This window comes from Strongylocentrotus purpuratus, unplaced genomic scaffold (genome assembly GCF_000002235.5).
Source record: "Strongylocentrotus purpuratus isolate Spur 01 unplaced genomic scaffold, Spur_5.0 spur5_scaffold_21, whole genome shotgun sequence".
NCBI lineage: Eukaryota > Metazoa > Echinodermata > Echinoidea > Camarodonta > Strongylocentrotidae > Strongylocentrotus > Strongylocentrotus purpuratus.
In genome coordinates, this window is record NW_022145607.1 from 39,906,366 (window position 1) to 39,978,454 (window position 72,089).

General features: G+C 36.4%; 1 protein-coding gene and 2 long non-coding RNA genes across 3 annotated transcripts; 2 read left to right on the plus strand and 1 right to left on the minus strand.

The window, feature by feature from the left end:
* Nucleotides 1-14,621: 14,621 nt before the first annotated feature.
* On the minus strand, nt 14,622-17,495 carry LOC105446683. The gene is made up of 4 exons (XR_004065865.1): nt 17,181-17,495; nt 15,923-16,019; nt 15,372-15,637; nt 14,622-15,013 (listed from the first exon to the last, which is right to left on the minus strand). It is a non-coding gene; the product is annotated as an uncharacterized LOC105446683 (long non-coding RNA).
* Nucleotides 17,496-26,070: 8,575 nt separating this feature from the next.
* On the plus strand, nt 26,071-35,693 carry LOC584266 (3-oxoacyl-[acyl-carrier-protein] reductase FabG). Its single transcript, XM_784132.5, has 9 exons — nt 26,071-26,455; nt 27,315-27,448; nt 28,318-28,410; nt 29,708-29,793; nt 31,504-31,597; nt 32,184-32,253; nt 33,418-33,454; nt 34,368-34,431; nt 35,184-35,693. The coding sequence occupies exons 1-9, from the start codon at nt 26,404-26,406 to the stop codon at nt 35,340-35,342; spliced, it is 789 nt and encodes a 262-aa protein (XP_789225.4). The 5' UTR covers nt 26,071-26,403; the 3' UTR covers nt 35,343-35,693.
* Nucleotides 35,694-47,982: 12,289 nt separating this feature from the next.
* On the plus strand, nt 47,983-56,236 carry LOC115928080. Its single transcript, XR_004065866.1, has 4 exons — nt 47,983-48,130; nt 51,342-51,448; nt 55,444-55,516; nt 55,857-56,236. It is a non-coding gene; the product is annotated as an uncharacterized LOC115928080 (long non-coding RNA).
* The last annotated feature ends 15,853 nt before the right edge of the window (nt 56,237-72,089 follow it).

Genomic DNA, 72,089 nt, shown 5'->3' on the forward strand with positions numbered 1-72,089 from the left:
TTCGCAACGACTTAGCCAGCCGCTGAATAAGCGGGGGGGGGGGGGGGGGGGGGGGGGGGGGGGTAAGAGGACACTATTTTTTTTTTGTCTCGATTTTGGAAATTTGACATTTTTCTTCGTCGTCGGGGGGGGGGGGGGGGGGGTAAGGTCACCTTTTTTAGGTCAACCATTGGCATAATTATGTTTTTGTTTTTTTAAATTAAAAATAATATATATATATATATATATATATATATACCAAGAGGGGGTTTCCTCCAAAAATACACACATTGAAAATACCACAGGGGGGGGGGGGGTTTAACATCCCAAACACCCCCCTCCCCCTGCGTACGCGCCTGGGTGTATGAGAAAGCTAACAAGAGGTTGTTTTTTTTTCTGCGTAAGTTGAAAAGGTTTCCATATAGATGCAACTATCCTGACCCTGTTCTACAATCCAATAATAAAGAGTGTCCTGCTTTTTAATATTATATGTTCATTTGGCAATCTCTCAAAACAGGACAAGAAGAAATTGGAAAGGCCACTTAAAATAGCACAACGCATAATTGTTGATAAGGTCTGTGCAATCATGAAAGACAATACCCATCCACTTCATTTATTTTATTAATTTAATCGTTCTGGTTTCCGACTTCGCCCCACCCCATCCCGGCTTTCACGATTCAGAGATTCATTTGTACCCGACTCTGTTCATAAATTCAACTCACAGGTCAAACGTTAAACTTCTGCGTCGGAAATTAATTGTATGATTTGAAATACCAATGACCAAGGCTTAATTCTGAAACTCATGTTTTGAAGTACATGTACCAATGACCATTTTTGTCGCTTCATTATCTTTTGCATGTATTTGTTCCTTATTTCATCTATTTCATTCTATAAACGTGATGTATTTATTTCATGTAATTATGAATTTTGTTGAATATGACTGTAACGCCAGTGGAAAACAATTTTCTATGTAACTTGTTTGCAAAGACCAAATAAAATATCTTGTTTCTTGTATCTTGTATTCATCAAAAGCTTCTACAATATCATTATCAAATTTAAATATAGGAATTTTTCGAACTTTACCACGAGAAAATACAACAACTTTGGTTTTAGCTGTGTTAACTTGAAGAAACCATTTTTTACAGTAATCAGATACTGCATCAAGAACAAGCTGAAGATCACTTTCAGTTTTTGCAAGAACTATTGTATCGTCTGCATACAGTAATGTAAAAAGCCTGAGATATACATCTATACCATTTTTATACGCAGCTGCATCAATCTTGTCAGGAAGAATATTGTATCGTCTGCATACAGTAATGTAAAAAGCCTGAGATATACATCTATACCATTTTTATACGCAGCTGCATCAATCTTGTCAGGAAGAATATTTATCCCTTTTTCGCAAAACTTTTCGCAAATGAATTGTTTGAAGTCATTTAAAAAAAAAGGCAAATAGTATCGGAGATAAATTTTCTCCCTGTCGCACACCAATGTTACTATCAAATAAAGAAGACTTTTCTGTACCAGAAATTACACATGACTTAGCCTGAGCATACATATGCTTAATTACATTGAAAAACTTACCATCAACATTATTCTTAAGTAATTTATTCCAAAGAGAACTCCTGTCAACTAAATAAAATCAAATGCCTTCTTGTAGTCAATAAATGCATAATAAACCCTCTCTTTTGAAGAGAGATATAAATCAATCACTGAATGGAGAACAAAAATGTGATCAAGCGTTGAATGACCATTTCGAAAACCAGCCTGTTTATCACCTAGCAATTCATTATCTTCGAGATAAGAGGTAAGTCGCTCATTCAAGACTGCTGTAAATAGCTTGCCAAGACAACTAAGCAATGTTATTCCTCTATAGTTCTTCGGATCTTTAGGATTTCCTTCCTTTTTATAAAGAGGGTGAATTAACCCGATTGTCCACTTAAGATGGTACAATTCCACTTTCAAATACAATGTTAAATAACCTAACGAGTACTGATAAAACAGACTTTGTGCTACACTTCAAAAAATCATTTAGAACTAAATCATCGCCATGTGCCTTACCGTTTTTCAGTCTATTTATTTGACGTGTTACTTTTTCCCTGCTTATAGAACGATTGATACATTGATTGCTCGAAATAATTTGGCCAGGTTCTAATATATCTGCATTATCTCTTTGATTTTAGCTCAGACTACGAAAGTTTTGTTCAAGAAAATTAATTTCTATTGGAGTTTTTTCATTACTTAAACCGTTAGCTGAATTAATAATTTTCCAATATGCTTGTGGTTGATTGATTTTAAGACTGGTATTACGCGTATAAGAAAATGCGCACTTTGCGCGAACTCTATTGTGACGTAACAATCACACCCTAGGCACACTGTTTGCAGTACAGATTATCGAAAATTCGTGGATGCACAGTGCTGGTTTGACGATGTTCTTGCAACTTCTAATGCTAGGAAACCCTGTGCAGTGTAGGCTACATAATTTAAGAATATAATAGTAAGAGTTTCTTGTTTGCTCTAGATATCTGATGTGGTTAATAATAGTAATATTGACTGCCTAATTCAGGGCAATACGACTTGTCATATATCACCCTCACCTTCGGTTCGGGTGATATATGTCGTATTGCCCAAAAGGCAGTCAATATTACTTAATTATTACTTAGCCCATAAGGCTAATTATAGACACCAAATTCACCTTTCCAAGATAGATATACACGTATCACGATTTACTAATATATTAAGGAAGCTCACTGACGGCCATCTTGGACGCCAACGGGGTATCCATGAAACTTAAAATATTAGCACAAAGTAGGGGAAAGGGTTGTTGGAAACTGAATAATTCTATCCTGAAGGATGAAGTGTTTAAAGAAAATGTTAAACGTGTTATTCGTAAGGTTAATATTGAATTTAGTCAATTTGATAAACAGCTAAGGTGGGAAATGTGTAAAATTAAAATTAAAGAATTTAGTACAAAATATACAGTTGATGTTAATACAAGAAAAAAGAAATATATTGCTAATATGGAAAGTGAATATGATAACTTGTGTAAGAAAATAGATGAGGGTTCATGTGCATATGATATAGATAGAATGAAGTGTTTGAGACAAAAGATAGACAAGTGGTATGAATATCAGTGCAAAGGTACATTTGTGAGATCTCGGGCAAGGTGGCTTGAATTTGGTGAAAAGTCAACAAGATATTTTCTTCAGCTTGAAAAAGCTAAAGGGAAAAAGAAAGAAATAGATTGTCTTGAAAGTAACGGAAAAATTATCAAAGATGAACAGAAAATTTTGACAGGTATACGAGAATTTTATTGTAAACTCTATAAGGGAAATAATACCGAGGCTGGGTTTAAAGAATACGTATCTGATATCAACTTAAATGTTTTGAATGAAGAAGATGCAAATTTATGTGAGGGAAAATCACAGAGGATGAATGTTGGGAAGCATTGAAGTCAATGAAGATGAACAAATCACCTGGAAGCGATGGACTCAGTGTTGAATTTTATAAATACTTCTGGGGGGATATCAAACATATGGTAATTGACAGCCTGAATGAGGGTTACGACAAACAACAATTGTCGTGCACACAAAGTCAAGCTATCCTTACTCTATTATATAAGAAAGGTAACAAAAATGTTTTAGATAATTGGCGACCTATTTCGCTGTTAAACATTGATTATAAACTTGCAGCTCGCATTCTCTCAATACGATTACAGAAAGTTATATATAAACTTGTATCACAGGATCAGGCTGGTTTTTTAAAAAAACCGCTCTGCATCTGAATGTACCAGAATAATTCAGGATACTATTGATTATTGTCTTTTTGCAAACAAACCAGTTGTTATGATGTTCTTGGATTTCAAAAAAGCGTTTGATACCATTGGTCATGTTTTTTTATTGTCCTTGTTACGGGAACTTAAATTTAAAGATTCGTTTTTAAGATGGATTGAAACGTTATATAATGGTGCTCATGGTCGTGTCTTAAATTTTGGTTGGATATCCGACAAATTTGCAATAGAAAGAGGCGTTAGGCAAGGTTGTCCACTTTCTCCACTTTTATTTATAATAATTGCAGAGGTTTTAGGGAAAAGAATCAAACAAAACGCCAAAATAGAGGGAATCCAAGTCCCAGACTTCAATGAAGATCAAGCTGATTTTAAAGATATACGTATCGTTCAATACGCAGACGATACGACAATTATTACTAGATCTGTTAAATGTGTTAAAGAAATAATGAAAGAAGTAGAACTGTTTCGAGCACATGCGGGACCAAAAATTAACTGGACCAAATCAAATCTCATGAAACTTAATATAAATGATGATGAAGTTGAAGATTTATATTTCACCGAAGACCCTATAAAATGTCTTGGTATTTATGTAGGTAAAAATTATTTTGACGTTCAAAATTTAAACTGGGAAAGTAAGGTAGAGAAAATAAAGAATACCTTGGATTTATGGAAAATGAGAAAACTTACATTGTACGGAAAAGTTGTTGTGATTAAACATTTAGTTATGTCTCAGATAGTACATACTGCCACGGCAGTTCCGATCCCTCCTAAAATAATTAAACGTATAAATAAACTGGTTTACACATTTTTATGGAATTCTAAAACAGAAAAGGTGAAACGAAACATCTGTCACAATCCTGAAGTAGAAGGGGGGTTGGGAATGATCGACTTAGAGTCAAAATGCCGGTCACTCCGTCTTTCATGGATTCATAAATATTTAAGAGAGGAACAAAGTGCTTGGAAAATTTTGTTTAGATATTGGATCAAGAAAATTGGGGATTTGCCACTTTGTTTGCATTTTAATTGCAAAAAGAGCGATATGTGTCGTATTTGTAGAAAAAAACAGTTGCCTAACTTTTATGTTGACATGTTTTGTTCTTGGGCTGATTTAGAATACATTGATATGTTTAAAGTAACAGATATTGAAAATGAAATGATTTGGTATAATAGCAATATTAAAGATATGAATTAGTTATTGTATTTTCCAAACTGGATGAGAAATAATATTTTTAAAGTGAAACAAGTCTTAGTAAACGGTATCTGGAAAGAAGTTGATTCTATTTGTATTAATTTTCAAGAAAATGAATTACTTTCCGCCTTCAAATTGGCAAAGTTAAAAAGTGCATTTCCGAATTTTTGGTTGCAGAAATTACGTAATAGGTTACAATATGTAAATAGTCCACCGTCTGCAGTGGAATCCAGTATAGTAGAAATAGTAACAGGTGACTCCATTAATGTAGCGGTCATGAAAGCCAAACACTATTATAATTTGATGTTAGAACAAAATAGACAGGATCTGCCGTGCATTTATTTTTGGAACGCTTATTTTGGTTTACCTGATGAGTTTAACTGGAAAACGGTGCTCCGTTATAAATTTTACTTTATAAATGACAACAGAATTAAGCAGTTTAATTTTAAATATCTTCATAGAATATTGCCCGGTAAAGACAATTTATGTAAATGGAAGATTAAAAATAATAATCTATGTGATATATGTAAGATTCCAGATACAACTAACCACCTTCTCCTGGCTTGCAAGAAGGTTTCACTTTTTTGGATGATTGTATCCAAATTAATTGATACTTCGTTTAATTTTAAAATCTTTTTGAACGAAGAAATTCTTTTAATAGGTTATGAAATAGAGAGAAGAGAAATGAATCTTGTCAATCTTATTTTAAACTTCGCTCATTTTATTATCTATAGAAACTATATTAGAGAATGTTTTGGAAGTGAAAAGCACAGGATACATGCTGTATATTTGATAAAAGAGTTAAAGGTGGAAATTCGCACCTATCTCAATATGAAATGTAATCAAAAAAAATTCGATACAAACGAAGTTACAAAAGTTACAAAAATGTTTTCATTATTTTAGTTAGTGATTATGTCACATTAGTTTCATGTTCTGAACTATGTATGATATGTTACAACTGCATGAATTCTGTATTTAAACACTGTTGTAAATAGCTGTTATTTATGATATGAACAAATAAAGTCCCTCGAAAGAGGATAAATAGAAAAAAAATCTTGGACGCCATTTTCCGATTTTAGTATGTTTTCTAATAATTGCAAACACTACCGGAAAACAATGGAGAACCCTTTTTTGCGATGGTTTGGGGGTTGGGTATTTTTTTTCTCCATAAATTGACCAGACTTCTGGTACTGAACAGGAAGAAGAAGAACATAATGTATGTGCGTTTTCAGAATCCTCACAAATTTCCCACCACCAAGTGACAACGGACCGTATGTGTTTGGTAAAATACATTTAGGAAAGTATTCTCTTACTGTTTTTGTTGGCAGCACTGGAATGCGTCCAAGGCTGGAGGTGCCTTCCTCTTGGATCGGGAACCCTCACGGGTGTACCAGGCGTACTTCAGTCCATACTGGTTAGCCATCGTACTAGGTGGAGAGAAATATTCAAATTGAGAACTGATTCTGCTCCATGCACACACATCACTATCCAGTTTAAACATACATGTATGTATGAAAGACAGATGCTCACTTGATAAGACGTACGCTCGAAGAGAGATGGAAATGATTTTAACCTGATATGATGATCGATGAACAGGCATTGCCCTACAAGCATCGAAGGATTAAAGTAAAGTAAGTAAGTAATAACTAACCGCCGGAAAATAAAAAGTCCATGAAACCTCCGCTCCGAAATGCGTGTCGACGATAATGTCTAGCAGAGTGAATGGACAGAAATACGGTTTTCAATCTGGGCGCATAATATCGCTATCCTTCAGAGGTTTCTTTGAATGGGTAATCAAAAAGACGTCACGTGGTTCGAATATGCGAATCAGCCACGTTCGAGCTTTCCCGGGCGTACAACTAAATTCCTTTGAGCATTCAAGTTAGAACTGTAATTACACTGTGCGAACGGTGCTTGGCGTCCTAAACGCAAATCTTTTTTTTCTTCTAATTCACGCTGTTCAGACGAAAATAAATTATTTTCCATCGCACATTCCCCCAACCTGCTAAAGAAAACATATATTAAAGACACTTTCCAGACACTAGGGAGCACCGTTCCTCTAGGACGGCTGCGGAGGTTTTCATATACTGGCACCACGGGCGGATCCAGTCAGCGGCAGGGGAGGGTGCCAAAGAGGGGGCTCAATTCGTGAGAAAATATTAATCGGCGAAACATCCAGCCGGTGAATAAGCGGGGGGGGGGGGGGGCGTAAGGAGCACAATTTTTATTTTTGGTCCTCGAATATTTGAAAATCGCGCTGGCCGATAATTCGCTCAATGGGGGAGGGGGGGGGGTTTGTGAGCACTAATTTTTATTTTTTTTTGCCCTCGAAAATTTAAAATTCCCCCCCTCCCCCTTGGGCAACAGGGGAGGGGGCCCGTCTCCAAATAAAGGTAAAATTAACGTGTTTTTACCTGTTTGTTCCCAGGGGAAGGGGCCCCTACCCCCTGGATCCACCACTGAGTGGAACCAAGAAACCACGCTACAGACAGGTTATCTTGGATAATGATAATTGATGATACGTACCTTCTCAAATACTTAGGTATGCAAATAAGGCATAATATGAATAAATCATCTCTATTCCTCAATAGTCTTGTCCAGACGGAGGCAAGTTACCCTAGGGTAAATTAAGGTCGTGGTAAATATGGCGGGCCAAGCATGCCACTATCCGTACAACTATACAACTATACGACTATACGTCTATCCAGCTGGCCAATCAGAACGCAGGAAACTGTACATCTATACAACTATACCAGTGGCGGATTCTGGGGGGGGGGGGAGGGAGGCGGAAGGGGAAAAATAAAAAGTGAGAAAAGGAGAAAAAGGAGGGGAAAAAGAAAGGAAATGGAAGAGAGAAAGAAGAAGAAAGGAGTGAGGAGAGAAAAGCGAAGAGGAGAAAAAGGAGGGGAAAGAGAGAAAGGGGAAGAGAGAGAGAGAGAGAGAGAGAGGAGAGAAAAGGCGGAAAAGGAAGACAGGGGGAAAGACGGAGAAGGGAAAAGGGGGAAATGAGAATAATGAGAAGGGAAAAGAAAGGAAGGGGATGATATTCTAAGAAGGTGTTTTCTTTTTACCGGGAAAGGGGCGTGGAGGGTGCACGCAATTTTGCAGTGTGCATAATATGGGGTCCCTCTTGCCAGGCGTGTAGCCCCCCCCCAAAAAAAAAGCTCAAGAAGAACCACACAAAAAAAAGAGATGGAAAAAAGGGTGGAAAAAGAGAATTTTTGTGAGTTAAAGGAGAAAGGGAAAAAATGAAAGAGAATTAAATAACGATAGTAGACAGGTGCGAGAGCATGAGGAATTGCATTTCTTTTATAAGAATAATGGGATAACTACCAGGGGTGTCGCTAAAGTGGGGTGTGGGGCTGCAACACACCCCCCCCCCCCCACCTGCTAGGATCTTGTCGGTAAAATTGCGCTGCTGTCGGGAAAAGGGAGAAAAGTGAGAAAAGGGGGAGGGGAAAAATGAGAGGGAAAGGGAAAGAAAGAAAAAAAGAAAAGTGAAAAGAAAGGAAAGAGAAGAGAAGAAAGAAAGGGAAAAGAAATAAGAGGAAGGAGAGGAAAGAAAGGAAAAGAAAGAAAAGAAAAACGAGAAAAGGAAAAAAAAGAAGAGAAAAGGAAAAAAATAAGAAAAAAAAGGAAACAAAAGAAACGGGGGATGAAAGAGCGGAGAAAGAGGGGGGGGGGGGTAAGAGTCTGAGAGAAGAGGGGTGGGAGTAAGAGAGAGAGGGGGTGTTGGGTGGAGTCACCACGTCAAAACGTTCACGTTTGATTAAATTATTAGAGAGAAAAAAGACGAAATTGCGTTATATTATTATCCCCCTTTCTTTCTGTTCCCTTCTCCGTTATTCTCCTTTCCCCCTTTTCTCTTCTCTGTCTTTCCCTCTTTCTTCATTTTCCGCCTTTTCTCTCCTCTCTCTTCATTTTCCGCCTTTTCTCTCCTTTCTCTTCCCCTTTCTTCTTCCCCCTCCTTTTTCTCCTCTTCCCTTTTCTCTCCTCCCTCTTTTCTTCTTATTTCTCTCTTCCCTTTTCTTTCTTTTTCCCCTGAAATGAGGTGAAACGTACATGAAATGTTGATTATTATATACCTCATCGAAAGCGGGGTGCACACATTGTAGCAGCAGACATTAAAAAGGTCTAATTTGAGTGAATATTGACCAATGTCCAGAACAAAATAATTTCGTTAGTAGCGCATAACGTGTAGAGTATAAAGGTGAATGGGGTTTGGGGGGGGGGGGGGGGGGGGGTAAGAGGACACTTTTTTTTTTTTTTTTTTTTTTTTTTTTTTTTGGGGGGGGGGGGGGGGGGGGGGGGGGGTCTCGAAATTTCACAATTTGACGTTTTGCTCCGTTGGGGGGGGGGGGGTAAGGTCAACTTTTTTAGGTCAGCCATTGGTATAATTTTTTTTAATTTTTATTTATTTTTTTTTTTTTTTTAAATACCAAAGGGGGGAGTTTTCCTCCAAAATACACATATAAAAATTACCAAAGGGGGTTTAACCCCCTTACCCCCCCCCCCCCCCCCCCCCCCCCTGCGTACGCGCCTGCCTCATCGAATGCGGGGTGCACAACTTGTAGCAGCCGACATCAAAAAGGTCTAATTTTAGCGAATATTGACCAATGTCTAGTTAGTAGCGCATAACGTGTAGATTATAGGGTGAAGGGGGTTTCGGCCTTTAATACATTCGCCGCCAACTGCCATTTGCCTTAAATTTGCTGAAACTCACATGAAATGTAGATTATTATATACTTCATCGAATACAGGGTGCACAAATTGTAGCAGCCGACATTAAAAAGGTATAATTTGCCTGAATATCAACCCATGACCAGAACAAACCTTAACGTATAGCGCATATAACGTGTTGAGTATAATGGTGGGGGGGGGGGGGTGTTATACATTCGCCGCTAATTCTCATTTGCTTTAAATGAGCTGAAACTTACAAGAAATGTAGATTATTATATACTTCATCGAATACAGGGTGCACAAATTGTAGCAGCCGACATTAAAAAGGTATAATTTGAGTAAATTTGGGCCATTGTGAAGAACAATACAGAGCATAACGCATAACTCGTAGGGTATGTGGCATTTTCTGTCTGTGTGTGTGTGTCTAGGAGGGGGTCGACCCTCCATTGTCATATACAATTTAAATTCTAATGATAAACATAATTATAATGATAATAATAAGCAGAAGGATAATATATTTCTAAAATTGGCTAATTTGGATCTTTCTTATGCTTGATTGATTGATTGATTTTTATTCGACAAGCTTCCAACATACAAAAATAACAGATAAAAAATAAATCAGCTTGAACAGGATAACCCACGAAAGCTCGAGAGCTTATTTCCAGTGGGGTCCCTTACAGACATGTATAAAATTAATAAGTTAAAATAGTAATATTTACAGACAGATAAGAAAATTAAAAGAACTTCTTATTAAAGATAATAATAATAATAACAACATCAAACGGATGATAGAAATGATATTAAGTACAAGAAGAAAAAGAAGAAGGAGAAGAAGAAAAAGAGGAGAAGGAAGAAGAGGAAAATAATGATGAATTTGTAGAATTTCCATAACGTACGAAAACATTATACAGTTATTGACTGGCAGGGGGTGTAATATAACATTATTTGGACCGCTGAAGGGAGTTATATTTCCCAAGTGGTTATATTTTCCCGAAGCGCGCAGCGCTGAGGGAAAATATGGTCACAAGGGAAAATATAACTCCCTTCAGGTCCAAAGAATGTTATATACCCCCTACCAGTCAATAACTGTTATATTAGATAGCCTTGGTTTTTTTTGTGGGGGGGGGGGGGGGGGGGGGGGGGGTCCATATTTTTTTGGCCCGAAATTTTTTTATTTTTTTCGGGGACAATCAAAATTACGGAAAAATAATTTGTCGAGATTACCTTAAAAAAAAAAAAAAAAAAAAAAAAAAAATTAAAAAAAATTTGGGGTAAAAAAAAAAAAAAAAAAAAAAAAAAAAAAAAAATCTTACCCAAAAAAGCATTTTTCGGGAAACAAAAAAAATTATTAAAAAAATAATTTACCCAAAAAAGCAATTTTTGGGGAAAAAAAAAATTTCTAGGGAAAAAAAAATTCATGAAAAAAAAATATTGAAAAAATAAAATGGCCCTCGATAATGGTGTAATGTATGTAGTTGGTGACATACAGTCCTCAAGAGGGCGACATGCATTGATTAAAAATATCTTCATTTCACCAGCCGGTATAATATAACACTGAAAAGTGACCGGCCAGGAAAATATAACAATTTGGATCCTCGCAATTGATATCACGTGACGAGCTCTGGACCAATCACATCTCGGTATCTGTCTATCTAATATAAGTATATACAACATAAAAAAGTATGAACCGACAGAAGAATAAAAAAATTCAATCATATAACATGTCATTCACTTCTCTTCTCTGACTGTCAAGTATTAGGTATTCCTTTAATTTCCTCTTAAAATGATCATAGTTTCCTATTCCTTTTACACCAATGGGAAGGGAATTCCAATGTTTTATGGCATTGTAATAAAACGAATTTCCAATACTACCTACTCTTTCTGGTAAGTTAAAGTTGAATCGTCTGTTTCTTGTATTATAATCATGTACGTCAGTAACAAGATCGAAGTTGGATCGAATATAATGATTCGACCTAGTATGATATATTTTATGCACGTGATTTTATGCACGTGATTTCTCTTATGTTGTGATAATTTGAATAGTTTTGATTTAAATGGTTTAAAATAATCATTTTATCCCTCTTAATTCTCAAAATAACAAATTGTTATCTCTTATAATTTAAGGAGAATGAACGACTAGACCAGAGACTACTTTCTATCTGTGTCTCCTTGCGAAGACTACGGTCAGCAGCTAAACGGAGTGCGTTCATATTGTTCAACACTTTTTTGGTTTTCATAGTTTTTTATTAATTTCTCTCATAAAGAAAAATTGTACATAATTTATATCATTGTATATAAACTAACAAAATAACTTTAATGTAGGTCTTAATAAATTTGCAAATAAACTTTTACATTTACATACAAGGTTCCAACTAAAGTTACACATTTACAGATGAAAAATATTCATATTCGTCCCTGTTTTCACGAAGTGACGGTAGAGCGCGCAACCAAAAGAAAGTTACTTTGAATAAATCGCTTTCAAAGTTTCAAACCATAATCTCAACCTCTTTAATGTATCAAAGGCAAATAAATTTTATATCCTGGGATAGAAAATATCTTAATGTTTAGTTCTATGTTTAAATATTTCCATAATTTCTTATATTTTTTGGGGAAATGAGCTGTAAACATTACCGTCACTTCGTGAAAACATGAAATTCAAGGACGCGCTGTGATTTTGTTTTCACGAAGTGACGGTACGTAGCCGCGCGCGTAAAACATATGGGATTTTTCTCTCGTGGATGGAATTCCCGAAATGGACACTAAATACGGCAAAACGTTTTGTTTAATTGATGTACAGATAAAATAATTCAAACTGTGAGAAAGAGTACATTTTCCTCTTTCTGTAGCTGCTTTTTCATTTCTCTGTGTGAACTGTTAACACAACCGTCATTTCGTGAAACACAAATTGCATAGAACGCTTTGATTTTGTTTTCACGAAGTGACGGTACGTAGCCGCGCGCGTAAAACGTATGGGACTTTTCCCTTGTGGATGGAATTCTCGAAATGGACACTAAAAACGGCATTATGTTTTATTTAATTGATGTACAGATAAAATAATGCGAACTGAGAGATAGAGTACATTTTCCTCGTTTGGTAGCTATTTTTTTTTTATTGATAAGAATAAACTGAATGTCTCTGTATGAACTTTTAACTTAACCGTCATTTCGTGAAAACACAAATCACGCAGAACGCTTGTATTTTGTTTTCACGAAGTGACGGCTCGTAGCCGAGCGCGTATAAAACATATGGGATTTTTATTGTGTGAAGCAATTTCATGAGATAGACACTGAAATACGGCAAAATTACTTGTCTAATATATGTATGGATAAAATAAGAGCACCTTTTCTTCTTTGTATAATTATGATGTTAGATGTATGATGTCAGTTTTTGTTCACGAAGCTACGTACGGCTCACAATAAATTAACTATCAATAGCACAGATGGATATTGGCACTAAGTGCTTTTAAAATGATTAATAAGCTATTCTCTTTAATCTTAGGCTAAAAATGGATATGTATTTAATATTATTTGAGGTTTAATTATCAGGTACATTGTATGTATAGGGACTAAAGATTGCACTAAAGTTACTCTATACTTTCCACTTACGAACACGTTCAAGTAGTCTCCCCCCCCCCCCCCTCTCTCTCTCTCTCTCTCTCTCTCCCTCTCTCTCTCTCCCTCTCTCTCTCTTTACCCCCTCCATCTCCCCTTAATATCACACAAATTCTGCCATTTCTTGTTGAAATTCATGCGAGTGATATCAGGGCTTTTGCTACTCTATTACTATGAGGAATTTCTAAAATTTTAGAGAGGGGCCTAGCTAAATATATTTTTTCAGATAGGAAATAAAGCAAATATGTTAAGAAATATTTTTGAATGAAGGAAAAAGATTAAGTATTGATAATTGACCATAATCTGTAGTTAACTACTCAACTCTGCAATATAAACACAGAAAATGAATTTTGACAGAGCAGTTTTAATTCAAACATTTGGAACCAGAACAGCAAGTGGAAAATGGAGCATAAATTCAAAAATATTAAATAATTCATACCAAACATATCACCATCAATTATCATCAATACTGTATTGCATTTTAAAATGTACATTTAGGGTTCTGTGGAAAAGACTCATCAGTTATATACATCCACGGAATACGAAGGTTATTTCATTCATTATACAGTACTTGTAAATATGCTAAAATGTCTTTATCTAATTCTTTATATACGACTTGGTTATCATGTTTATTCAGCAATCGTAGCGAGTAAATGCCACATGTGACATACAAAATGCTCGACAAACATGTACTACATGTATCATGAAGTTTTTCCAATGGGAAAAATGACTAATATAATAATCATCGTTACTTTTTTGTTCATCACTGTTTTTCATAAATATCTTGTGAGTAGAGTATCAGAACCAAGTCAGTTTACACAATCTCTTTCTAAGGTATTTCAATGAAATTTAGTACACAGTCTCAAACGCTACAAAGTTTACCAATGCTTAAAGGTTGTCTTCACCCAGGTAAACACGTAATCTCTGACTAAACTATTATCAGCTAAACAATGCATGATAAACATGGAAATATCAATTTGACTAATCAATTTCATTTGTCATCAAACAGATACAATTCAAAACAGCAACATTATATTGTATGATCATTATAGGATAGTTTGAAGTACCAAATACAATTATGATGAGAATGACTATAGAAGTAATAAATTAAAACATTAAATGTGAACTAGTAACATTGTGTTTTGAGAGAAAAACCAATTGTTGAAATGTAACTTATATTCATGTTCTAATGAAGGCATCAACCCCTGTGAATACAAACATTTAAAGAAAATGGATAAACAAATTCTTCAATACAAAGATACAATATGAGGATTCATGGAACTGGAATCGAAAACTCTAATATGCATTACTGATCGAGGTAGGTATACCTGATAAATAGCAGTTCTGAGCTATACATTTGAATATTAAAGATGTTTGCAGGAGTTCATTACAATACTGTAACAGAAAACTGACACCTGTACGACCATTCAGTTAATTGTTTCAGAACTCATGGAAAATGTTACCAGTTTGCTTTAAATCAATTCATTGATTTTATAATCAATCCATTTCATTGTAATTACTAGTACACACAATTACAATTATGAGTGGAGTTTGCTTTATTTATGATATTCAAAATGTTTAAAATCAAACAGTATAAAAAAGAGAGATTGAGGTATTGAAACATTGAAGCATTGCCAAAACGATCAATGTAATTGATTCTAGTTTCTCAAGCATGCCCTTCAACACAAGTCCTTCAAGTTTCTTCACACATAATGTCATCCAAGCGATAGTGGTTGAAGCAGCGAAGATTCTTGATCTAGACTGCTTGAAAGTAAAAGGAAATAAGAGAAAGAAAAATCCTAATAAAAAAAGTCCAAGTCAAAATCAATAAAAAATCATTATCAGAATTTTAATTATGAAAGGGAAACTTTACAGTGCATTATGATTGGGCCAAATTATTATGTGTAGTTTTGGTACCCAATTTTAGAGAGTCTCTTAATAAATTAAATACTTTATGTGGTATCACCTTAGTATTGTAATTTTTTATAAGGATTTAAAAAAAATTAATGCTGACCTCGATAGGACCACTCATTCCCTTAGCTAAGAGACCTAAGCATTAAAAACAATTAAGAATATCTTAAATTTTAACTATTGGGAAACAATCAAGAAGGAAAAAAGATACCTTTTGACTCGCTCACAAGCATAGACATTGGGTCCTCATCAGAATCGCAATCGGAGCCGTCAGGAGACTTTAAGGGTCACCATGCCAAGTCACACATGCAGCTCTGACTGTGTTCGGTGAATTGCTTCAACAGTGTTCGGTGAATTGCTTCAACGGTTTCATACCGCTCCCACTCTTAGGTCACTATGCCGAGTCACATCTGCAGCTCTGTGTTCAGTGAATTATCAAGGACCCATCTTACCAGCCTGTCGGTCCCTGTATCCAATCTAATTTTGTAGAATGAAAGAAATAATTACAAGTTATTTTCTTTCATTTTTTTGCAAGCAGAGGTAAGGAAATGAATCCAATATTATCTTTTGTACATCAAATTAATTAATAGGCATAACTGACCCCAAACAGAAGTTTTCAATTGCCCCTATTACCCCAAAATAGAATTTTCCAATTGCCCCTACCAAACAACAACTACCCCTATGCACATAAGCAGTGAGTGTGCTTTAGTACTTTGCTGCTAAAGTGTGATTTTCTTGAACAGATCATGAAACTATTCTCACCTGGATTTGTGTCTGGCCTGTGGCATTCTTGAAAAGTAGATGTACTTTCCCAGTGCTTCCTTCATATAAGTGCAAATTGTATCTACTGCATCTGAAACTAAGTGAAAGCAAAAACATCATCATAATTTCATTACCACTGAAGTGTAGGTAGTGAGACATGTACATCATATGGTATGGTGCTTGCTTGGAAAATTCTTTAAAACACGAAGTGGAGTTGGGCAACATTTGCTGGTATCAAGAACAATTGTTTAAAATAATTTTTGTATAGGGTGAGGGACCAAGGGTACTAAAGTAAAGTGCTGCCTTTGAATATAACAGACACAGAGTACAGATAACGAGAGAAACTAAGCTAAACATGTGGACATTGTTCCCCAAAAGGTAGACTACTCATGATTACTTCAGTCTCAAAAAAAAAGTATTCCTTTTTCGGATGGTGCCATTTATTCATTTTCAGGGCAGGACCGTATCTAATTTTCAATTTTTAATTAAATGTTCATCCATGTCCTTCTTTGCTTGAAAGGCAAATCATTGAATTCCCTAACACTAACAGTTAACCAGGAGGCTACATCCCAGGTCATCTCAGCTCAGCATGATGATAATTTTCATAACTCCCTTTGCCCTTGGCCATGTTGATGTTGGCCTTGGGCTTGGAGCCCTGAAATTTCTTAAACCCCAGGCACGCGCGCCTTACAAGAAAGGTCTCAGTCTTGTCGAGATCCTGATCTACTCACCTCTAGATTCTAGATTGATGAGTAGTGGCTGACATAAACTGATAATTACAAAATGATGATCTAGAGTAACTAGAGTTCTAGGCTCTAAATTAAATTTATAATTAGCTAAATAGTAAATTACTGAAAAAATAAAAGTAAAACTCTAGTCTCTAGACTAGAGTCTAGATGATCTACTCTCTAACTTTCTGTAAAACTTTGTTCAAATTTATAACTTAAGCAGATATAAAAAGAACCTTATAGCATTAATATTTGGTGTGGACCAAAATAAGAAAGACTCTCCACTTAAGTTATTTAGTCTAGATGCATATTTGTTAAGTCTAAGTTGATCTTTTTAGTTTTGGATCACATGATACTTCACTCCTTTATTCACTTACATGAAAATAAGTATATGGGGCGAAATGTGGAACGGCGGTGTATTTTTCACACATTTCTGTGCTCATGGACATATTTATGGCTTACAAAGAATCAGAATGAATCAAAAGAGCGTACCACATTAATTTACCCTAAAAAAATGTTTAAAAACTCACCTTTTCATGGTCTGTGACTGTTCCAAACTGCGAAATTTTCACTACCGTCACTTCGTGAAAATATTAAAAGCAGGAAAAGAGCAAACGATGTTTTCACGAATTGACGGCTGTTAAGCGCGTACTTGGCCGTCACTTCGTGAAAACAGAAAATCCTTTTGCTATGCATTTTCTTGTTTACGTCATCGTCATAGCGACATAATTAGACATTATTATGATCTGAAATTTTGTGAGGTTCAAGATGTTAGTGAATGATGTCCAAAAATGCAAAAAAATCAAAAGTGAAAATGTATGCGATTTTCCTCACTACCGTCACTTCGTGAAAATTATATTTTCACAAAAAAAAAAAAAAAAAAAAAAAAAAATCGCAAATAAAGTTTGTACCATTTTCTCGACCAGTTTGATTATAAATCTCAAATTATTTCTTTTCCACAATATTCTGTTTTCCTCTTAAATTTCCTTTAGAGACAAAAAAAATTATAAATATAAATAGAGAAAGAGCTAGAAAACACGTACTACCCCCGCCCCACACAACATTTAAACACATAACAAGTACAACTACAACAGTCTACAAAACACACACCGACATAGAACGAACAAACAAACAAAAGAAAAAGAAAAAGAAAAGAAGAGAAAAAATTAAAGCAAGGGTAGAGGAGAGAGGAGGGTTTGGAAGTTGTATATTGAGAAAATGAAAAACAGAAAACATTTATTCTAAACTTTCCAAAGCTTCCCATTTCCTTAAATGAATTGAAAGTGTGTCTCTTTCCAATATTATCCAATAATCTATATTCTATTCAACACTTTTGTTTTTGTTTTCATAGGTTTTTATTCGTTTCTCTCAAAGAAAAATTGTACATTTATAACATTGGATACAAAATAACAAAATAATTTAACATAGGTCTCTATAAATTTACCAATGATCTTTTACATTTACATACAAAAGTTACACCTCTTCATTTTCCTTTGGAGACAAAAAAAATTATATATATAAAAAAAAGAGAAAAAGCTACAAAACACCTACTACCCCCCCCCACCCCACACAACATTTAAAGACATAAAATGTACAACAGTATACAAAACACACACTAACATAGAACGAGCAAAAAACAAACAAAAACAAAACAAAAACAAAAACAAAAACAAAAACAAAAAAGAGGGAAGAGAGGAGGGTCAGGAAGTTGTATATTGAGGAAAAAAAAAACTTAAAACATTTATTCTAAACTTTCCAAGGCTTCCCATTTCCTTAAATGAATTGAAAGTGTGTCTCTTTCCATTGAAAGTTTTTTCTCTTCATTTCTATTTTCCAACAATCTATATTCTATTTCTTTTGCTTTTGGAGGGTTTCCCTTCTCTCTACTGTGGAATATTATATATTTAATCAAAATTAAAATGTGGTTCAATAATTGCTCTGTTTTAAAAGTAGTGTCATCTATTCCTATATGAATTTCTTTCCAGGATAATTTCTTCAAAATTGGTAAATTAAGTCTATCTCCACATTTCCCCCAGACTTCCATTATTGTATTACATTCAAAGAATACATGTTGATAAGTTTCTTCAAAATTTTTGCAAAATGAGCACAAACCATTTTCATGGAACCTGAATCTATGTAAATGATGATTTGTATATAAAATATTATGCAATAATTTGAACTGAAATTCTCGCAGTTTACTACTTAAGGTACACATCCTTGGTTGAACATATATCTTTTCTACTTCTTTTCTTGGAATATTGTAAAGTGTCATTAAATTGCCGCCTGCCGAGTTTGTTTCTACATTCTTTTTAATTTGACTCTTATATACCATTTTTGCAGTTAAATCTTCAAATGTAAACACTTTCTTTGAAAAAATAAATTCTAAACTATAAAGCCAGTGTGAATTGCCTTTCTTAAAGGTTGAACATTCTGTTTCCATTCATAAGGGGCTACTTTATAAATTTGTTTTACTTTATCAATTTCCACTCTGCTCAAACCTATAACATTATAAAATGAGCTTCAGGTTTCAATTCTCCATTTTCTTCACAAATGTGATGAATTCGATATATATTTTTTAAAAACAAAGTTTCCTCAAATAAGGTTTGACCTTCTAGTTGAATACAATTATTATTATACAATATTTCATTCCCTTTGTATCTCTCTTCTGTTTTAACATATTCTTTCATATCTATCCATGCTTTCAGAAGATTCTGATAAAAGGAAGGTAACATAAGTTTCACTGTATCTCTCCAATAATTGCAATAAAATATTAAATTACCTCCTATCGGTCTCATTAAATATTCAAAGTATTGTTTCCATTTGATATCATGAGTTCCTGTTACAAGCCTTTTTATCCACATTATTCTTTGTGCTTTTACAAACAACCTAAAATTCATCATTTTGAGCCCACCCTGCTGATAGTCTAACATCATTGTACTTCTTTTAATTTTATCTTTACCTCTCCACAAAAAATCAAAACATATTACTTCCATTTCTTTGTATACCCACTCTGGAACTGGCATTAGTGATGTTACATATGTCAATTTAGAGTATCCATATACTTTCATCAATTGAATTTTACCCATTAAAGTTAGGTCACGCTGTTTCCACCACGTCAGTAGTTTTTTAATTTTGCTCAATATTTCCTTATAATTCATTTTTTCCTTGATATCTACATGAACTGAAAAATAAACACCTAATATTTTAACAGCATCTACAAGTTTCCCAAACGGAAATGTATTATTAGACACCTGTGGGCCCAGGGGCAGAATATATGTCTTATCCTTGTTAAACTTTAATCCTGATATTTTATAAAAACCTTCTAAAACGTGTTCTATTTCCTTAACTGAACTCATATCTTTGATGAAGAGTGTTATATCATCAGCATATAATACTTGCTTTATTTCTGTATTTCCAAAACAAATTCCTTTTACCAATTGATTATTTCTAATCATATGAGCTAAAATTTCAATGCATAAAATGAACAGGTATGGAGATAATGGGTCTCCTTGTCTAATTCCTCTTTCAACTTTAAAATAACCTGTTGATGCGTTTCCATTCATAACACAACTTTCAGTATTAGTATAAAGTATATTCACCCATTTACAAAACAATGGTCCAAACCCAAATGAATTTAAGACTTTGTATAGAAAACAATGAGAAACAGAGTCGAATGCCTTTTCAAAGTCTAAGGCCATCAAAAAAGCATTTTCCTTATAAAAAGAAGTATGAAAAATCATGTCATCTATTATTCTTATGGCTTCTCCAATGTTTCTATTCTTAACATAGCCAAGTTGATCAGAAGATACAATGTCAGGTAAAATTTCTTGCAATCTCTTTGAAAGTATCTTTGTTAAAATTTTATAATCCACATTTAAAAGAGAAATCGGTCTGTAATTCTTAATAAAGTCTGAATCTTTATCTTTTTTATGTATCAAGGTGATAACTGCTTGTCTCTGAGAGGCTGATAGTTCTCCATGATTAAAGGCTTCATTAAAAGATGCGAGGATTAGATCTCCAATTACTGGCCAAAATTTAAGATAAAACTCTACACTTAAGTCATCATTTCCTGGTGATTTATTTAATTTTATATTTTTTAATATTTCTATACATTCCCTTTCTACTATCTTTTCTTCACCTAAACCCCTTAAGGTCTCGTTCAATTTTGGCATGTTACTAGGGAAAAATTCTAAACCTCCATCTAGTACAACTTCTATTTTTTATACAACTGACTGTAAAACTGTTTTATTCCCTCGACAATTTCTTTTTCCTTAGTAACAATCTTTCCGTTTACGTTTAATTTCTGTATTACACTTTTCTTTCTATTTGCTTCCATGAGCTGTTTAAAAAATGCTGTATTCTTCTCTCCACATTCATACCAAGAGGCCCTTGATCGTATTTTTAAACCTTCATTAATATAGTCATAAAATACTCTTAGTTGTTGTTTCTTAATTTTCAGTTGTTCAAGGATATCTTTATAATGTACATTATTGTTGATTGATAGTAAATTCTCTTCCAAGTCTTCAATTTCTTTTTCTAGTTTTTTTTATTTTTTCCTTCCTTTCCCTTGCCTTTTTCTTTGAAAATTTAGTTGTAAACCTGCGTATTTCCATTTTGATATAGTCCCATAATACTCTCTTGTCTTTTATCTCAGATAACATTTTGTTCTTTAAAGTCTGTATTTCTTCCTTCATCTTTAAAACATAGTCTCTATCATTTACCAAGCTATTATTGAACTTCCAATAACCCCTTTTACCCTGAAATTGTCCAGACGTTCTATCATGCAGAACCAAATTAACAGCTGAATGGTCGGGTGCTAAGGAGGGAATAATGTCACATTTGGATGTTATCTGTTCTAAATTCTCTGATATAATGAAATAATCCAAACGGCTTTGCATAAATGGATTCCCTTGTCTATAAGTATATTGTTTTTTTTCTTTATTTTTATTTCTCCATACATCTCTTAATTTAAATTCATCCATGAATTCTTCTAATTTGCTACTGAATTTTGATTGCTTCTTTGTAACTTGTCCAAAATAATCTAAGTTCTTGTCTCTAATAACATTAAAATCACCTCCAAGAACTACTGGGTTCCCTTCTGAATTGTTTCTATACAACAACTCCCATAAATCCATTAAACATTTTATTTGCTCCCCTTCGTTATTTCCAGTAGGGAAATAAACATTTCCTAGCAACATCTTCTGACCTTGTATATTACATCTAATCAATAAATATCTTCCATTTATGTCTGCACAAGTGTCACTAATTTCAATGTCTAACTTACTATTTATTAATACCAAAACTCCTCTACTGTGGCTTGTATCATGTCTAAAGATACATTTCCCGCCCCACTCCAATTGCCATTTCTTTGTCCTAAACCAATTAAACATTTTTTCTCGTTTGCTTCTATCTCTAATTCCCCTCACGTTTAGTGTGAGATAGTTACATGAAAACAAGTTCCCTTTATTATCCATCTTTTTTGTTGTTGAAATAAACCCTTATCTACATATGAGCTGGGACCCTCTATAAATTCCGACCTTGCAGATAAAGGGATCATCTCTTGGCAAATTAATATTTTTAATGAAACAACTTCACGACCCTCTCCCCTACCAGAAAGGAAACTAAGAAAGAAAAAGAATATGTATAAATACATGAGACTACTACAAATATTCGAGAACCCACATTTGAAAAACAAAAAAAGAAAAGGAAAGAAAAGGAAAAGAACACAAGGAAACATAAGATGACAACATGAAACAGACAAATAACAGAGTTCGCGTGGCGAATCATACATAATGATTAGCCAGACTGCCTTTGCAAACGTTGCATGGCAGTCCCCTCCCCCCTCTCCCCTCTCCCCTAATTTAGCTTTCCTACTTATTTGTCATACAGCCTGCAATTGAAAATTATGCACTGTCTGACCTTTGTTTCTACATTTCCTTGTTAAAAAAAAAACAAAACAAATATCTTCCTGCAAATCTACTACATCATGGTCTTTTTCCATGTAAAGGTTAATCAAACAAAAAGAAAAAAAGGATAAACCACCTTCTATGCTATCTCCATCTCAATTCAAAACTTTTCTATCCTGCCTTCATTGTATAACGCTTACAATTCAAGACTATGCCATATCTCCCCTTCTTTCTACCTCAACAGTTCTCAAAACAAATACCTTACTACAGATCGACTGCATTGTAATTCATTAACATTTGGATTAAAGGTAAAGACCAGTAATGGTCATGCGATTGCATTGTGAAAGAAACGTTGTGGAATCAATCAGAAAAGGTCGATCATCTAGCATCTAGCATCTGCAAGGTTCTGGAATCATCAAAATGATAAGAAATTTGGCTCATTCTTCGTAAAGTTACAAGCACTATACACAGAAAGATGTATATGGGACTACCCTATCTCTCTCACCAGACCATGAGAGAAATAAATTTACCAAATATATGAATTAGTAGGCGGTTTCCCGGCAAATTTTTTATCATCATGTATTAGTCAAAACATATTCTTTCACATGATTGGTAATGAGAGCTTCCATTTCATTTTTTGAAATTGGGGCGTTGCCAATACTGGTCTTTACCTTTAAGGTAGTGTTCTGAAACTGCTGCAAGTAAAATTGCATTGAGAAACTACTTCTCTTTTAACATTTGCAGCAACACAGCAAAAAAACAAACAAAAAAAAACAAAAACAAAATCACTACATCAATAAATATTCCTTCAAATTGCTTCTACAGTATAAATACATTTCCTCTGTGCTGTCTCCATCTCAATTCAACACTATTCTCTCTTGCCTTCATTGTACATACAGCTTGTCATTTCAAACTACCGTGTGCCATATCTCCCTACTTGTACATTCCAGTTAATAAAACCAATGACTTCCTGCATATCAACTGCGATTACATCAATGGTCTTTTTCATATAGGAGTACAACAATAGAAGGGTTAAAACCCCCATGTATAAATTATCATATGTCCAACCCAGCATCTTCCCTCCATTATTATGCCTTTTATCTACTAACCAAAGTACATGTTCCATCTTCCTTTCTGTCAATCTTCTGTCATTAATACTTGGATTAAGACTGTACTCTGAAACTAACCTAAACAAATTTGCATGAAGAAATCCCTTCTCTTTCATATTTGTAATAACATATAAAGAATTCATACTCTCTACCTTTCTTTTTCTGTGCAAGAAACATTTCCACTCTCAACTTTACAGAAGGAATAATCTACTTATAATATTTCTTCAAAATAGCTCCTCTATTACATTTCCTCTGTGCTATCTCAATCTCCATTCAAAACTTTTCTATCCTGCCTTCATTGTATAACGCTTGCAATTCAAGACTATGCCATATCCCACCCTTCTTTCTACATTCAACAGTTCACAAAAGAATTACCTTACTACAGATCGACTGCATTGTAACTCATTAACATTTGGATTTAGGCAGTGTTCTGAAACTGCTGTAAGTAAAATTGCTTCGAGAAACTGCTTCTCTTTTAACATTTGTAACAACACAGCAAAAAAAAAAAAAAAAAAAAAAAAAAAAAAAAAAAAAAAAAACCTTCAACAGTTCTCAAAACAAATACCTTACTACAGTCGTACAGATCGACTACATTGTAACTCATTAACATTTGGATTAAGGTAGTGTTCCGAAACTGCTGCAAGTAAAATTGCTTCCAGAAACTACTTCTTTTTTAACATTTGCAACAACACAGCATAGCAAAAAAAAAAAAAAAAAAAAAAAAGCTTCATTGTACATACAGCTTGCCATTTCAAACTATCGTATGCCATATCTTACCTCCTTGTACATTCCAGTTAATAAAACCAATAACTTCCTGCATATCAACTGCGATTACCTCAATGGTCTTTTTCATGTAGGAGTACAACAATAGAAGGGTTAAAACCCCCATGTATAAATTATCGTATGTCCAACCCAGCATCTTCCCTCCATTATAATGCCTTTTTATCTACTAACCAAAGTACATGTTCCATCTTCCTTTCTGTCAATCTTCTGTCATTAACACTTGGATTAAGACTGTACTCTGAAACTAACCTAAACAAATTTGCATGAAGAAATCCCTTCTCTTTCATATTTGTAATAACAGATAAAGAATTAATACTCTCTACCTCTCCTTTTCTGTACAAGAAACTTCTCCACCCTCAACTTTACTGAAGGAAATAATCTACATATAATATTTCTTCAAAATAGCTCCTCTATTACATTTCCTCTGTGCCGCTATCTCAATCTCCATTCAAAACTTTTCTATCCTGCCTTCATTGTATAACTCTTGCAATTCAAGACTATGCCATTATTGACATATCTCACTCTTCTTTCTTCATTCAGCAGTTCTCAAAACACATACCTTACTACAGATCGACTGCATTGTAACTCATTAACATTTGGATTAAGGCAGTGTTCTGAAACTGCTGTAAGTAAAATTGAGAAACTACTTCTCTTTTAACATTTGCAACATCACAGCAAAAAAAAAAATATCACTTAATAATATTTCTTCCAAGTTGCTTCTACAGTGTAAATACATTTCCTCTGTGCTATCTCCATCTCAATTCAACACTATTCTCTCTTGCCTTCATTGTACATACAGTGTACAGCTTGCCATTTCTAACTACCGTGTGCCATATCTCACCTCGTTGTACATTCCAATGAGTTCCTGCATATTAAACTGCGATTGCATCGCGCCATGACAGTCATGTAGCGGTACAACAATAGAAGGGTTAAAACCCCCGTGTATAAATTATCATATGTCCAACCCAGCATCTTCCCACCATTATTATGCCTTTTTATCCACTAACCAAAGTACATGTTCCATCTTCCTTTCTGTCAATCTTCTGTCATTAACACTTGGATTAAGACTGTACTCTGAAACTAAACTGCCTTCATTGTATAACGCTTGCAATTCAAGACTATGCCATATCTCACTCTTCTTTCTACATTCAACAGTTCACAAAACAAATACCTTACTACATAGTACAGATCGACTGCATTGTAACTCATTCAACACTATTCTATCCTGCCTTGATTGTACATACTGCATGTCATCTTAAGTTCACAATACAAAACAGCCTACGGTAATAACAAAATTCCTTATCTCAATACAACCTGTTCTATTTGTACAGCTTGCATTTCCAACTATGCACAATCTCACCTCCTCCTACCTACCCCAGTTCACAAAACTCCTTTTCTTATATCATATGAATGGACCAGCAACCGGCAACCTTTCTTTAAGATGTCTTCAAGAATTCCAATAAAACATAATAAACAATAAGGGATAGAGCAACGTCGATCTGGCGCTGCTCGATCAGTGGCTGCCGGGCTCACGATCAATTGGGCAAAAAGAATTTCCGTTTCGGTTTAATAAAATTTGGAGTGGACTATTAGGCTATTATTATTATTATTATTAAAACAGATGCCATCCCCTTAAAAAGATTTGCTTTTGTTGTCAATCTAAGTATTATGCATATGATATGAACATTTTTAGCCTGTCCACTGTAATAGTCGAAATATGTCGTTTACAGGAATTTTATTCTCTCTCTCTCCCGGAGTCATTCGCATTTCTATCTTCATCATGCTTCCTGTTACTCTCAACATCTTGAACCTACTTTGAATTTCACTAGTTATAAAAGGAGGAGTTTCTGACACAGTGTCCGTATGCGTTATCGATATCAGTTTGGCTGCTAACTTTGGCTGCTAGCTTCCGCTTAGTATCCCTGCAGCAACACATCTACACCGCTATCAGTATCATGTCGGGAGGTAAAGTGTCAATGCTTGCAGGAAAAGTTGCTATCATCACAGGTATGCCACTACATTTAAAAAAAAAAAATTTGTGAAAATTAATGATGTTATGTGACCAGAACCTTTTGATGACTTCATATGCAATAAAAACTGGTACTAATGTGACTTTTTACGCTTTCGAAAAGCCCCTGCCGCAGAGGTAGATTACACCCTCAAACCAACCCATCTTGGCGGCCTAGCCTAGGGAATAACGCCGGTCACGTTAGCTCAGCTCAGCCAGTCCGCAACCGGTGCGATTATAAATAGATGTAGGTCTAGGCCTAGACCTAGATCTAGGCTATACGAAATGAGCAAAATGCACCCGTATAAAACTCAACGATTATTTTCATGTGATGGGACGTATGATATTATAATTCTCCTTTTGAAAGAAGAGAAGAAGATGCAAATTCTTTTCTGGGCGCTTGTTCAGAAACCTATCCAAAATTTTACCTGTAACTAGGGCGTGGAGATACCCTACTAAACCATACCAAAAATGAAGTAAATATTCATTAAATGTCCAAATAAAGATCATGAGTTAAAATTTGTTATGTTTATTACCTGTTTCGTGTCAATTTTCTTGTTATTTTTGGAGTATTTTTCGGATAAACGTTGATATTAGTAGATCTATAGACTACACTTTTTCACAGGTTTCACGGCAAACCGCTGCATAATAATTAATACAAGTGCATACCGATGGTGGGTTGAATTGCGGGCGGGCGCGCACCTGTGTGAAGTTATCTACCGTAATGTCTCAGATCCTCATTACATTAGATAACTTCACACAGGCCCGCACCCGGCGCCATCCACCATCCATCCACTTGGTACTACCCTGGATTGGATTTAAGTTCTTTGATCCATTTTTGTTGTACATACTGTACAGGGGCCAGCTCAGGAATAGGGGCAGCAACTAGCATCCTCTTTTCTCATCTCGGAGCGAGGCTGGTGCTTGCCGGTAGAAAGGAGGCCAATTTGATGAGGACGAAGGACTCTTGTATGCAGACAGGAAATGAAGAGGTACTAATGAAGAGTGGATGCGATTTTATTATTATTAAATGTAATATTACATATAATTTCATTTTACACACATTTTAATGATTTTGTTCAGGGTTTTGGCTTGAGTTGTTTCATGGTAATAATTCTTACTTCACGAATGAAGTGCTCATGTGTAGATCCGTCATCATGTACATGTATGATGCTCATGGCGGTATTGCCTTGGCAAATACAATATGCAACTTTCACTCAAACTGAGAACACACAAAACATAACAATCAAACATTTTTAATTTTCAGGTCAGTACACATTGAATACTAGTACCAAGTTAAGTGTAAATTAACAAGGTAAAAAGCAAAGGGGAATTGCAGTTTTTATGAACTTGTTCTGAGTAATTGCTTAAAGCTCATCTGCACTAGTTTGGCTAGGAGGGATAAGACCTCCCTACAGGGTCACTGACATGTGGTTATCCCATCAAATCAGCTCTCAGTTATAGAAAAAGGGGACCATGGGGGACAAATTGGCACCAATTAGGCATTGTCTGCTATATAGAGGGCTCAAGGGAAACCCAAGGGAAACAAAAAGTGGTCTTTGTAGACAGGTTCCTTAAGTACATGTTTCAATGAGAAACCATTTTCAAGGGAGACAACAAATGTGCTTGTTGTAGACAAATGTTCTTTGTAGACAAATGTTCTTTGTAGACAGGTGGTCACTAAAGCAGGTTTGACTGTACCTATAAGTACTGCGGTGGGGCTTTAAAAGAGCTACAAAATGTACATGTAGTTGATGAAGCCTGCCAAATAGAAAATGGATTGAATGTTCCAGTCCTGCTAGTCAAAAGGTTAATGAGTGTGTATTTCTTTTCTTGTTTGTTTCCTGTCTTGATTATTGAGGCTCTTACCGTCACAGGAGAGTTACGAGATGGCTCGTATAGAAAGCATCTTGTGGAGCAAGCGATGGAGGAGTACGGAAAGCTAGATATCTTGGTAAGATAATTACTTTTTTGAATAATTATTACTATTATTATTTATTTGACCAATCGGAAAACATACAGTGAGTATAACAATCAACAATCAGATAATACAACCAGATTTCATAATACATGCAAAAAAGTTTTAGGAAAGTAGAAAGGAGAGAGAGAAGGATACAATCTGCTGGTCAGGGGAGACAAAAGCAATTGAAATTACTATTACTCGAAAGCATGTCACCCCCACTCTATTTAGAGTACAGTATATTTAGCATAAAATTTGATAGATCTAAGGTACAATATTTGCTATTTGGCCATTTAATGTTTTCTTATGTTTTGTAATTTCCATTCGCAATTTGCTTCATTTGATGAACATTTTGATTTGTCTTGGACTACAGTATGTAAATGTGAAAAATGCAAATAATTGTTGCCTATTTGAGGTGACAGGGCAGATACATTATGACCTTCAAAAATTGTGAAGTGTCGTGGGTGACGTGAATACTTTTGGTGATTTGATCCATGTATTTGCTCCAGCAAGACTTGCTCTGGGCTTTATTTCTTCACACACATACCTGTAGGGTTAGGATCAGGTTTGCAATTGTGCTTTAGGTTAGCTTAATACATGTAGTTCAAGGTTAGGTATAACGTTGGGTCTGTGGTTGAAGTTAAGAATTTGATTAGTGTAAGAAAATAACATGCAGCAATAGACCGGTTTACTATCATGTTAAAATTTTATGCATAATTTTCAAACAAAGATTGTTCTTGACAACCTGAAAGCTTGCCTGATGCTTGCCCGACATGGCAACAAGTAATATATACCTAGAATGGATTCCAAGTATTATCATTCATTAATAACAGGTTAAATGAATAACTTGTCACTATATGTCCCCACTCCCCAGGGGGGTGTTTCGTAAAGCTGTTCGTACAGTTATGCATGACTTTACGAAAGACTTAAATATGAAAAGCCAAATAGGATGCTCAATTATTATTAATTGCATCCACTAAAAGTGAACTGTGCAGATGTAGATTAACATTCTTATTATAACAAACATTTGTAATGCAAAGTATATTTTTTTGCCATATTTAAATTGAGGTTATTAGAAATATAGACACACTTTGTTAAAACATCAGGAAAAACTTTGGGCATCCTATCTGGCACTTCATATACAAGTCGTTAGTAAAGTCATGCGTAACTTTACGAACAGCTTTATGAAACACCCCCCAGGAATGATACATCCATATATTTGAATACTGGTATGTTAGTAAATCTGTCTATTGTCAACCTAAAAACTCATTTTGACCTCTTATCTCCTTAGGTCAACAATGCTGGCGTCATATCTCTGGGATCAATAGAAAACAGCAGTTTGGAGGACTATGACACCATGATGGATGTCAATGTTCGGTATGTTTTCTATAGCCTCTACCCCGACAACAGACACACAAACAATTACAGAGGTTTGCACAAACACTAAGATCAACTTTAAAGGTTAAGACCAGTTATGGTCGTGCGATTGCATTGTGAAAGAAACGTCGTGGAATCGATCAGAAATGGTTGACCATCTAGCATATAAGTATTGGTTTGTACTGCAAGGTTCTGGAATCATCAAAATGATAAGAAATTTGGCCCAGTCTTGATGAAGTTACAAGCACTGTACACTGAAAGATGTATATGGGACTATCCCCACATGTGCGCGACACGTGCGTTGCATCTATCGGTCCAAATAGATATAATAATTTACCAAATATATCAATTAGTAGCCGGTTTCTCTGCAAAATTTGTATGATCACGTATTAGTCAAAAAATATTCTTTCACATGATTGGTAATAAGAGCTTCCATTTCATTTTTTGAGAGAGGGGCATTTCCAAAACTAGTCTTTACCTTTAATTTGGACTTAAATATCGCAGGCCATTCATTCCACTGTTTGCTCTCACCATCTACTGGCATTGGTCTCTGAAGGGATGTACAAATCGTGGTCACAAATCTAGAGAATTTACATTTTACATATATTATCTAAAGATCATAATGGTAAGAGCAAACAAAGGCACGAATGGCCAGTCATAGTTAAGTCCAACTTAAAGTTGATCTTAGTCTTTGTGAAACTCCCCCCAGTACTCTCAATAGCCATGAATCAGTAGTTGTGGAGTCTGTCTGGCGGCCTAATTCCCAGTTTGTCTAATGCCTATTTTGTGTACTATCCATATGGGTTGATAATCATTTAGGCATAAATAATAATCATCAAATGATTATAGAACTTTCTGGATGGTAGACAAAATGGGCATTAGGCTAACTGGGAATTAGACCGACTGGAAATTAGAACAAATGAGCAACAGACCAAAAGGTGAGAAGACTTATTGGAGATAAGACCAAATGGAAATTAGACCAAATGGCTATAAGCCTGAATGGTCATTAGATGTAATGAGACCATGTGGATAGTAGACTGGCAGAGTGTAGACCATATGGGAATAGACAAATGCGGTAATAGATGAACTGATTGTAGACCAAATACTATTCACCAGAAATATAAGCCTAGATTTAAGTGAAAACTAGTATCTCATTTCTGACTAGACTCTCAAAAACCACTGTAATGTTGTGCATGTGACAACAGAGTAAATGGTGATTTCTCTGAATAGAATGTTACCAATGTAATAGTCAAGTTGTTTGTACTGGAGTAAACATCACAGTGTTGTTACATAGCATAATATATATATATCTTGGAATCTCTAGTTTCAGAAAAATACATGGAAATATGAGTTCTGGAAATGTATGGTATGCTTTTAAGCATTACGTAATATTCTTTGGATTTGATTGCTGTGCAGTGTAAAACTACCATTTGATCTTAGAACTCTTCTGGGATTTGCTGTTGTGTAAAAGTGACATTTCTTATAACTGATATTCATGATTTATCAGATCTCTTTTTAAGTTTTCCAGATCTCTGTTTGGGCTTTCTAGATTGAGCTAAATTGATCACTGCTCCTTAGTATTATTTTAATTAGTTTTGCATTACAATAAAGCCAGCTGTAACTTTATCCCATTGGTTCAATAAATTTTTAAATGTAACATTTATGTGGCACTTAACAGTAATTTTTGTAAACACAATATTGTCTTTGCAGGTCTGTTTTCCATCTGACGTCATTAGCAGTACCACATCTCATTGAAACAAAAGGAAACATAGTCAATGTATCCAGTGTCAACGGCCTTCGAGCAGTAAGTTAATTGTAATGATAAAAACAATAATTAGATCAATGTTTATAGCGCAGCTACTGTTTTATAAATACACTGTGATGAAAACAAAACTTCTAACAGTACTACTTTACAGAAACACAATTAATAAATAACTATTTGAGAGCTCCTGAAGGTAAATGGGTACCCGATAGGAAAAAAAAAAATCCTTGAATGCTTGATCATCTTTTCATGATAGCTCGGCTAAAGCAGGGTTGATGAGATAGTTGCAGGGCCGGCCCTCAGGGAGGAGAGTGCTTATACTGGTGAGGCTACCCTGGGTAAACAAGAAATATTGCTATCATTATCATTACGGTATTATAGATAGGGAAGCACACCATCCCTATCTCATTTTTACTTTGTTGGGGCACTTTTAAAAGCTCTATACTGCTTCACCACTGAATGGACCATGAGTGTGGTTGATGTTCAACCAGAGGGTCAAAAATTGAAATATTAGGTGGCGCAAATAGGAAACCAACTCTTTGATAATTTATTCAGATTTAATTCATTGAAAAGAGCATTTTCTTGATAAATCTGGTGATCCTTTTCATTTGTTTATTTTTTGTCTCAGTTTGCAGGAGTTTTGAGTTATTGTATGTCTAAGGCTGCTTTGGATCACTTCACAAGGTGTACTGCACTGGGTGAGTACATTTACATGTAGATAAACAAAAACAATATACTTCAAGATGATGGTAAACTTTACTTACACGATCAAATGAATATTGTCATAGTGCTTGTTGTCTTTTGAATTGCATATCTACCCTCTCTCTATCTCTTCCTCTTCTGCCCCCTCCTCTAAATGCTCTCTCTCTCTCTATACCTCTCTCTTCTCTCACCCATTTCTAACTATTATCTCCATTCTCCCTCTTTCTGTCAGTTTGTCTCTGTCCAATTTCTCTGTACCTGTCTGTCTGTCCCTGTCTCTTAGTCTATCTGTCTCTCTCACTGTCTCCTTCTTTCAATCACTCTTGTTCCATTGTATTTCCTTCGACATTTCCCTCCTTTCACTATATATTCTTATCTATGGCCCAATAATCCCTCTAGTTTGCAATGCAGTTGACTTTCACACATCCAATCCTTCTTGCAAACAGAATAAAAAGGCTGTACACTACCTTGAAGATGATGTTGTCAATTACTAGACTAGGACCAGTCCATTACGAGGATTCATCAATAACTAGACTAGGACCAGTCCATTACGAGGACTCATCAATTACTAGACTAGGACCAGTCCATTACGAGGACTCATCAATTACTAGACTAGGACCAGTCCATTACGAGGACTCATCAATTACTAGACTTGGACCAGTCCATTATGAGGACTCATCAATTACTAGACTAGGACCAGTCCATTACAAGGACTCATCAATTACTAGACTAGGACCAGTCCATTACGAGGACTCATCAATTACTAGACTAGGACCAGTCCATTATGAGGACTCATCAATTACTAGACTAAGACCAGTCCATTACGAGGACTCATCAATTACTAGACTAGGACCAGTCCATTACGAGGACTCATCAATTACTAGACTAGGACCAGTCCATTATGAGGACTCATCAATTACTAGACTAGGACCAGTCCATTACGAGGACTCATCAATTACTAGACTAGGACCAGTCCATTACGAGGACTCATCAATTACTAGACTAGGACCAGTCCATTACGAGGACTCATCAACTACTAGGACTGGTCAACACTTGGGATGCAATTGTAACTTCAAACTTGAAATAAAATGAACTATTTCTCTCAAAGCAGTCATTAATACTATAATGTAACTAAATGTTTTTCACTTTCCATGTTACAGAGCTGGCTCCCAAAGGAGTGAGGGTGAATTCTGTGAAGTAAGTATCTTAAACTTTGTCATTAAAACGGTGAAACATAATTGTTATAAATGCAGCAAGGAGCAAAATTATTACCTCTAGCTTTTGTTTTGCTTTGATGGCTTTCTTCTATTGGTCAAATCTATTGTTGCAATAAAGATATACTTATACTGTCTACCTCAATCTGAATGGGATTGGCATTAGATATAGTCTATGGGTAATGTATTTTGTACACGTCCAGAAGAATTGCTTTAAGTGACTCTGTAACATTGAATCAGATTCTGAAACAAATCCCTGGATTTAGCTCATGCTGCAATCATAATTATAAACCTTTAGGTCAGTCAGGCACCCCATGACTTTTACAAGCCAATCCCCTGTCTGATTATCAAGATATTTTTTATTGGAAATCGAAATTTAAAAATTTGTTTTCCTAACGGTTTTTATAACACTAAAGTCTATTGGAGAAAATGAGTATGGTAAAACCGGTCACTCAAAGATTTTTACTCTTTTGATGCACTTCACGATCATTTTATAGCGCAATTTGTTTAGGGCTTCAATATTACACCATATCACAGACACTGATAACACGTAGGGCCATGCATCTAAGATTTACATTGTTAAACGATGCCTTTAAAGATACTTTTGCACTTGACATATGGGACTGTTCTCCAGATTTATACATTATGACCATAGTGCCAATGGAGGAATTCCCTATACCTACTATATCTTCCAAAAATATAAACTTCTTTACCGGTACGCTTTTTTCTCCCCAGCTATTTCTTCTTCTAGTAAAAGTCATTTCCTAGGAAAGGTAACTTCCCTTTAAAGTATGATACAGGTGTATTTATGTAAACAAACAATTCTAGAATATTTGTAGATGGTAAAGCATTCTGCATATATATATGAAACATTTTTTTCTTCTTCATATCTGTAGCCCTGGCGTAACAATAACCGAGTTGCAGAAGAGAGGGGGCCTGAGTGATGAGGCTTATGCAAATGTAAGTGAACAAAAAAAATTGAATTTAATTTTTGTTTTAAACCACACTAAAAAATAGTTAATCATGTATTATTCAACTGTTCAATATATTAGTCAACTTTTTTTTTCCTCTTTAATAAAATCATCTTTATTCAATATTGCTTTCGACTTTGCAAAACATATCAGAACATATACCATGTGTATACATAATATAACCAATAGAATCAACAACAAGAATATAGCTGATTATATACAGGACATTTTTTTTTTTTTTTTAAAGCAACAAAATGTTTTTCCACCTATTATCAAATAATACAAATTTGTTATTTTTAACATAAATGTATTGTTCAAGAGAACAATATTACCTTAACATGCATTTAAAAGAATTTAGTGATAGTACGCTATTTTAGATTTGTTAGAAAATATAGAGTATTTGGGATATAAGATAATAAAATTAAATTGAACTCTAACATTTCCATAAAATCCAAATAAGAAACTAATTTTATTAAAAGTAACTTTATCCTCTAAAATGAAATGTTGGACATCCGTCCAACATTTCAAACATAGTCAACATTTTTACCAATTCTTTTCATTATGTCACTTTAATTTTGAGTGTCATCTTTATCTTATGCAATTCAGCTTATAGCTATGATACACATTGTCTAATAAACTGATTTTTAATTGAAATGAATTTTATTTTTATAAAGCAATTCCATATAAAAAAATAAAATAAAAATAAAACACTTGTAAATTATTTTCTATCATCAAATGAAGTTTTTGGAGAGAAGTAAGATGACACATGCCCTTGGTCGACCAGGAGAAGCCAGTGAAATAGCAGAGAGCATTGCCTTCCTTGCCTCGGATGCGTCTTCATTCATAACGGGAGCCACCTTACCAGTAGATGGCGGCAGGCATGCTATGTGCCCAAGATAAGATCTAGCGTGATAGGCGGGTGGGTGCAAGGGGAATGGTTTCAAGTAATTTAATCAGAATTAGAAAGGCATTAACACCATTTTTGGATATGGAAATGTATTAATACCACCTTTCTCTAGTTCGTACTTGACCTCTTGACCTCTTGAAATTGAATGCAAGGTGTATCAGTACCGGTATGTGATTGGTTGAAATCAAGTTGCATTGAATTCGAGTTGGGTTTATGCACAGGATGCCAGCTGTTCTCTTTTATGTGGATATATTTAAAGACTTCTTTTTATTGAAGCATATTGTGACATCATGGGCTAATGATTGCAGGGCATATTATCCGATTGATTTTAACAAGAAAGAAAATGGTGAAATGTCGACAACTCTGATAATGCCCTCTTAGTACTGTTAATATGGACTTTAAGATTTACACGACGAGAACGTGCACCGCCACGTGTCACATCCTTTTAAGGTAATGTGACATCCTTTTAAGGCACTGCCGGGCACGGCCCAGTGCCTTAACACAATGCCACACGCGGCAGTCCACGCTCTCTTCATGTAAATCTAAAAGTCCCTAATATTATTTGACTACTATTCTACATGTACTACTAATCATAGGAACTTTACCCATTCTGGTTCTCAATGAAAGAAATCATTTGATGGTGCAAGCTGCTAACATGTGATGTATTCAGTGCTAATGAGGTTCCAATGCAGCTGCTTTCTTAGAGACTTCAATGCTTTAAAAAATACACTATTCCTTCAAGCCTAATAATAAGATCAAGATTTTTCCTTTGTTAATATTGGCCATAACCTATCAACGTAGATTGAATTTAGGATGGTGTGCTACTCATCATAGCAAGAGATTTCTTAAAGGGCTGGATTCTCAAGCCTTTCTTCTTCAAATTGGCAATCCATTGTTGTTGGTGTTGTTGTTTATTTCAACACTTTTTCAATAAGAAATCACGTAAATGCATGTGAGAAGGATATACACTGACAGAAATGATATCATGAGGCTGAAAATTTGCCAGTTTGAATGGGTGATCTGTATTTTTAACTTTTGAATGTGTTGCTCATTCAGATGCCTACTTATCCTCGTTAATTGTTAGATTAGTAGTTAATAGTTTTTAAACAAGCCAACCAAAAAAGGTCCTTTTTTTAATATATTCCAAATATGCCTTAAAGATGAAGTTGAGTTCTGGTCATGCGATTGCATTGTGAAAGAAACGGTGTGGAATCGACCAGAAAAGGTTGATCATCTAGCATATAAGAATTTGTGTGTATTGCAAGGTTCTGGAATCATCAAAATGATAAAAAATTTGGCCAGGTCTTGGTAAAGTTACAAACACTGTACACAGAAAGATGTATATGGGACTACACGAACACGTGGCGTAATAATCTATCTCTGGATTTGTACGATGTTACATGACAGATTTAGAATATGAAGGCATTTGAAGAGCCATGCTTTTCAGGGAACATGTCTTATCTAATGTTCTTCCACACTTGCATAATAAGAATAATAACGTTCACAAATTATTTTTCACCTCTTCCCAGAACTCAACCTTCTCTTTAAAAAAAGTAGGATATTCTACTGACACTACAGGTACTTCAGATTAACATTTACTGCCATCTGCTGCTTACAGTGTCCCTAATGCATCACCAACTGCATGACGCATGTGATGATACTTGGGTGCAGGAACTGGAAAACGCTCTATGTACGATTTCACAGAAACGTTACAGCACTGGTAGCGATGCCAGTGAATACCCTGCCTGTAGGTGGGGGGGGGGGGGATGTGTTGGAGGTATAACAGGAAAGAGGATGTCACCCCCACCCCTCCCCCTCTCTCTCTCTTACCAAATCTCATGCATGTTTTCTTTAAGAAAACTAAAATTAAACGACATCAGATAACTAACCGGTGTCCTGAATGTCAGTGATATAGTTTTTAGATTGGATCAATTTGATTATCACCTGTTTGAACAGAATAATCAAAGTTGGTCATTTCCTGCTATTCATTCTGAAAGTCTTATCTTTGTAAATGGGAAGTAAAACATCCTTTTATCTTTCCAGTAGCTAGTTTTATTCATTGAAATTGTACATACATGTACTTAATTCATCATGTATTATGCTATTAAAAATCTGTAATACTTGCAATGTTTAATCTTGTCTAATCATGTTTAGTACAATAGATCTATTTTGATTAAAGTACAATATGTGATAAAGTAGCAATGATTTTGTATGACCATTTTGTTGACTTATCAGTTTGCATGAATTTATCATTATAGCATGTTATGGCTACCACACATCTTAAAGCCCCACTACACACACTTATAGCTACTTGCCCCCTCTATATAGCAAAAAATGCCTAATTGGTGACCAGTGGTCCCCCATGGTCCCTTTTTTCTTATGTTAGTTGATGTCCTAACCACCTGTCAGTGACCATGCAGGGAGGTCTAATCCCTCCTGGCCAAACTAGTGCGTTAGGGCTTGAAGACCCAAATGCAACTTGATTATTGAAGAAATTTCAAATAGGATTAGATTTTCAATTTCAATTTTGTTTAGATAGCTTATGCCTGGACTCATATTACTATTAATATCACAATCACAAGGCATTTCGAGCCTTCTAGTCGGTGCAAAGCCAAACGGCTGGAAAGTTCCATCTAGATATAAGATGCATAATAGTCTGCTTAAACTAGCATGCTGTTCCGAGAGAGATATTCCTGTGATCTATCAGGAACTTGGTTTAAACTTTATGTTGTTAGAACTATGTATCTACCAGTAATCCTCTTGCAATATCTTTCAGAATCAAGTCATAATCTAATTGAAAGGTGTGGTGGCCCCTGTGGGTGAAACGGTGAAAAGATGAAGAAAAACAAATTGGCTTGAAATATTAAAGCTATTTGCACTAGTTTGGCTAGAAGGGATTATACCTTCCTGCATGGACACTGACCGGTGGTTATCTCATCAAATCAGCTCTCAAATAACATAAGAAAAAGAGGATCATGGGGGACCAACTGCTTAGGAATTGTTTGCTATATAGAGGGCGCAAGTAGCTATAAGTAGTACAGTGGGGATTTAAAGGCCGGCTGTACTAGTTTGGCCAGGAGGGATTAGACCACGCAGCGTGGTCAATGACGGGTGGATATCTCATTTACTCAGCTCTCAAATAACATAAGATAAAGAGTATCATGGGGAACCAATGGTCACCGATTAGACATTGCTTTCTATATAGAGGGCGCGAGTAGCTACAAGTAGGACAGTTGGGCTTAAAGTATAGTGGTAAAATATAAGATAAAGAATTATAATATATTAATATTTAAAGTAAAAATCTTGACAGCATATGCCTGTTTTCTCCCAATGAAAATGATGTTTGGATGTTAGCATTTTTATTGAAGGAGTTAAATTGGCAACATAATATTTTGTTTAAAGCAGTATATTTCTACAAAGAAATGTATATTTCCATTTGTGATGATTTAAAACAAAAACGATGAAGATCGGTAGTAAAACAAAAATAACATTGTTTTCAATTTTAAAGAAGACGACTGTTCCGGCCCTTAGAAATGTCCAATCCTTGGTCAAAAGAGAACTTTTCGGCCATTTGCTCTACGATATTTATACTTGCATGATTTACATACAAAGTCAGCGTATGAAAAAAGAGGAAGGGAATATTTTACACATCTTCTCTGTTTCCGATTTATTATGTTTCTCAGTGGTTCAGAATTTTCTTGCGTCATGTGATGGTAGTTTAGCGACGGCTTGTACATGATCATTTGAATCCCTGAACCTGTTATAACAAATAAATGAAACATGAAGTGTTTATTTCGAAGCAGTATTTTGAATGCGCACCTGTTACACTGCCCGATGATAATACATAGACTACATTATGATATTAATCGTTAACAAAATCATGTCACTCGTGCCCGACGACATTGTAACATACTTTTGACGGGGATGAATTAAATGAATGATACGCGTTTATCTGGACATATTCAGATTTCCTAATAATTTACGGATTTTTATTGTTTTGCAAAGACTCACTGGCACATGGTTTCAATCGATGCAAGTCATTCCCCTAAGAAGCTTTATATGACCATATTTTAGTAATTTCATACAATGTTTTAAAAAGGGCTCAAAAGTATAGACCAGTTTTCGAAAGGCCCCCCTCTCAAAAATGAAATGAAAGCTCTTATGACTACCAATCATGTGAAAGAATATGTTTTGACTAATACGTGATGATACAAATTTTGCCGGGAAACCGCCTACTAGTTGATAAATTATTCTATCCTATCTATCATTTTGATGATTCCAGAACCTTGCAGAACACACCAATATACATATATGCTAGATGATCAACCTCTTCTTATCGATTCCACGACGTTTCTTTCACAATGCAATCGCATGACCAGAACTGATCTATACCTTTAAACGAAATGATAATTACATGATTTATGTAGCGAAAGTCAGAGGAGAGGAAAACATATTCCAAAATGTACGTCGTTTTTGTGGTATAATCCCATCATCTACTCGTAACAGGCAGAATAATAATTCGATAGATCATGACAGCTTGATGATTTTCGATGTGTTCCAGGCTTTCCATTGGATCCTTCGCTGGTGGCATAGACATACTCTTCTAAATCCTGATCTACCACAATGCTGGGAACGAGGTACCCATCCCTGTCTTCCAGGCCTTCCTGTAAAGATCTTGCGGACATCATTTCCCTGCTACCGACCATAACATCTGTGGACGAGTAGTGGGCTTCAAGGCGTCTTGGATTGCTGGCACGTAGAACGATTGGGCTACCACCACCACCACCACCACCACCACCCTCGGCCCCGTCTGGAACAATATAGTTACTGTCATCTATGCAAATAACTGGGTTTGACCTGAGCGAAGACACGCCGATTCTGTTTATGGATAGACTCTCCTGCAAGGGGTCTTTTCTTTGTGCAGGATGGCGACCCGTTGGAATGGGACATGATTGTAATATGATGTCTGGGTTATCTGCTGCTCTTTGTGTGGGGACGGGATGCTTAGCCCTCCTGGTGATATTACGGTTCCAAATTCCTTTCATGGAGACATACATTTTCCGATTTTCGTTATTGTTGGCATTTTCAGTCGGGCTTGCAACTGCATTGCTACCGTTTTTTGACCGACAAAACTTGAGGTAGATGGCAAAGCAGAAAATGATAGCAAATAACACCAACACTAAAACAACCAACGTCAAAACTGTTGTCATCCCAAATGTTTTATCGAGGACAGGGTCAATTGTTTTATTCGAATAGTCTGACATTTGAGTCATGACGGTTAAGAGTGATTCCGACATCATCACCTTCTTGCGTTGGTCATCCGTTATCAATTGACATCTCACTAGCACGGGTTCGTCTGTCAGAACCTGAACGTCTTTGATCAGCAGCGTGCTCGCTTTGGTGGATTGCGTTATCTCCATGCTGCTGATGAGCTCCTCCGGATCGAACAGCCTTGAAGACACATTCCATTGGAACGTTCCTCCTGGTGCTTCCAAACTTGCGATGCAGACAAACATGGCATCCATCCCCTGCTGGATAACACTGTACATGGGATCAACGCGGACGCCTTGATGACGGACTGGGGCTAATAAACCCGATTGTGTCTCCTGCATGTAAGAACAGGACGTCTCCTTGAAGGGATCCTCGCCTATGGCTCCCATCAAGGCACACGTGAAGTTTAAACACTCCATGACATCCTTCAGCATCACTCTCGCTGTCACCATCTCGCCAACGAAGTACTTGCTGAGAAGCTCCTTCCCATTGCAGAAGAGTGTCGGCGAGGCATCTGGATGATCAAAGGCAGACCAACTGCACCTGACCTCCATCTCAACCTCGTCTACATTGATCAAATTCATCATCGGCGGTATATAAGACGCAGAACATTCTAGAGAATGCGGAAGATTCGGTTTTTTTGATTTTGCAGAGACCGATGTAGCCAGTGCACTCGAGAAATCATATCCAGCAAGTACAATCACCTCTCCTGCCCAGAGCACCTGTTTGTCCAACTCTGTGGTAGAACTGTAACACATATAAACCCCGCTAACATCCTCACTTGCCTCATATACATGGAGGGAGTAAATACGATTCACATCGTCAACGCTTATATCAAAGTTATCCAATTCCGTTCCATAATCGAAGAGGACATCATTCTTGCTGATGAAACGGCGGTAGCGAATGGATAACCAATAAACGTCATCGATGGTGCTGATTCCAGCTTGACACGCTAAGGTCACACTCTCTCCAGTATTTACAGTGACTTGTTCAAATTCCACATCGCCGATATCCAGAGAAAGCGAAGCTACGTTGTAACAACTTCCGCAGAGTACCAAGATACTTGTGAAAACTGAAGTCAAATTCTTCATGTTTATTCATGTATTTTACTGTCTTACCAAAAGCCTGCAAGTTCACAAGGTAGAATGAGAAAGCGTCGGATAGCAGAGAGCTAAATCATTAACATTGGACCGATTTGTTGTAATTGAAATGATTTTCCAAGTCAAATTGATAAAGCAGTATACGAAATAAAGGATTCATTTCCAGCTTAAAAACGAGATTAAAAAAGAATCACGTTTAACTATAGGCCTTTCACGACTGAAGTAACGACTTCAACGTAGATAGGAAGCACTACAATAGATAGTGAGGACTGAGGATGTTCATTTTACGGATGTTCATTTTACGGATGTTGCACAACTTCTATTTCCGGAAGAAAAATACAGTGATATATCCATCACCACTATCACCAGATACCGTAAACATCGACCTCATGCCATGGTCAACTACATTTTGTCGGATTGTATATGACTTCATTTTTCATGAACAAAAACAACAACAGTAATAATGATAATAATTATAACAATAATAACAATGATAATAATATAAATAATAATTGTGAAAAAAATGATAATAATAATAACAATAATAATAATAATGTAGGCCTCTTTATATAGCGTATACAGTTATGTAATTAACAGAAATGGTGAGTTTTTAAATATATATATTTTTAAGGTAATGAGAGATTGCTGGTTACAAATTATATAAATCTGTGTGTATTATTGCGAATGTCAGTTTGGGAGCTGCAGCTGTGAATGCCCTTTTGTATACCAAGTATAATTTAAGGTCATCATTTCAGGTCTGCAAACTTAGACTTTGTTGTGGCATTAACATCAAGATTTTGAATTTTTAGCATAATTTCAAAAGCGTTTGTTTAAATGCCATGAAACTTGTACACAGGGGCTATCAAGTACCACAGGTCATATGACACAAATTCCGGGGGCGGTATTCTGAACCCTGTGTTATCTCTAATATTGTTGTATCTTTGGAGATAAGATAAAGTTGGTATTCTGAACACTGTTGTAACTTTTGTGTTATCTTTTGTTGTATCTTTTCTCTCATCTCATTGGCCGCGCCTGCGCTCATAGCTTGGTGCGCTTGTAATTGTGCTTATTAGTAATAACATGGCGCTTAATCCTCATTTGCATATGCGCACGGGAGATAATATGTCGAGATAATTGGTATTCTGAAAGTTGTTGTATCTTTTATCTTATCTTATCTTGCATGGTATTTACAACAATATTTACAACAGGTAGGGGGTTGTTGTATCTTTCGTGGTGATATAATGGCGGCAATATTTCTTGCCCAGAACCAACTTTGTGCCAATAGACGAGTTAGAAGAAGATAATGTGTTGACCGGAAACATCAAAGATGAGAACTTTCTAAGAAATTAAATGCTAGGATAGGACTATTTTAATGCTCTCATCTTAACCAATATAGTGAAAGCGTGATTTGTCTTCATGATCCACATTCAACAGCGCATAATGATGACGCGCGTAATAAGTGCTCAAATAACTAATTACGCCCAAGATTAGTATGCGCTAGGCGCATCTTCAGATATGGCATAAAGTATTCCTATTGGTTGATCTACTTATCATGCTTATATAAAATAGATTTTGATTGGTAGGGTCCATAAAAATGGGCGTGTCATCAATAGTCAAAGATAAGATAGAGGCGGTCCTTCAAGAGATAACACAGGGATAAAACAATGTTCAGAATACCAACTTACAACAATATTAGCGCTGTGTTATCTCTGGAAGATACAACAAAAGATAACACAAAACTTACAACAATGTTCAGAATACCACCCCAGGTCACAAAGTCAAGGTCAAAGGTCATTTTAGGTCAGTAGACTTGGAATATGTTTTCACAACTTAATATGAGAATTAATAAACCATTTTTTGTTATCAATCTTGGTACAAATTATAGTAAATAACTCTTCTGATGATTTTTAGTCAATATTCACCTCAAAATGCGAATTATATTCAGAGGATTTCATTTTGGGGGCCTGCTAAAGGGCCATCCTGCCTATAAATAATGTCACAACCTCAATTTTTGATCATATCGAATTGCGTAATACAGGCGAGTCCGCCGAGAGCGTTCCCCTTGTTTATTGATTGATTGATTGTTTAATTGCTTTTCTGATGAATAGATGTATATTGTTAAATTGATTGCTAGGAATATAATGATTGTTAGTTTTATGGAACTTAGATCTACTGATTTACATCTTGCGCGAGAAACAAGTTAGCTTTTACGATCGAATTCCTTCATAACCAACGAAGCATTTGCTCTATCTTTTCAACCAAGTATTGCTACTCTATTTTAACATGTAAAAAGTAATGATGTTTAAGGGAATGGAGAAAAGTGCGCATTTGAATGATTATTATGTTCCTACTCGTAGCTGGTGCTAGCCCCACTATTCTATTTCGTATTCACTTGTTTGTTTTACCTGACTGCTAAGAAAACATTATATGCTAGTAAGACAAGCAACCAGGGGACCGACGGCTTTAAGTCCTCACCGATGGACTGGGTATGAGGATTAATGCCTTACCAGAGTGCACTAGCGCATCGACTTAGTTGAACCTGGAATCTTCCGGTTACGAGATCACTGCTCTACTACTGAGCCATCTACTTTTTGTTATATAACTAAATTGATAATGATGTCAGAATCCACATTGCTGGGAAAAGAAATCAAAATAAAAGATTTTTTTGGTGATTTTCTATTTGATTTCTCTTTAAAACGACATAACTATATTGGTGTAGTTGCATACTTATGGGTCCAACCATTAGGGGGCACTGATGTCATGGGGAAGGGGCAGTCCCATTGATTAGCAGAGTTTGACCGGCCCTGAGTACAATATGGCGAATACTGCTTTCTTGTACAAGGAAAGAATAATAAAAAGATACACCATGTCGTGACCAGTAGAATATGTAATTATTTTGTGTACAGGTGTGTATCAATTAAGATATGATTATTACATCTGGAGACCGACCTTTTACGTCAATGGTTTGAATAGAACGGTTTAATATCAAAAAGGAAGACGAGTTTCGGTTACAGATAAATCAATAAACTCGGACGAAGCTCAATCAATCGAGACCCATTCCATTCTTGTATCCATGATTTTGATGAAAATGAAAGGAAAACATAAACTAGTAAGAAATTAATAATACATTATTGAAGGTGGAATTAGTTTACATAGTTATACCTGGAGGTACGATCAATTTTCAAAATATAAAGGAAGGTACGTCAAACGAAACAATAAAGGTCACATGCCTTTTGCACACGAGGCGGTATTTTCCTATTACCGTCAGGAATTACGCGGTCTTTGATGCACCATGTGTGTGGATGACATCGATAAAGGAAATAACAAAAAAAACAAAAAAACGAAAACAACAGGAAAAGGAAAAGAAAAAAGAAACCCTGCACAATGAACAGTGCACCCTCTGAGGTAGATTTGAGGTACGAACGGGTGTAATTCACTTCACAGGCTTGAGCGTCAGAGCCTGGCGGATACCGGCGCTATATAAATATCCATATCATGATCATTATTATTATTATTGGCGCATGTAATAGCGCAATAACAATCATCGTGTGTAATTGGCATATAAGGTGAAGGTTCGTCAATCTTGAGGGTTTTTTCATCATGAAAGATGTGAATTGTATGGAACCAGCCTTCGAAACAAGAAGGACCATAGCCATCACTATGGAATATGCTCGAGTCAGAGGATATTGAATTTCAGCGGGCATGGAAGGTGGCGCCCTCTTGTTCAAATACAGCTTTACAAAATATGATTTGAAATGATAGCTTACTGTCTTTCAAAAAAATCACGGCATAACCTACTTTACAGCCTTACTTATTTACGCTAATTTGTTTGGGAGAAGATATCAGGAAAATACAAAGTAACGAGATAGTTATTCCAGTTAAAAGGATGATTGATTCTTTCATTTAATAATTTGTTTTTTTTAATAAAAATTATAGAGTGAGATTGTTTGAACGTACCCCTCTTCTTAACCTATTCCTACACGACGTTAATAAATAATATGTCTACTCCGCATCCTATGAATAAAATACCAATTACAAATCAGTGTTCCTTTGTGAAGAAGTCAATTCTTTGTCAATAATTATTTGAGTGCAATTATTTGTCTACGTGCGTGCCAAATTTGATAGTTTTATCACAATATGGACAATGAAATTGCAATTTACTGCCTGGCGGAGGGGGGGGGGGGGATTCGTTGTGATGTGGCATATTACAACTCATGTCATCTATATTACTTGGTGTCGTATGAATAACAAATATAAAGATTGTTCCTATCGTGGTTATGAGTTCAATCTATTTTTGTTTTCAAGTTGTCATGGAAAGGTACTTCTATCCACGCTTTGATTTCAAAATCAATTATATTTCAATTAACAACGAGCGGACGAGAGAGAAGCAAGTGGAAGTATCAAAATTACATCGTCACAAAAGAAATTACAAGTTGTGTTAACAAATGATATAGTGGCAAAGCTGCAGGGGGCTACGGGGGCACAACCTCTACCGTATGGTGAAAAAAGAGAAAATAAAAGAGAGTTACAGAGAGAGAGATGGGGGAGTAAGAGGTGGAGATATAGGGGCAGAGGGAGGGAGAAAGAAAGAGAGAGATTGGGGGAGAGGAAGGGAGGGAGCGAGAGAGAGAGAGAGAGAGGAGAGAAAGCATGAGGAGAGGGGGAGTGGGAGGGAGCAAGAGAGAAAGAGAGAGAAAGAGAAGAAAGCGTGAGGAAAGGGGAAGGGAAGGAGGGAGGGAGCGAGAGAGACAAAGAGTTAAAGAGAAGAAAGCGTGAGGAAAGGGGAAGGGAAGGAAGGAGGGAGCGAGAGAGACAAAGAGTTAAAGAGAAGAAAGCGTGAGGAGAGGGGTAGGGAAGGAGGGAGGGAGCGAGAGAGACAAAGAGTTAAAGAGAAGAAAGCGTGAGGAAAGGGGAAGGGAAGGAGGGAGGGAGCGAGAGAGACAGAGAGAGAAAGAGAAGAAAGCATGAGGAGAGGGGGAGGGAAGGAGGGAGGGAGCGAGAGAGACAGAGAGAGAAAGAGAAGAAAGCGTGAGGAAAGGGGAAGGGAAGGAGGGAGGGAGCGAGAGAGACAAAGAGTTAAAGAGAAGAAAGCGTGAGGAAAGGGGAAGGGAAGGAGGGAGGGAGCGAGAGAGACAGAGAGAGAAAGAGAAGAAAGCGTGAGGAAAGGGGAAGGGAAGGAGGGAGGGAGCGAGAGAGACAGAGAGAGAGAGAGAGAGAGGAGAGAAAGCATGAGGAGAGGGGGAGTGGGAGGGAGCGAGAGAGAAAGAGAGAGAGAGAGGAGAGAAAGCATGAGGAGAGGGGGAGTGGGAGGGAGCGAGAGAGAAAGAGAGAGAAAGAGAAGAAAGCATGAGGAAAGGGGAAGGGAAGGAGGGAGGGAGCGGGAGAGACAAAGAGTTAAAGAGAAGAAAGCGTGAGGAAAGGGGAAAGGAAGGAAGGAGGGAGCGAGAGAGACAAAGAGTTAAAGAGAAGAAAGCATGAGGAAAGGGGAAGGGAAGGAGGGAGGGAGCGAGAGAGACAAAGAGTTAAAGAGAAGAAAGCGTGAGGAAAGGGGAAGGGAAGGAGGGAGGGAGCGAGAGAGACAAAGAGTTAAAGAGAAGAAAGCGTGAGGAAAGGGGAAGGGAAGGAGGGAGGGAGCGAGAGAGACAAAGAGTTAAAGAGAAGAAAGCGTGAGGAAAGGGGAAGGGAAGGAAGGAGGGAGCGAGAGAGACAGAGAGAGAAAGAGAAGAAAGCGTGAGGAAAGGGGAAGGGAAGGAGGGAGGGAGCGAGAGAGACAGAGAGAGAAAGAGAAGAAAGCATGAGGAGAGGGGAAGGGAAGGAGGGAGGGAGCGAGAGAGAGACAAAGAGTTAAAGAGAAGAAAGCGTGAGGAAAGGGGAAGGGAAGGAGGGAGGGAGCGAGAGAGACAAAGAGTTAAAGAGAAGAAAGCATGAGGAGAGGGGGAGGGAAGGAGGGGGGACGAGGAGAAAAGGAGATGATAACACCCGACCCTCTCGCATCCCACTCTTTATCGATACCCTGGTTCGCCGGCTCGCCGCTTCATGTTGGCAGTACTCCCTGCATCTCTGGTCTATGGTGGCCCTGAAGGGACATCGCGAATAGACTAAATCGCGAAAAATTGGCGATAAAATTCACGATATTGTAAATTTTATCGCCAATTTTTCACGACGAAATTCACGAAATTCACGATATCGTGAACTTTATCGTGAAAAGTTCACGACAAAATTGACGATATCGTATATTTTATCGTGAAAAGTTCACAATAAAGTTCACGATAAAATTGACGATTTCGTATATTTTATCGTGAATTATTTTCTCCTGGCCTGGGCGGTTCGTAAACAAAACCAGCCCTAGCTAGCTTGATTGAAGACGATTATTATGACGAGACGTTTTTACGATGATTTCTGTGAAAATGGTAGGTTTAACTTCATATTATACTCTATTTGTATTTTATCTTTGACAAGATAGGGATAAAAGTAATTGCACAGCGGAAAAATTACCCGGTATGCAATTAATGGTCTAGATCATAGATGCACTCAATGGCAATGCATTTTCCCATACATTCATTTCCATGTTGTAATATCCTGATATAGAGTCTAGATCTAGGTCTAGACCTAGTATTGAGTTATGTAATTGATCTAGATCTCGATCTAGGCCTACTTTTATTAGTAGGCCTACGAACTAGCACACTCAATTTCTCAAACTGAGTCTACAAAGACTGACAGAGTCCATTGCAATAGCACACTCGTACTCGTCGACTAGACGCAAACTGAGCTGAGCTGAGCTGATTCAATTCGATGTAGATATTAGGCAAGCACCAGATCTAACTGTTATAGATCTACAAATCATGATAGATAAATACAAGGGATCGTTTAACAATGTTAAGTCTGACTCTGAGATGCAATCATGCATGGCCCTAGATCTATGTGTTATTTATAATATTACTAGATCTATGTCTGTGATACAGTGTAATATCATTATTTTATGACAAGATTAGGGGCGCTGGTCCGAGAATGAGGATCGTCTGCATAAACAAGGATATCCTAGTCGTAAAAACGGACAAATTGCGTTCGCGAACGTCTTTTTTTCATCGGCACTCTGCGGGTTTCAGGTTCCCAGCGCGGGCATCAGGATTCAGGGCATGCAAAAAAACAGATTCCTTGTAAGAAAATAACCCCAGTCTCCTTGGCACTTGTTCAGAAACGTGTCTAAAATTTGACCCGTAACTCCGGCGTGGAGATACCCTACTATAACATACCCAAAATGAAGTAAATATTCATTAAATGTCCATATAAGATCATGAGTTAAAAGTCGTTATGTTTATTACCTGTTTCGTGTCAATTTTTTTGTCATTTTTGGAGTATTTTTTGGAATAACAATGATATTACTAGATCTATACACTTTTTCTCAGGTTTCACGGCAAACCGCTGCACAATACAAGTGCAATAGTTTAAACATATTTGTGGCTTACACCCAGTAAATAAGATCGATTGATCGATCCGTAATTGAAAAACAAGTCAGAAAAAATCTTGGAACCAGCGGGATTTGAACCTGCCATCTACTGCTTGCCGGGCAGGGACTCTACCACCAGGCCATCACTGGTCCATGGCACAGTCACGATGAACTAGAAACAAATACCCAAGGGCTCTCCTGATTCATTCTGACTTATTAATATTCATTAGTCCGCCATAGGACAATAACTTTTATAAATGTAATGCTTCCTGGGAGAAATTTCAATAGTTTAAACATATTTGTGGCTTACACCCAGTAAATAAGATCGATCGATCGATCTGTAATTGAAAAACAAGTCAGAAAAAATCTTGGAACCAGCGGGATTTGAACCTGCCATGGACCAGTGATGGCCTGGTGGTAGAGTCGCTGCCCGGCAAGCAGTAGATGGCAGGTTCAAATCCCGCTGGTTCCAAGATTTTTTCTGACTTGTTTTTCAATTACAGATTGATCAATCGATCTTATTTACTGGGTGTAAGCCACAAATATGTTTAAACTATTGAAATTTCTCCCAGGAAGCATTACATTTATAAAAAAAAAAAAAATACAAGTGCAGTTCGATGGTGAGTTGCGGGCGGGCGCACGCCTGTGTGAAGTTATCTACCGTAATGAGGATCCGAGACATTACTTCACACAGGCGCGCATCCGCCCGCAACCCACCATCGGTTTGCACTTGTATTGTGCAGCGGTTTGCCGTGAAAAGGTGTAGGTATACTGATATCATCGTTTTTCCGAAAAATACTCCAAAAATAACAAGAAAATTGACACAAAACAGGTAATAAACATAACAACTTTTAACTCACGATTTTTATTTGAATACCTTGAATACCTTGAATACCAAAGCTTCTGGAAGAAAGCCGTCTCCAGCTGCCAAGCTTCCAGGTCTAACTTCAAGGGGGGGGGGGGGATGTCCCAGCTTGGCCGGGTCTTGCACCATAGTCATTTTACATCTGAATCTTGCTTGCTGGGTCATATCAGGATTGTCATAATTGGAGTGTCAACTGGGAGAAGGGTGAATGATATTGCTCCTTCTTCCAGTGTTTGGACATTTAATGAATATTTACTTCATTTTGGGTATGTTTTAGTAGGGTATCTCCATGCCAGAGTTACGGGTCAAATTTTTGATAGGTTTCTAAACAAGCGCCATCTTCTTTTATGGGTTGTCCGTCTTCTCGAGGATTTATCGCCCCTTATGTGAAAGTCTCTGTACAAAATTAAGTCAATGTAAAATGCATCAATAAAAACATCGAGGAATCCGTTTTTCGCATCACCAACGCGCGGATTGGAAATTGGAAACGTCTGCGAAAATGCAGATGATCCTTATTCTTGTACCAGCTTCCCTACTGAATATTGAAGCCCTAAACAAATTTCGCTTCAAAATGATCATGAAGTGGCTCAAAAAAGTAATAATCTTTGAGTGACCGGTTTTACCATACTTATTTTCCTGAATAGACTAGGCTCAGGCCCTAGTTTATCAAAACCGTTAGGAAAACGCAAAGTTTAATTTCGATTTCCAATCATAAATAACTTGATAATCAGACAGACGATTGGTTTGTAAAAGGCACGGGATTCCTGACTGACCTAACAGAGGCTAAGCTAAAGGTTTAAAGGTTTAAAATTATGATTGCAGCATGAGCTAAATCCATGATTTTGTTTCAGAATCTGAGGCAATGTTACCGAGTCACTTTAAGTTAGATCTATATTACTATTAGGTATTTACTAGTCTATTTAGTGAATTTCGGCTAGCACCCAGGCCAGGGGCCGGTTTCTCGAAACCGTCATAAGTCTAACTTCTTGACCAAATCAGCTTTAGTAAGCTACTTGTCCGCTACATGTTTAACTAAGACCTCTTTTCCAAGATTAAGGACAACATCCTGACTAAGTACTACCGTATGTACTTTTTAGTTGATGGGCAGCGAACTCGTAGAGTCCTATGATGCATGAAGTCTAACCGTAAACGCTAAAGGGTAATCCAATCACAGTGTGATTATCTTACCAAAATTCATCTCTTGGAGTGAAAAAAAAAGTGTTATGATGTTTTTCTTTTTGTTTTATAATGTGCAAAGTTTATCACTAGATTTTGTTTGCATATGTTTCTTTTATTATTCATTCAACAGATTACCTGGTTTGCATTCATGCAAGCAAGCCCTACAACTTGTAGTACAACTGCCATGTATCAACACTCCATACAAACCAGCTCAGGATGATGGGAACTAAGCTGAATGTATCCTTATTGAGTGTATGCGTTGAAATGATAACAAAATAAAAATTATCTTAGATAATGATGGGTTATAGATTGCTAAGCTGCTGTTACAGACACTGATGTTGTTTCCCTTCATATCCCTCGCATTCCCTTCTGTTTAACAACCCCTGGGGGCTGGCATAAGATGTTGTTTTCTTTATGAAGGAGTGTTACTACAGTCGAACGGCTTGTAATGCTTTTTTTTTAATTGTCCTTGCTAAAAACCTTGTTGATACATATGATAATATAGTTGGGAGAATTCCGGAATTAAGCAGATCATTTTTTCAAATTTTGATCATTAATGATAGCCTGTTTTCACTCAAACTTTCAGATTATCTTTAAATGTATATCGAGCATTGAAGTCACTACCTTATCACCATTTTCTCTCATCTGAACAATGTTAACAAGAACCTTAAATGAAGCTTGCACAAGAAATACTTTTATTTGTAAAGGTATGAACTAGAAATGTCCAATAGACACCAGTTTAAATATAAAAAGGACTACTTTATTTTTAAGACCTGTTAGAATTGTCAATGGAGAATTGGGCAGTTACCCTTTTTGTTTAAAAGTTGAAATGCAGTGTACATACCACATGTATGCTCATCTAAAGGTCTGTTAAAATGAGATCTGCTTACTATTCATAAGGACCGCTATTCATAAGGACCGCTATTCATAAGGACCGCTATTCATAAGGACCGCTATTCATAAGAACCGCTTTCATAAGGACCGCTATTCATAAGGACCACTATTCATAATTTGAGAAAAGGGTCATTATTCATTAGGGTCATATTCAAACATGTAAGAACCGCTATTCATAATCGAATAGGAGGGTTGCTTTTCATAATGTGAGAAGAGGGTGGCTATTCATGATGCGGAATGAGGGTCGCTATTCAAAATACGAGAAAAGGGTCATTATTCATAAGGACCGCTTTCATAAGGACCGCTATTCATAAGGACCACTATTCATAATTTGAGAAAAGGGTCACTATTCATTAGGGTCATTATTCATACATGTAAGAACCGCTATTCATAATCGAAAAAGGGGGTCGCTATTCATAATACGAGAAGAGGGTGGCTATTCATAATACGAGAAGAGGGTGGCTATTCATAATACAATAAGAGGGTTCGCTATTCATAATACAGAAAGGGTCGCTATTCATAGAAATTAAATAAGCAAACAGAATTATATTAAAGGTAAAAGTTTTGGTATGGGGTCGTGAATTTGGTTCAAATGAACATATTGGAAGCACATGCGATCCTACAGTATTCAGTGATCGTTGTCGCGGTTGAAATCAAGTTTAAAGAAGAAATTGTAAATAATAAACTCTCTATGTTGTATAGCTCCCTCTAAAGGTCAAGATATTAATTTAGCATTAAAACAATGTTTCTTGACTAAAATCGACCGATTGGCTATTCCCGTTTGGAAATTATATATCACAACTGCATATTCTGAGATGTTCATTTTAGCAGCTACCATTGGATGGCCGTATAGGCATTGATATTCAAATTTTCTCGAAAGCAGAAGTGTTTAGGGGCTAAATTTTCTAGTGCTTAAATGCATCCTTAGGGCATCCAAATATATCAACATTTTCAAGAATCGCTATCCGGCCATTTTCAAAATTCCCAAAACTTTGTATTACCTTTAAGAAAGGGGGGGGGGGGGGGGGAACAAATTACAATAGGTGAATAGGATTGGGTTTTACTGTATTTTTTGTCACCACAGGAGCGGGGCAGATTCATAAGCTACATGAAGGTAATGGGGATGTCTCTATATAATCATCAAAGATAAAAGGTACAATATACTTTAAAAAAAGACATACCGGTAATACAGGGTACGCCATCGTTCGCATAACGCCTAACGGTCACAATATATCATATCTTAATGGCTTAAAATCTTGAAAATCTAACTTCCTTACTTATATGGAAAATATATCTTGCTATATTGTGTATAATTTATGAAAGGATGGTATATAACCAGGCGCGGATCCAGGGGGGGGGGGCCAGCGGGCCTTGCCCCCCCCCCCCCAAAAAAAAAGAGAGAGAGAGAAGGAAAAGAAGGGAAAGAGGGGAGAAAGGGAAAGAAAGAAGAGGAAGAAGAGTTGCAATTTTCCCGCCAACAAGTTGTAGTTCGGGGGGGGGGGGGCAAAAAGCCCTTGCCCCCCCCCCCCCCCCTTCCCCCACCCCCCCAAAACGGGGGAAAGGAAGGGAAAGGGAAATAGGAGAGCTAAAAGGGAACAAAAAAGAGGAAGAAAAAAAGAAGGGGAGAACAGTTACGATTTTTCCCGCCAATAAGGTGTAGATCAGGGGGGGGGGGGGGGCTTGGTTTATTTCTAATTCAATAGCGGTGATTTACAAATGCTGCTGAAATGACATAATTTTCAGAGATTTTTTCCTCAATGTTTAGTAAATTATACTTTTTTATGCGTTTGTTGGAAAATGGCAAATTCATGAAGAAAGAAAGAAAGAATAGTGAATTAAATGCCTAAAACCCTTGAGCTTCGGGGGCTCCACCCATCAACCCCACCAGGGGCCCTAAGGCGGGCCCCTGCATGCTTATGTGGCCGTTATAAAAGGCTCCGTCCCGTGGACCCCCACGCCAATTCATGTCCTGCCAGTGTCACAAATAAGGTATCAAAATATGCTCAGTTGACTGTTATTAAATGCCTATACCCCCTGAGCTTCTGGGGCTCCACCCCCTGGACCCCACACCAATTCTTAACCTGCCAGTGTCACAAATAAGGTATACAAATATGCTCACCTGACTGTAATTATTGCCCAAAGCCCCTGAGCTTCAGGGGCTCTGCCCCCTGGAGCTAACCTAATTTGTGTCCTGTCAATGTCACAAATAAGGTATGAAAAGATGCTAATCTGACCGTAATTTATTGCCCAAAACCTCTGAGCTTCTGGGGGCTCCGCCCCTGGACCCCACGCCAAGTCGTGACCTGTCAGTGTCACAAATAGGGTATAAAAATATGCTCATCGATGGTAATTTAATGTATAAAACTCCTGAGCTTCTAGGGGCTCCACCCCTTGACCCCCGCAGGGGCTTCTCCCAAGACCCCACGCCAATTTATGCAATGCTCTACCTAATCGTACATACCTACCCCCCCCCCCCTCACCTACTTTAGAAATGTTCAGCGGGGCCTGCATGTAAGAGTGGGGTGGTGCAGATCTTTTTTGTCTATCCCCTTGACGAAAATTGTTGGTAATATGTACTTGTCCTAAGGGAATGCTGCAGGGAGGGTGGGCCGAATGGCGCAGCGTGGTTGGACTGATTGGGGGTAGGGGTGATGTACATTATTGTAGCACGCCTTTTTTCTTTATTTCTTCAAAACTGTTTGTTTTTAATAAATGTTTTCGACAAATATTCAAGGCCATGTATCATCCCCCCCCCCATCGCTACGCCACAGCCATGGGAGTGGGGGTGTCCCCTTTTCAAAATTCCCCTTTCTTGTTATTATTTTGTTTGCTTATTTAATTTTTATGAATAACGACCCTCATTCCGTATTATGAATAGCGACCCTCTTCCCGTATTATGAATAGCAACCTTCTTCCCGTATTATGAATAGTGATCCTCATTCCGCATTATGAATTGAGCGAGGTTACCATTTCTATAATATTGGCATCAAGAGAACTGTACTGGTACATTGGTATGCTTACGAGTCTTAATGTTCTTTTAATCAGGAACAATGTCAAAGACCTAAATGTATGACCTTTGAAATATTTCAAGTCATACATATTTTCAAGTCATTGTAAATGTGCAATTCATTTGATTTCAACCCCAAAAGTTTTCTGCAATACTTCACTTTATGTGTAAACCATTGGTAGGATCTTAACACATGAGTAACTAGTATTCCAAAGCTAACCACTTGATATAATAGATGTTAAAACAGTTATTTAGTGTATATGTGGATGCTTTTCTAAGTTTAAACAAAAATTGTTTTGCTCCTTGATTTCACAAATTCTATAATGCACAGTACTTTACCAGATTGCCTCTTACGGTAAGCAGGGTATTCATGGAGCATTATCGAGATGGCATCAGGAAGAGAGGTATGAACTATGAAACAATTTTTGTATACGTGATGTTTTTGTATTTGTTATAATTTTATTCATGGATGTACCTAACCCGAAATATAAATCTTTCAAAAACCTGGAACATTTCTTAATAACATAAAACCAACCTTCATGTATCATTGCTTTGAATGGCATGCTTATAAAATATCTGATAATGCTATTGCATAATTTTAAATCAACTGTTGGGGGCTCCTGTTTATGTATCATTATATGATTGTTTTGCACATGTAAGCGTTGCTGGGTGGAATATTATTATAGTATATATTTAATTGTATTTAGGATTTAAACTGTGATATATTTATCTTTCCCTTTATAGTGTTCGGCAGGTGAAGCGCATTTGTAGAAGCCTCGGACTTCGACGCCACTGCCCAGAATCATCTGAACAAGACATTGCCCAAACTATTTGTCCGATGCCCTCTCGCCTTATCCTTGCTGATCACACTGTCCACCACTGCAATGTCATCAAGCTGCTCGGAGTGTTTATGCAGTCCAATATCAAATTGTGTCCTTGTAATGCCCTTATTTAACTGTTTAGCAGCTCAATAAATAGTGTACATTCAGAGCTTCTTACTAAAGGTATTACAAAGTTTTGGTAAGGGGTCTTGAATTTGGTTCAAATAAACATATTGGAAGCATATACTATCCTACAATAATCAGTGATCGTTGTCGCGGTTGAAATCGATTCTAAAGTTATGAAATTATAAATAATTAACTTTTTATGTTGTATAGCTCCCTCTCAAAGTCAATATATTAATTAAGCTATAAAACAATGTTTCTTGACTAAAATCGACCAATTAGCTATTCCGGTTTGGAAATTATATATCACAACTACATATTCTAAGATTTTCATGGTCGCAGTTACCATTGTAAGGTTAATTGTTCAATTTTTCTTTGACAAAATACATCAGTACAACAGAATTTAATCAAATTGGGCAGGGATTATTCATGAGAAATGATAGGTTGATAGGTTGATAGGTTGTTGAGGAACCCCCGAAAATGTCCATACATGTATATAGCAATTTCTTTACTTTGACTCTAAAACTTAATGCTGGCACTCAATAAAATTTGACATTTGAGAGGGGATCTGAATTTGTTTGTATTGATTACCTTGCCCCTCATGAGGACTCAGGGGCAGTGCTCCCCTAAGGGTCTCTTGTACGTAGTGTTGCCAGATGTTTATGCATGAGGGGGGGGGGGGTATATTAAAAAAATAATCATCTGTGGTACATTTTCGATGTAGGTACCCAAGGGCACAAGTGATAATATAGTAATATAATATAGTAATTGATGTGGCCACTAATTTTACAGGCTCTGTTAAACACAAGGTCCATTGATCTCTTGTTATACATGTATGTTGTAATGAAGGTATTGAAATGATATTGATATGCAATTATGGTTCAAGGGGAAAAAATATTTGCGTTCATTCCAAAGTTTTCTCTCCACTATTTATGTAAATTGTTTAGGAATTGTTCAGCTCTCACATTGCTGAAGCAAATGGTCATTTGATGCCAAATAAGATACTCATATGTTTGCAATTTTCCATTCTCAAATAAGCAGGGGCGGCGATCCCGGGGGGGGGGGGGGGGGGGGGGGGGGGGGGGGGGGGGGGGGCGGGGGGACGTGTTTAGGGGGGGATCTTCCCCCCTGAAAAATTGAAAAAGTGAGAAAAAAGTGTATAGCAAATACTGACTAAAGACTGTAACAAACTTTTAGGCTCTGGAGGGCCCTAGAGTGCAGCGTTTATACAAATAAAAATGCAAAAATCTTCCCGCATAATATTCTTCGAAGTGTACAGTAAATATTCTAGAAAAGTGAAGTGTGAAAAAGGTATATTGCTTGTTTTTATACTATTCTTTTGCTAATTAAAGTATGTAATTTGTTAATACAACAAAACTTCAAAAACCTGTGAGGGGATAGTCACTTCCGTAACCTCTACCCTCTTGTTCTCTTTGCTCTCTCGCCTTGGCCTTATGATGAGGGAGGGGGGGGGGGGGGGGCTTGGGGGCAGTTGCCCCCCTAATAAAATTCAAACTTGATTTATTTCTAACTCGATACCAGTGATTTACAAATGTTGCTGAAATGGCATGGTTTTTCCCTGAGCTTCTGGGGGCTCTGCCCCCTGGACCCCACTAAGGGCCCTATGGCTGGCCCCTGTTTGCTCATCTGACCGTGATTGAATGCGTAAAACCCCGAGCTTCCGGGGGGTCTGCCCCCTGGACCCCACCAGGGTCTCTAAGACGAGCCCCTGGATGCTCATCTGACCGTTATTAAATGCCTAAAACCCCTGAGCTTCATGGGCCTACGCCCCTGGGCCTACGCCCCTGGACCACACGCCAATTGACGCTCCACTTGCTATGCTCGCTTTGCTCTACCTAATAAAATACTTTAGCCTCCCCCTCTTTGAAAAACATTCCACGAGGCCTGCATGTACAATGTTAGAGTGGGGATGCAGATTTTTTTTCCCCCCCCCCCCAACGTTTTTGTTCGTTATACGCCACTGCTCCCCCTTCCCTCGCATTTCGTCCCCCCCGGTCATGAAAAGAAATCGCCACCCCTGCAAATAAGCATTACCGCCAATTATGTTATTAAATGTACTTCTTCTGTTTTGTCTTACACACTAAATAGATGGGCATTTTTAAGCACATTTTTTAAATGTTCTTGAAAATCTATTACAAAAGCTGTGTGTATCAACTACAGATCTATTTTCCTATGTTCATACTTGGTTATACAGTTTATATTAAAATAACCTAACAAATGTTACCATAATCATGTTTGGTGTTGGTAATTACTTCATGTGTCAACAAACACTACACGTTTCAAGTGTAATCAGTTTTTGAGAGGTTTCAAGAAATGTAAAGTGTTAGCAGCCCAAATTTTGTGGCAAAAATTAACACACACTTCTGCAAATATTTGTAAAACAATATGTTTGAAGATGAATATTGATGACAGAATGCCCTATTTGAGTTTACTGTTGTAGGCAGAAAACCCCAATTTCAGTTTCTTAAATTTTGCAGCAGTTTTTGTTTCAATATCACTTTATTAACAATCATGATTATAGTACATACAGTTGTATAGATACTACAAGTAGAAAAGAGAAGAAGCCCAGGTCATGTATTATTATTAACAATGCAGGGCTAATACTTCATATTATTCATACTGAAATTCGTGATGCATAATGTAGACAAATATTAACGGACACGTATAACATATCGTCTGTTTGGGGGTCACAAGGGCCCTGACTCCATGTCAAAGTAATACAGATCAATGCCACTGTGGCTCCAAACAGACAATGTTACATGCATTCAAAATGAATAAATAGAATTTAGAAACAATATACACATGTATGTGACTGATATGTGTAAATTACATTATAGAGAGAGAAACAAATTAATTTTATCTGAACTCTACATTCATAAAAAAAGCTGTAGAACAAGTATGAATGATGAATTAAGCATAACAAGAAACAGGACCAAGAGGAATGATAGGAAGCAGAAGGAGAAGAAGAAAAAAAGAATGAGAGAGGAAAAGGGGTAGGGGAAGGAGAGAGAAAGAGGGGCAGAAGAAGAAAGAGAAGAAGAAAAATAGAAAGAGAATAAAAAGAAGGGAGAAAAGAGAAGAAAGGAAGAAAAGGAGGGATCAAGAAACAGGAAGAAAAAGAGTAAGAATGTATATGCATTTATTAAGACTACAGAAGGCTGTGGCCCTCCCAACATGGCTTATCCTTAGAGCAGTATATTGAAAAGGAAGAAGTTACTGCAATCTTTGATACGGTGTAAAATACGTTCAGAAATTATACAGACGTGTCCTTGTAACAAACACAATCAAACAAGATCAAATAATTGGATCAAATTACCATACAAAATGAGTGCTTCAGAGCATGTTTGTGGCTTTTGAAATGATGTTGCTGCATATAGAGTTTTGGCAAGAACTGGATTAGGAGTTGAATGATCATGATCGATGATCGTAACTTGGTCAACATCCCAATTAATTCCTAATTTAATTCTTCCTTTTCTTTCTACTGTGATTCACGAGAGACCAGACAGCTATAATAAAAAAAAATAGTGGACACAAGATATATCATTTAAACCATGAGCGTTTATTCAAATCTGTGCTAAAATCTAGCCGGGAAATATTCCAATAACAGTCACATGTTAACAATTAAAGGGATCGTTTAACAATGTTAAATCTGAGATACACGGCCCTACGTGTTATCAGTGTCTGTGATATGGTGTAATATTGAAGCCCTAAAAAAATTGCGCTTCAAAATGATCAAGAAGTGCCTCAAAAAAGTAAAAATCTTTGAGTGACCGGTTTTACCATACTCGTTTCCCCAATAGACTGTAGTGTTATGAAAACCGTCAGGCGAACGGTTTTCAAAATTTGTAATTCCAATCATAAATATCTTGATAATCAGACAGGCGATCGGCTTGTAAAAGTCATGGGGCTCCTGACTGACCTTAAGGTTTATAATTATCATTGCATCATGAGCTAAATCCAGAATTTTATTTCAGAATCTTAGACAAAGTTACCGGATCCCTTTAAGGTAGTCTATTTATAAAGCGAAAGACTGCCGCTTTTCAAATTACACTACATTATCATCAAACTTGTCAAATGCGTTGATGTTATTGTCAATGATGATGAACCGACGATGTCAAAGAAACAATTAGGGTCTATTCTGTCGATGACGACAAAGGTAGAGTTTCTGATGATCTCGAAGAAACAAGATTTGACGATGTGGAAAAGAAGACCCAAGTTTCTGACGATGTCGAAGAAACAAAAAGAGACGATGTGGAAAAGAATAGCAACATTTCTGATGATGTGGAAGGTAAGCGTAAATCCTGACCTTCAAACAAAGAACGGAAATTGACGGTGTAAATATACAAACTGGGGTTTGTAAACTGGGGCTTGTATACTGTCAAACAGAAAGATGGCGTGGTCTTCATACACAGAAACGATGTCGATGATGGCGAAAGTAAAGTTATCATGATGATTATGAACGAAGAAACGAATGGTCGATGTCAAAGGTAGAGTTCTGATGATGAATGAAGACGGAAGGTCAATGTTGACGATAAAAAAGGAAAATGGCGACCTTCAAACAACCAAAATAAGGTTTTCAGCGCAAAAGTGATGATGCAGGCAAGTCGGTCAAACTGTTGCTTTATTGATATATTGCCGAAACAACACAATACAAAAGAAATATCACTGGATACTGAATGGTGCCAAATAAGCAAAGGTCCTCCCGTTACCACTTTCTCCCATTGCCAAACAGTACTGTTGATCGATTAAATCCAATTGCGTCACATCTATTTCATGCTTGTAGTCAGTAGCTCCTGCAATAATAACATAAAGAATACATTTTTGATTACCGGTACACAGAGAAACAGAATTTAGATAATTATTTGGCAGAGAGATTTTCAGGATTGAATACAAGTTTGATTTTGCTCCAGAAGTTTAGATCTATCACTGCATCAGTGTCACAAATTATCAATTATCTCCAAGCTCCGATACAGTTTTACATATTGTTAGTGTTACCACGTACGGTTAACAGTCCGTGTCTGCATGCATGGGCCTGGCCATGTACAATTTTTGGTTTTATATTTCTTAAATAAATATCTTTCAAACCCTGCTCTGCAGTTGCAGTACCATCACTCTGGAAACAATATCCGACCTAGGCCACACATATAGTTTCCTCGAGTTGCGTCAACAAAGGGTAAAATATCTTGGTCAGTTATCTAATTTGAAAACAATCAATGCTGGTGTTCCGCAAGGTACCAAACTTGGTCCGATTCTATTTATTGTAATGATCAATGATGCCTGTAATGATGTTAACTTACCAATTTATAAATATGTTGACGACTTAACGATTGTAGAAAGCCGAAAAGTAACATCTCAGTCTAAACTACAAAATGCAATCACTGATCTATACCAATGGTCAGCTAAAAATAATATGACATTGAATCCGTCCAAGTGTTTCTCTATGGTTATAACATTTATGAAAAATTGTGATGAACAAACTTCAATGTTCATTGGCGACAAAGAATTAATTTATGTTCATCAAGCCAAAGTCCTCGGAATTATTTTACAATCAAACCTAAAGTGGGATAGTCATGTATCCGATCTCACAAAAAGGTGTAATAGGAAGTTATTTATGTTTCGTTGCCTTAAGAAGTATGGATTGCCTGTAGATGACCTTTTACTAATATATAAAGGATACATTCGTTCGATTTTAGATTATGGGGTACCGGTTTTTAATGGTAATTTAACAAAAACTCATGTATATATTTTAGAACGTATTCAGAAAAGAGCTTGCAAAATCATTTTAGGACGTCAGTATGAAAATTATGAAGCAGCATTGGAAACGTGCAATCTATGTTCATTAGAAGCAAGACGTAAGCAGTTATGTATAGACTTTGCAAATGCACTTATCAAACACCCACAATTTAAAGAATGTTTACCTCTTAGACAACAAAGCACTTATTCTCTAAGATCTCAATCAAAGTTTAAACAATACCAATGTAAAACAAAACGCTTCCAGTGCAGCTCACTTCCTTACTTTATAAATCTTTTGAATAAAATGTAATATTAATATTTTTAGAATTTCACAGTCCATGATTGAAATATGTGAATGAATTTTGATAGTTTTATCTCAATTTTCTGCAATACTGAATATTTCTTGCCATCTCCCCTCATCTGTAATGATAAGGTACCCTTTGTCTGTCTCTTCCTCTCTTCAACCCTCTCTCTCTTTCCGTCTTTCTCTCCCGTCCCCTTTCTCTTTCTTTCTCTCCTTCTCTCTCTTTGTCATCACTCCAACTCTCCCTCTCCTACACCTCTCCCTATCTCTTTCTTTTTTTAACAAAAATTTGAATCTGATCAATGAATGTTTATGAAATGTCTATATGTTTGATTATTGATTTATGTCATATGTTGTGTTATTTCAATTTGAATTGCAATTGTATTGTATATAACCTTGTGAAATGGATCGCAATTCAGCCATTGGCTGCGATGATATTTTTAATAAAAACCATTTCTATCTATAGCAGCATTAGTGTACTTTTTTGTATTACTAGGGAGGCCAATGCCCAAATCTAACTTTTTAATTACTAATTTGTTTATACTAAAACTAAGATTAAAAGAAAGCATTTACTTTCACTAAGAAAATCCACCCATCTGCCGACTCCATAGGTTCCATCAAATAGGAGATATCCAGCTGGTTTGTAGCCATTTCCTTCTACGCCTTTCCGTACGTAAGAGCCTTGAAACAATTATATTTCATGTCGCAAAGTTACGTTCATAATTAGACAGGCCCGAGGGACAAAGTTCATGATGAAGTTTAAAACTTCGCGCGAAAGTGCAATCACTCAACAGCGGCTAGCCTTGAATCGGTCGCACACGTACACACCTTCTTCTTCTTAGTTGATCCCTCCACCGACACAGGCAAGCCCCGATGCAGGCTGAAGTCCAGCCATCAATGTGCGAACGATTACATCTTCTACTACTACGAGCCGAAGACGATGGTTCAAAAAAGGAAAGAAATATATATAATTCATTGATATTTACCTTAGATGTGTATTCCAATAATTTGATTTCCTCATGAGTATTCCTTATTATCAACGATCGAGAAGTTACGAGGTCCAATTAAAATCCATCTTGCAGCGAACACAATCATAGCGCACATCCATGCATGCATGCAACGTACGTGTACTAATATTTCTCTCACTCTCTCTCTCTCTCTCTCCCTTTCGCTATACGTAACATACACACTCACTAACCATGTATCATACACAACACACACCTTCAAATCATGGCTTTCATTTCAATTCTCAATTGGAGTATAGACTGCTCATGTAGACTTTTTTTTTTACTGAAATATCTTTTTAACACTTCTCATACATTACTGCACGACACTCGTATCTAGTGCTGTGAGAATAAGGTACTAGGGTCTATAAATAAGACTACGCTTTGCGCACGATTTGACCGGAGCTCAGATTATGTCGCAATACCCTTTATTTTTGGCGCGAACAATGACGTCACTGTTCACTGTTTTCCTTCTCATTTTGAGATGGATGTAGCTATAGGGCTCAAACCAACGCAAGATTGACAGAATCATCGTACTCTATCTACTTTCGAATGTTCAGTTTGTAAAAATCTGTATTTAAAAAGATATAATCTTTTTTCTTTATATTTTCTAGTTGTTAGAAGTGGCAATTGTGAACATCTGAAATGTTGATCTCTATCAAAAGTTCTTTACTCAAAACGGATCCCATATTTTTAGGGTCTACCTTCTGCCAATGAGAAGGTTTTTAGTGAGCAAACCTCTACGCCCTCTAGGATTTTCTTAGTCGGTGGTGCGAGTGCGTCAAGGTCGTCTGCAACCACAATTATTGGATTAAAAAACGTCAAAATCTGCAAGATTGTCAACAAATGGTGAAAGACTGTTACAGATCCGTGATTATAGGTATGTTGTGAAATGTATAATTGTATTTTCTTTTCATATTTTCTTCAATTTTTATTTTTACATCATTTTTTTCCCTTTGCTAATTTTTGAAGTGGGCGACGAGCGCACAAATCGTAGGTGTAGAAGCCTTACGCCCGGGCATTGGCCTCCCTAGTATTACCTCTATGAAAATTCAAATCACGAGTCTACTTCAAACTTGCCGATCATATCAGTCACTTCGTACTCATTGTGTTCACGAGTGTGTAATTGTGTGCAATCGATTGCCCTCTCAGCACGTATGCAGCGCTGTAGAAATCTAGAGGTACGAGGTCAATACGCATTAGCATTGTCTACTCGAGTGACCTAGGCTAGGCCCTTGCTTAATTAGTAATTCATGTTGTGCAAGCATTTAAAAAAATATTAAAAATAAAATGTCTGCCAATGCAATAATCACTGGAGCCATAGAGCCTACGACTAAATCATCTTCAATACAATTCATACAATCATGCATTATTCTAGCCTAGATATCTAGGCCTAGGTCTGCAGCTGCATGCAGCTAGTGCACTAGAATGCTACTAATATTCTGCTAGCCGCTGCTACCTATTACTTATTAGTATTAGTTCTACATCAACTCTGTCAGTCTTTGTTGACTCAGTTTGAGAAATTGAGTGTGCTAGTACGTAGGCCTGCTAATAAAAGTAGGCCTAGACAATTACATTACTCAATAGATATTACAACATGGAAATGAATGTATGGGAAAATGCATTGCCATTGATTGAGTGCATCTAGACCATTAATTGCATACCGGGTAATTTTTCCGCTGTGCAATTACTTTTATCCCTATCTTGTCAAAGATAAAATACAAATAGAGCATAATATGAAGTTAAACCTACCATTTTCACAGAAATCATCGTAAAAACGTCTCGTCATAATAATCGTCTTCAATCAAGCTAGCTAGGGCTGGTTTTGTTTACGAACCGCCCAGGCCAGGAGAAAATAATTCACGATAAAATATACGAAATCGTCAATTTATCGTGAACTTTATTGTGAACTTTTCACGATAAAATATACGATATCGTCAATTTTATCGTGAACTTTTCACGATAAAGTTTCGTGAATTTCGTCGTGAAAAATTGGCGATAAAATTTACAATATCGTGAATTTTATCGCCAATTTTTCGCGATTTAGTCTATTCGCGATGTCCCTTCAGGGCCACCATACTGGTCTCCTGCAAAGCAGCGATGATTAGAATGATGCGTTCCGTCTCTATATATGAGAGCTTGCATCATACTGAATAGAATAGATCATATCAAACGGCTGATGAGGAACGGATACACCTTGACTCATTCCCAACATGTTGCTCCGAGCAGGCGCGTACGCAGGATTTTTTCAAGGGGGGGGGGGGGGGGGGGGGGGGTTAACATTTATAAATCGGTCCGAAAATTTCGCAACGACTCAGCCGATCGCTGAATAAGCGGGGGGGGGGGGGGGGGGGGGGGGGGGGGGGGGGGGGGGGTGGTAAGAGGACACTTTTTTTTGGTCTCGAAATTTGACATTTTGCTCCGTTGGGGGGGGGGGGGGGTAAGGTCACCTTTTTTAGGTCGGCCATGGGAATATTTTATTTTTATTTTTTATTTTTTAAATAATTAAAAAAAAAAAAAAAAAAAAAAATCCAAAGGGGAGGGGGGGGGGGGGGGGGGGGGAGAGTCTTTCTTCTTGATTTTCACCAGATGCCTGCTACTTGGTAAGAACTTCGAACTATTGTATAAAGGCATTATTTTATAATCATCTACTTTGTTTATGTATTACAGAATTATGATGATAACAAATTCATAGATTACAGTAGACAATGACAATTTTGTATATAGTACTGTTATCATATACTATTTACGTCTTCTAGAGAGAAAAGATGAAAGTAAGAAATGAGATAACCAGTAAATCAAATTCATGTGCATGATGTCAAATGTGTTTTGCATTCATTTTGTAAGCCAAACTATTTTCGCTTTGATTTTTTAATCTATAATTGATTTATTATTTCTGTAATTGTATTTGTTTGTAAGGAATTTTCGGTTTGATATTTGTTATGATTATTTTATTGCATATTTATGATTTTTTTCATTTCCATTTATATACAAAATTATGAACCGTTGCCAAATATAATCCGTATTCTATTCGAGCATGTTTAGTGATTACAAGGAAGCAGAGTAACCTTTCACAAACAAACAAAATCATCTGCACATCTTTAAAAAACGTAACCCCCCCCCCCGAAATTAATTTCGAAGTGTAATTGATATTTCATCTATCTATCTTTTTGTATTTGAAGCTGATATTTTGAATATAGTATCTAGCAGAAAGTAATTTCCAAATATTAAGAGTGAAATACTCTATGATGAGCGACTCCCGTTAATATCAAAGCAATGCTCCGTTTATTTTATAATTTCACTTCATTTTAATAATTTTTATATTTACAGATAATCCGATCGCAAAAACCTTCCTCAAGATCAGGCAATTAGACTATGGAAATTACCTGATCTTGAGGAAGGTTAGGCCAAACCCAGTGTTTTAATAGTCGCGGCACCCTTTTGCTTATTACAAAAGTTTCATTTTCCATCACGTAAATTAGTGCAGTGTACACAATGTATACGGACACATTTTGTTTCTAAAATTTGTGAGCGAGCGAGCGAATAACAAAATCATTTTTAGTGTGGAAAACATTTTATTTATTTAACAAAACACACTAAATAAAATATGATATTATGTCTGCGGGCACCTCGCTGACAATTACTTGAAAACAAAAGTCATATTCAGTCACCTCGATGCACGAATATAAGGATATTCAAGTATCTCCTTTTCAAGAGGCATCCTGTTTCTAAATGTTCTGGTCCCTCTTGCAAAAAAAAGTTGCGTTTAAACATGATGTTTTTGATGAGTTTAGAATAAATCGGAAGCGAAGTTCAGATTTTGATTTATCATTATTGATTTACCAATAGAAGCCATTGGACTCATCAGAAATTAAATGGACATTGCGTATTTACGAAATATCTCATCAAATTGTACTTTGCCTTTTCGCCATGAAGGACATGCAGTGTCAACTCGGAGTTGCGAGCAGTTCAGTCAACAACGTTGCCCCGTGGTTGAAAGAAATGGGCAACCTGTACAACAAGTGCTCACATCTGCCAACTTTCCCACCCACTTGTATCGCAACTGCCACACAAGGTCCAGAAACAACACTGTGGGTGTATGTACCACACCACACTTCACAGGTCAGTCCCGAGATCAGGGTTGTTTTTGTTGGTTTGTTTATTTATTGCTCTGTTTTATAAGAACAAAAAAGGTTTATTTTGCTAAACATTTAATAATGATAGTTTGTTTAACATCCTGATAGCCTCACAGCATTATAAGGGCCCTGCATCATATTATTCTTGTTGTCGTTATTCATAGTAGTAATAATATTGTTATTATCATTATCATCATCATCATTACAAATTTCATTTTCATCATTAGTACTAATATTATCATTAATATTATTGTTATAATTACTTTTATCATTATTAACATTTTTAAATATTTTTGGTCGTTAATATTATTATTACTATCATCATCATCATCATCATGATCATTGTCATCATTATTATTATGATCATTATTATTTCTGTAAATAATGTAAATTATAAATATGTTTATTGATATGTTTTAATGTCAAACATAACAAAGAGAAGGAGATTAATAGCCATTTCAAGGTTAGTGTTTATGCATGATTGATGCACTTCAAGCATGGATCGCCGACTTGCACGCATTCATCAATCTAACGAAAAGAAAATAAAACATGTAAATGTCGTCGTCAGCCAGTGAAGGCTTTTACAAATCGATGAACTTTATGATGATAGAGGATTGTATTTTGAGATCTATTTTCCCTCTGATTACAATTCATAATGGAAATTTTTCTATTACTCTTTTCATTATAAACGATGGAAAATGAGTGTTCTAATGATTTTGACTTTTGTAGTTATATCTCTTTTCGTGAAAAAAAAGGGTTCATCTCTGTCGACGACATCCTCGCTATCATCACCACCGCCGTCAAAATCAGAGGGGCCAGAATCGTCACCACCACCTACCGACGTCCCTACGACCCTCAGTTAGAACGGTAAGTTTTGGAAACTACTGTTTTTGTTATGATCATAATTGTTTTTATTATTATTATTGTTATTATTATTATTATTACTATTATTATTATCATCATGATTATTATTATCATTATCATTATTATTATTATCATTTTTTAATTTTTAATTTGTATTATTTAATATTATTATTATTATTATTTTTATTATTGTTATTATTATTATCATTTTTGTTATTATCAGGTGGGCTGTATCTAATACAGACCACCTTATAATTTTGTTAAAATTGCCTTTATCATTTATTATTTATCAGGTGGGCTGTATATCGTACAGACCACCTTAAAATTTCGTTAGAATTGCCTTTATGTATTATCAGGTGGGCTGTATAACGTACAGACCACCTTATAATTTCGTTAGAATTGCCTTTATTTATTTATTTATTTATTTATTTATCAGGTGGGCTGTATATCGTACAGACCACCTTATAATTTCGTTAGAATTGCCTTTATTTATTATTTATTATCAGGTGGGCTGTATATCGTACAGACCACCTTATAATTTCGTTAGAATTGCCTTTATTTATTATTTATCAGGTGGGCTGTATATAGTACAGACCACCTTATAATTTCGTTAGAATTGCCTTTATTTATTTATCAGGTGGGCTGTATAACGTACAGACCACCTTATAATTTCGTTAGAATTGCCTTTATTTATTTATTAGGTGGTCTGTTGAAAACAGATCACCTATTGTTTTCGTCAGAATTTTCTTTCTTTATCAGGTGGGCTGTATATAGTACAGACCACCTTATAATTTCGTTAGAATTGCCTTTATTTATTATTTATTATCAGGTGGGCTGTATATCGTACAGACCACCTTATAATTTCGTTAGAATTGCCTTTATTTATTATTTATCAGGTGGGCTGTATATAGTACAGACCACCTTATAATTTCGTTAGAATTGCCTTTATTTATTTATCAGGTGGGCTGTATAACGTACAGACCACCTTATAATTTCGTTAGAATTGCCTTTATTTATTTATTAGGTGGTCTGTTGAAAACAGATCACCTATTGTTTTCGTCAGAATTTTCTTTCTTTATCAGGTGGGCTGTATATAGTGCAGACCACCTTATAATTTCGTTAGAATTGCCTTTATTTATTATTATTAAATATTTTCTTATTTCTAACCACTTTTTTGTGAACAAAATAACACGAAAATGGCTCGATCAAATGCCTTGAAATTTGGCACACATATGTATAGGCATATGTACGAAGCACAATAACGTTTTCAACATTGACCTTCACTGATGACGTCATCTAGGCGCCATTTTGTAAAATTTTACGAAAATCAACTCATGATCATATCTTCATAACCAAAAAGTAATTCTCATTCATATTTATCATGATTAAGGTCAATATCCGTCCGGTTAATTTCAGCTCAAATAATGCGCGCGTGCGCGTACGTCCGCGCGTCAATGCGCGCGCAAAATTTTAAAATGCTCAAAATCGTCTCAAAATCATTTTGCATACGTTTTAGGCCATTCTAAGCATTTTATAAAAAATCGCGCACACGCCCATGCGCGCGCGTTTTCGCGCGTAAAACTATTACATAACATAGAATCACCATTTTTTTCTTTTATAATATTCCACATATATTTAAAAACAAATTGATACCATGTTTGTCTCTTTATGACTATTAATAACGGAATGATCGACCGTTTAACATAAATCTCGGTGCGCGCGAGCTCTTGTAATACATAGCATATATGGGCAAAAACATGCCTATACAAAATCCATTGTAGCTCTTTAGGATGCAAGGTGACCCCAATTTGTTTTCATATTTTGATAGAGTATGATTCGGAGATATTGTTTCATGTCACATTTGACCTTCAATTAACTCATGACGTCATTATAATGGCCTCCGAACTCAAAATTTCAATTTGCATATTATGACGTCAGCATATTTATGGAAAATTGATTGTATCTCTGTAAATAGTGATTGATTTTCTTCTAAATTTTGAAATGTTCTAGCTGAGACAATTTTCTACAAATGAAGTCATAACAATTGTTAATTTTGACAAAAGCATCATGGCGTATTTTTGTGATTAAAGGAGGCATGTCAATTTTCACATTTTGCGTGTATTCTCTATGGGACATGATTTTTTCTCAAAACTCGATTCTACATTCCCGTCTTTCGCGAGCAATATCTACGTCGTTTTAGCTTCATTTACGCTGAACTTCGAGTATGTTGTAGCTGAGACAAAAAGCTATCTTAAATGTACCCTTTATTTTGTCTCAATTTTTTGTTGGATCAGCCCACCTATACTTGTTCCAAACAAGTATTACAAATCTAGTTATCAGGTGGGCTGTATAACGTACAGACCACCTTATAATTTCGTTAGAATTGCCTTTATTTATCAGGTGGGCTGTATAACGTACAGACCACCTTATAATTTCGTTAGAATTGCCTTTATTTATCAGGTGGGCTGTATCTATACAGACCACCTTATAATTTTGTTAAAATTGCCTTTATTATTATTTATTTATTTTATTTCTAACCACTTTTTTGTTAACAAGATAACTTGAAAATGGCTAAATCAAATAACTTGAAATTTGGCACACATATGTATAGGCATATGGAGAAAACACGGTAAGGTTTAAAACCTTGACCTTGACTGATGACGTCATCTAGGCGCCATTTTGTGAAATTTTCTGAAAATTTACTCATGATCATATTTTCATAACGGTAAATCATTTCTCATTCATATTTATCATGATCAAGGTCAATATCAGTCCGGTCAATTTCATGTCAAAAAACGCGCGCGTGCGCGTACGTCCGCGCGTCAGTGCGCGCGCAAAATTTTTAAATGCTCAAAATCGTCTCAAATTTATTTTGCATACGTTTCAGGTCATTTTAAGCATTTTATAAAAAATCGCGCGTACGAGCATGCGCGCGCGTTTTCGCGCGTAACACCATTACAAAACATAGAATCGCCATTTTTTTTTCTTTCATGATATTTCTCATATTTTTTCAAGGAATTTGATACCATGTTTATCTCTTTATGACCATTATTAACAAGATGAGCGTAAATTCAAGATAAATGTCAGTGCGCGCGAGCTCTTTTAATACATAGCATATATGGGCAAAAACATGCCTATACAAAATCCGTTATAGCTCTTTGGAATGCACCGGGATCCTCAATTTTTTTTCATATTTAGATAGAGTATGAGTCGGAAATATGATTCCATGTCTCATTTGGCCATTAAGTGTATCGTGACATCATTACAATGGCCTTGGAACTCAAAATACGAATTTGCATATTATGACGTCAGCATATTTATGTAAAATTGATTGTATCTCTGTAAATATTGATCAATTTTCTTCAAAATTTCGATATGTTGTAGCTGAGACAATTCTCTACAAGCGCAGTAATAATTATTTTTCATTTTGATGACGTCATCATAGTGAAAATTTTGATTAAAGGCCTCATGTCAAAAACTTCATAATTTGCGTGTTATGCCTATAGAAGGTGAATTTAGTTCACGTTATGAATCTACATGATATTGTTTTTTAAGAATTTGTAAGCAGTATGTCGCTTATTTTCCTCTATTTTGTCTCAAATTTTAGTTGACCAGCCCACCTATACTTGTTCCAAACAAGTATTATATGTCTAGTTTATTAAATATTTTTCTTATTTCTAACCACTTTTTTGTTAGCAAGATAACTTGAAAATGGCTCGATCAAATGCCTTGAAATTTGGCACATATATGTATAGGCATATGTACAAAGCACAATAACGTTTTCAACATTGACCTTCACTGATGACGTCATCTAGGCGCCATTTTGTAAAAATCAACTCATGATCATATCTTCATAACCAAAAGCTATTTCTCATTCATATTTATCATGATCGAGGTCAATATCCGTCCGGTCAATTTCAGGTCAAATAACGCGCACGTGCGCGTACGTCCGCGCTTTAATGCGCGCGCAA

Coding starts and splice junctions, on each gene's coding strand:
- LOC584266 (XM_784132.5), top strand. CDS start 26,404: ATGTCGGGAGGTAAAGTGTCAATGCTTGCAGGAAAAGTTGCTATCATC. Junction 28,411..29,707: donor ACGGAAAGCTAGATATCTTG/GTAAGATAATTA, acceptor TTATCTCCTTAG/GTCAACAATGCTGGCGTCAT. Junction 33,455..34,367: donor GTGAGGGTGAATTCTGTGAA/GTAAGTATCTTA, acceptor TCATATCTGTAG/CCCTGGCGTAACAATAACCG.